The 72,089-nt window shown below is 39.6% G+C and overlaps 2 protein-coding genes across 2 annotated transcripts in view; both read right to left on the bottom strand.

Annotated features, from left to right (window-relative positions):
- Positions 1-3,359, bottom strand: part of LOC147447868 (NADPH-dependent aldo-keto reductase, chloroplastic-like) — a 3,981-nt gene extending 622 nt beyond the window's left edge. Inside the window, exons 1-7 of the mRNA XM_086524430.1 lie at positions 2,993-3,359; positions 2,717-2,767; positions 2,467-2,543; positions 2,169-2,256; positions 1,247-1,528; positions 251-358; positions 26-166 (exon numbers count right to left, since the gene is read on the bottom strand). Coding sequence (XP_086380556.1) covers positions 26-166; positions 251-358; positions 1,247-1,528; positions 2,169-2,256; positions 2,467-2,543; positions 2,717-2,767; positions 2,993-3,130 — 885 coding nt within the window. The 5' untranslated portion in view covers positions 3,131-3,359. The remainder of the gene's footprint in view (positions 1-25; positions 167-250; positions 359-1,246; positions 1,529-2,168; positions 2,257-2,466; positions 2,544-2,716; positions 2,768-2,992) is intronic.
- Positions 3,360-27,084: 23,725 nt separating this feature from the next.
- On the bottom strand, positions 27,085-38,095 carry LOC147447867 (uncharacterized). The gene is made up of 11 exons (XM_086523693.1): positions 37,911-38,095; positions 34,907-35,026; positions 34,449-34,517; positions 34,331-34,376; positions 34,106-34,224; positions 33,664-33,734; positions 28,105-28,210; positions 27,876-28,011; positions 27,678-27,793; positions 27,542-27,615; positions 27,085-27,269 (listed from the first exon to the last, which is right to left on the bottom strand). Exons 1-11 carry the CDS (start codon positions 38,093-38,095, stop codon positions 27,196-27,198), a joined length of 1,116 nt encoding a protein of 371 aa, XP_086379819.1. The 3' UTR covers positions 27,085-27,195.
- Between the last annotated feature and the right edge of the window lie 33,994 nt (positions 38,096-72,089).

Genomic DNA, 72,089 nt, shown 5'->3' with positions numbered 1-72,089 from the left:
ATGAATAGCTACATGGTAATTCTACCTGTTCAATTGTAGCGATTTTATGCATGTCTTCTTCAGGAATAGTCCAATCAAGAATGTCAGAGTTGCATCGAAGGCGGTCAAGATTGGTAGACTTGGGGAGAACGCTATGGCCAGATTGCACACCCCACCTCAATACTACCTGTTTGATTAGAGACCTTTTAGTTAGTCTTCATCCATTTTCTTAAAGCAACGTTTCATCCTGGACATGATGTACTTAGTGCACCTGAGCTGCTGGTTTTCCCAGCTTCTTGGCAACTTCATTTATTATAGGATGATCCAACACCGAGACTTTTGCGAAAGAGCTTCCTGGAGCTCCTAGAGGGCTATATGCCTGCAAACATATTTTTCTTTGTAACAATCAATTGTTGACACGTACATCCATATCTCAAGAAGAAAACCTAGGTTTAGTGTAAACCCACATGCAAAATTAATTGCAAAATATTAATTTTACACCTCTGAAAAGGTAGAAATATCTACAAAATTTGGACGGGACTCATTAGCTGTAAAACCGTTCAAATATAGTCAATTTTCCTCTAAAATTTTCTATATGGAGGTTGTAGTCCTTAGAAAAAAGATTTTTTCAAGCACTGCTTTTACTGCATCCTGAAAACTCACACACTCTAGCCTCAAAATATTTTCCTGAAAACATAACATAAATTTTTCAATTTAGAGGTATTTTGGCTAAATCTAGAGGTTTTTTCAAAGTAAGTACTCTATAATTCTCTACTCTAGAGAGTACTCTAGAGGTTTTGTACTCTATAATTTTCTACTCTAGAGGTTTTTTCAAAGTAGGTACTCTATAATTCTCTACTCTATAATTCTCTACTCTATAATTCTCTAATATTCGTAGGTACCTTTACCTTCAATTTTTATTTCAAAGTTATTTTAAATCAAAGAAACATTTGAATTGAAAAATTTAAGGGGTATTTGGCTAAATCTAGAGGTTTTGTCCGAGCAACGTGAAATGCAATCAAAGAAACATTTGAATTGAAAAATTTAAGGGGTATTTGGCTAAATCTAGAGGTTTTATTACAAAAGTCTGATATTTTTAGAGGTTCTCTCACAAAAATACTCTAAAATTCTCTAATATGGAGTATCTTTCAACTTCTATTTTCAAACGAGCACCGTGAACCGCAATTGAAGTAGGTGACATGCATCAAAGTACTCATAACATGCATGTATCTGGAATTGTTCAGAGCAAATGTTATAAAGGGCTTACAGAGATGTGGATGTTTTGAGAGGTGCAGAAGTGTTGAAGCTTCTTTTGCTGCCACATGGGGTGGCACTCCACTTGGCAGACTGCCGGGGCAATTTTCGCATACGTCAGCAGATGTTTTATCTTCTCCACAGAGAAGTTGCTAACACCAATGCTCTTCGTCTTCCCTGCATGCACCAATTGCTCCATTGCTTGCCACGTCGCTTTTATATTCAAAGGTGCATGATCATCCTTAGACTCTCCCATTCCATTGCAACCCTTTTTGAAGGCAACTGGCCAGTGGATCTGTCATTATAGACAAGATCAAGAAACAAAGAATGATAAAAACTCTTAAATATCACAAAAAAAAACCATAATTCTAAAATATTGTGGAAAAAAGAAAAGAAAACCATAATTCTATCCTCCATTCACTCTATGGAATACAAGATCATCTAATACATGATATAATAACACTACATCCATATACATCGGCAAAAACAATAACACCCCCAGAGCGATTCATTAGTAGTGCTAGGGAGATGTCAGCTGCGTGCATCACAATTCCTTTTTTGACCCCTATATACGGAATCCTCCCTTGTAAAATCTATCTTTTTTGCCTTACAAGACCCCCCTATTGTACACTCATGTGATACCATACGCTACCCGGCAAAAACAATAACACCCCCTGAGCGATTCATTAGTAGTGCTAGGGAGATGTCACCTGCGTGCATCACAATTCCTTTTTTGACCCCTATATACGGAATCCTCCCTTGTAAAATCTATCTTTTTTGCCTTACAAGACCCTCCTATTGTACACTCATATGATACCATACGCTACCCCTTGGTTGATACCCCCGGATAATAACACTACATACATAAAAATGGACAAAAACTTAAAATACACTCAGATTTCACACACTCTACATGTATCTGTGCATCAGGTTACCAAGTAGAGATTGAGGTAATCAAGCTGTAAATCACGAAGAGTTTGGTCGATAGCCTCGGGAACATCCTCTGGTGCATGGTGTGTATTCCTGTCCTCCATAGAAACAACAAATGAATCACTTCAATCATATGTTGCATGTCTAATCTTGGAAAACATATATGCATGCATAATGTACAAGCATGTTGAGTGAGGCGGCGCCTGCCTAAGTATGCTAGGAATGCGTATGCGCCAGTGATGGACGCCACTATCATTTTTACCTCTTAAGATAACCACTACTAAAAAAGGAGAAGAATTATACCAAAGCTTGGAGGTAATCCATAGATCTTCTCTTTTGACCAACCCACTCTTGAAACACTCCTGTAGTGCTTCTCCAATCTTGCAAAGAGAAAAACACAATATAGAAGTGATTATTGGTCTCAAAGATCAGCATCCCTTCCTTGGTTTTGTAGACAACCATAAAATTTTTCACATAACCACTTGCATTGCTTAATTAAAGCCTTCCCTTCATGTCATGGGAATGAAGCAAATTGACTAGCTCTGTGCTTTACCTCCTCTTCATTGCCATACGCTGCAGCGCAATCGATGTGGTGATAGCCAACCTGAGATTATCAAGAGAAAATTACAAATTTTCTCAAAAAAAGAGATAATACCATCATCAAAATTTTCCATTAATAACAAACAAAACTCTCAAAAGTGAAAGCAAGATTCAAATTTAACAACATTTTTTTTGCAGATGTAACCGTACATTCTGAAAATTTTAAATGATAAGAACCCAAAATGAAGAAAATTATCAGACAAGAAAGAAAATGGAGGGTGCCAACTACCTGAATGGCAGCTTTGATGGCTTTGCTGACAAGGCCAGGTTCTGCTTTCCAAGTGCCAAGGCCTATGGAAGGGATGCAAGAGCCATTGTTGAGCTTGAAAGAGGAAATCTTAGAAGGGGCAGGGGCAACAGCAGGCATGGTGATGAAGGAAATTGACAGGAAAACCCAGAAAAATGTGTTGCGTCTCTACGATGGTAGTGAATGCTCCTGCACTACAATGAGCTTGGCTTAAGTAGTGATTTTGGCACAAGGTCACTGGTTATGTTGTGCGTGGAAGTTGGGCGAGGGGAGGTTTGCCACCCTTACGTATGGTGGTATTCGCAGGTTGAACTAGGTTTTGTGTTGGCCTCCATGCAGCATCGGTAACGTGGCTTTTTCCTATAGTCATCCCATCCCCACTTTTATAACAACCAAGAATTCACTTTGCTCTTTGCTCTGCCATGTGTCTCGCATTCTTTTGGACACCCCCCAAACCCACAACACACACACACACAAGTTTTCAAAGCTCTTAAAGTGCCAATTGTGTTCCTTGTGCCATTGTTTTTCGCAAACAACGGCCTTTACATTGAATTTTTAATTTGCTAATGTTGCAAAATCCGGGCTCGTAGGTGGCACCTGTTCATTTTAACTAGTAGTGCACGGGAAGGGGGGAACATTGAGAGGGGAGATGAGAAACAAAGAGACAGAGAGAGGTGCGTGGGGGAACAACTACTCTATTTCAGAACAACTATAACCTGAAGAACTCATTGACAATAATATATTATATTTATTTGTAAATGTATCTAATAGGTAATTTCAAAGTAGGAGTTACATTTAAACTTGGTAACATATAGCACTTTATTAATGAAAGATTTGCAAGATAAGTAGAGAGAAGGAGATGACGCACTTATAAGTCAAAATATCGATTGACATAAGGTTAAAATAGTGCTTGCTACAGGACAATATCACTGTGGGCTCGCTCCTTTTTCCTCTCACAAAAGTAAGAGAAAAGTTGTCAAAAGTTAATTCATGTTAACATTTCCATCAAAAACATTAATGCAAGGCATGCTCATACACAATCCGAACTACATGTGATCATAGATCAGACACATTGCACAGAGACGAGTGTGTGGGGGGAGGTAACACTATTCTTCCCTGTTAAATTAATCAAAGAAAATATGTGCCCTTCTTTTCATTAGTGAGGGGTGTTAAGAACTGGGTTGAAAGGTTTGCATACATGGGGGAAGATAGATTTGCTTACCGCATATATCGAAAGGCCTTGATTTTGTGGTGTGCTACTATTGCTAGATGGAACTTCTTACGAGTGTCAAGGGAACATCATAGATGAAGGTATCAGTCTACCAATCTGCAAGGCAAAAATGAAGAAGTTAACGTTAAGCTAACGAATGAAAACACTTAGTACAACAACGAAACTTTATAAAAAATAGGTTGTACTCTATGGTTTTAACATTTTGAAAGTTTGGTTGCTTACATGCCACCATGTACGGTCGTATGTGCAAATCCTCTCTCTCTCTCCACTATGTTTTACCAAAGTTTCACAAGCTTTCATGCACCCTATGGTATACCTCCTGAATCCTCATGTTGTTCTGCTAGTTCTCTCTTGCAAATAATATCTATAGTTGGCAATTGCATAAAACATTTAGTAAGAGTCTAACAAAAGGCTTTATGAGATTATGATCACATATAAGGATGAAAATGGCTCTTCTAGGCAACCACGAAAGAGATTCGAGTATGACTTCACCTTAGAGATGGTAAGCTAAGTTTTCGATAGCGTCACGTGTCTTGGATGTAAGAGATTACTCCAATTATGATGCTAATGGATCTATACACTCCTATCAAGATGAACACTCCATTGATGTGCCAATGTGAGAATTCGAATGAATCCAGATGGTTCACATTGTCGTGAGGATTATCCCAATCATGATGATGTTGGATCTGGACTCTTGTATCAGGTCAAAGATGCAAAGGAGGAGCTTGATGAAGTAGCCCTCTGATGTGTCACTTGTGCAAATCGTAAGAAATCTAAATGGTTCATTTCAGAGAGCTGCAATGACACAATTTACTTTAGCCACAAAGAGGAGAGACTTGAGAGAGCATCAACAAAGGGCCATGCTTGATTCCATCCCATATGAGATGAATTGTCCTTGGGAAGATCCCATGGCTGAAATAGGGGAGCGACATCAAACTTAGGAGCTAGAGGTGTACGACTCTGTGCGTATGACATGCTAGATTGAAAGAAGCATGCAATTAGTGAGATACCAACATTTGACAAGTGATCAAAGCTATCACTAGACGAGCAACAACAAAGTCTCCCCATTTACAACCTGGAAACGAGCTAGTTTAAAGCAGTGCATGAGAACCAAGTAACAGCCTTGAAAGGGCTTACGAGGATTATCATAAAAGGGAAGGATCATGATAAAAAGGGCTCTTGCTCTTCTAGGAGACAATTAAAGAGAATGAGTTCACCTAAGACATTGAAAGGTGAGCAACTAATAGAGTCATGCATTTCTACCATGTGGGATCACCTTAATCATGATGCCGATGGATCACACTCTTGTATCAAGTCAAAGATGCCAAGGAGGATCTTGATGGAGGAGCCTTCTTAAGAGGGCAAAAAAACTACTGTACTGATGTGTCACTTGTGAAAATTGTAAGAAATCTAGATGGTTCACTTCAGAGAGCTGCAATGACACAATATGCTTTAGCCACCAAGAGGAGAAATTGGAGAGTATTAGCAAAGGACCATGCTTGATTTCATCATATAGGAGACGAATTGTCCTTGGGAAGATCCCATCTATAAGAAATAGGGAGCCTCATCAGACTCGAGAGCTTCGTGATGTGGGACTTTGTGCACATAACACGTCGTAGTAGAAGAAGCATGCAATTAGTGAAACACCCACAAGCGGTCAAAACTATCACTACATAAGCGAAGAAAAAGTCTTTTACCCATAATGGAATTGATCATTCTAAAATTCCAAGCATGGAAGTTGTTCTTGTCCAGCTTCTCATTGACAATCTAGTTAAGCCCATCATTGTTGGACGACATGTTTCCAACCCTTCACCAAGTCTCTGAGCAGCCTACTATAAATAGTTATTTATCACCTATAACCACAATATGTGTACATACACCTGTTTCATTGTGCTAAACAATATTTGTGCATATTGGAGCTGAACCGAAGCTTTTTGCACCACCAATATGCAGATATGAAAAATCTTGAACCTTAGTGTTTTTGCATGCAAACGCTCTCTAGCTCCAAAGTAGGGGTCAATTCGCACCTGAAATGGAAATTCGACTGCATAATCGTAGTCCAAAGGACTACATACAACCTTGAGACGCACAATCTCCAAAAGGAAGCACCTCAATCAAAGATCGTCTGACAATGGCTCCTGGGAATACTAAGATAGCTTCCTAGGCTGCTCCTGCTTGCTGCTCCAAGCTCCTCAGACACAACCAAGCTCTAATAACGTGTTGAGAGAGAGAGAGAGAGAGAGAGAGAGAGAGAGAGAGAGAGAGAGAGAGAGAGAGAGAGAGAGAGAGAGAGAGAGAGAGATGGAAGGAGAGAGCTTGCGTGCTTGCAAGCACATACACACAAAAAGATGGAGGAAGAAGACTGTTCTCCTTCTTTTTCACTACCTCAAGATAAGAGGTCAAAAAAACATAAAGGAAAGTACAACATAAAAGGAAACTAGTCTAGTGTAAATTGCTAGTGAGTGAGATGAGTAGATAAGTGTGCCATCACTCCGGTAGATAAACCAAATTGATGTAGTACAATTGTAGTATCACTGGTGAAGATATGCGTATCCACCAAGGCGCGCCAATGATGAGGACTTTTGGTGGTAGTCATCCATGAGTTGTACATGTTGAGCTTGACATCTTAACAATTCGCACAAGCACGGGCAGCAAGAGGATGATGAGGAGTTAAATGCCACAAGTTTTATGTCAGCAGAGTAGCGGAAATCACTTTGATATATCTAGGGAGAAGCAATATTTGCACACAAGTCAAGCATAGGTAGCAAGAGGATGAGGAGGAGCCAAATGCCGCGAGTTTTTTGTCAATAGAGTGATGAAAAAACTATGATATATTGAGGAAGAAGCAATATCCATACACAAGTCAAGCATATGCACAAAGATCTTGATGAAGTCAAGCATAAGCAACAAGAGCATGATGATGAATCAAGATTCACAAGTTTTATGTTAACAGAGCGGTGAAAAAATTATAGACAAATCTATGGAAGAAATGTGGAACAAAATAGGATCTTGTATCAAGGAGAGTAGCTAAGAAGAATGAGAATGGTTCCACTACTAGTGCTAGTTCCACTACAAATGCAGCTATGGTTGTGGCTTTTGTGAAAGGAGACAATGATGCTGATATGGATGCAGAATGGGCTTTTAGTGCAGAGTGCACTTATGATCCTTCTGTCCATAATCCTTTGTTTGTTAATTGCTGCAGATGCTCAAGTCTGGTACTTTGACAGTGGTGCTACAAAGCACATTACCTATCATCGTGACTTGTTTACCTCTCTCAAGGATGTCCCTCATGGGAATTCAATCACTTGTGCCAACAATGACTCTTCTATGGTCAAGGAAGTTGAAAAGATTGTGCTTACTGCTGCAAATGATAGTTCTGGTTGATGCATTATATGTACTTGAGATTGAGAAGAATCTTTTGTCTGTATCTGCACTTGCTAGACTTGGACTTGTAGTCAAATTTGTGAATGATAGATCTATAATACATGATCTCAGTTTTAGTGATGAAATTGTTGCATCTGGCATTTTATGCCATGGGCTGTATAAGTTCACTTTGTATGACAAGTGTGGGCAAAATTTTACAAATGCAGTTGTGGATTCTAAGGCTATTTCAAATGCAAAACTTTGGCATGCACGTTTTTGACATTTGAATTTTTCCAGTTTGCAGCATTTGCAAAATTTTGACATGGTTGCTTCTTTGCCACCTCTTGAAGCACCTGTCAAACATGTTTGTGAAGACTATATTTTGGGTAAGATGCAGCGTTCAAAGTTTCCAAAGTATGGTTCAGTTCGGGCCACATGTAGGTTGTAGCTTGTGCATAGTGATGTTTGTGGGCCCATGCAAACCTCGTCCTTGGGCAATTACCTTTACTTTGTCACTTTCATTAATGATTACTCTAGGCATGCATGGGTGTATCCGCTTAAAGCAAAGTCAGAAGTGTTTTTGTGCATCAACAATTTCTGACTATGATTGAAAATGTCGCAAAATGTACTATGGGCACCCCCGTTTAGATCGAGGGGGGGAGTGTATGTCTCACGAATTTAATGCATTTTTGGCTAGTCGTGGGATAAAACACCAATGTACAGTGCCTTGTATGCCTCAACAAAATGGTGTTGTTGAGAGAAAAAACAGGTCACTTATGGAAATGGCACGATGTATGGTCAAAAGTCAAGCTTTGCCGCATTCGTTTTGTCTTGAGGCCACCATGTATGGCACTCATGTACTTAACAGGTGTCCTATGAAAGCTGTGTAGTCTATGACTCCATATGAAGCATGGCATGATAGAAAGCCTTCTATTGAGCACATGCGTGTTATTGGTTGTTTGGCATATGCTTTGGTGCCACAAACACAACGCATAAATTGGATGATAAGGCTGTCCACAAATGTAATTTTTTTTGGTTATAGTGTTGAAAGAAAAGGTTACAGGTTGTATCATCCGCAAACAAAGCGTATCTTGGTCTCACAAGATGTTGTGTTTGTGGAAGATTCTGTTCAGCCCTTGCTGTCATGCACTAGAGACAGTAATGTAAGCTAGCCAATATAAGAGGAATACTACTTGATGAAATGTATACAAGGCAACATTTTAGAGAGACATTTGTGCTTGTTCAAATGGATTGTGATTAGTAGTTTCTTCAAACTAAATGGATAAACCCTAACTCTCAAAATCATCACACACGCAATAGCAAGTTTAAATGCTCACTATTAGCTATAGACGTATGCACATTTAACTAGATGAATCCATGGAAAATCCTTGATTCCTTTTGGAAAAGTACAAGTCTTGCGCTTGTATTCATCCACAAGTTAATATAACAAACAATCTCCACATGCACAGTATTAGTTAAATACTACGAGATCTCCAACAACTCCTTAATGCCTACTAGTAGTGTAGAACTAGATAGATACATGCTCACACACACCATGCACCCTAGCGCATGAGCATACATCAATTCAAAAGTTTAAATGTTGACTTTCTATTGTGAATCAAGAGATGAATGGCCCACTCAGCCATAGATATTCTCCTCAAATATTAGAATCACCAAACAAAATATCTTGAGCTCTCTAATTCTCATGCTCCTCCCAATCTATCTCAAAATATTTTGAAAATGGTTGGGTTCAAAATAATAAGAAGAATAATAATACAATTAAAAAGACATGCAAGCCTAAGGAAAGGTTAGTAAAAATGAGCAATTTCATCTTGACACTAAGCAAAAAGGTTTGAGACAAAGCCTTAAAACTATCGTTGCCACTATTTCACAACACACTATGCCCATTTGCACAAACATGATAACTAATAGAATATGATTATAAATTTCATTGATTCATATTGAAAATTTGATCTTTGAGCATGACAAAAACTAAGAAGCCAATTAGGTAGAAGCTAGACTAAATCCCTTTTATGAATATATCATCTAAGGAGAGTGCGCACAGTGTTCCCATAAAAATAAAAATCTGTTCACTTAGTCTATGAGGTGAAATTGAAGGGTGCAAGAAAAACATGGAGTTAACTTCACTAATGAAAGGAGTGCAAGTACCAATGCATGCATGCGATAAGGAAGAGGAGTACACAATGTATGATGGAGTTTGTAGTGAGATAACACTCACTAACTCCTTATTCATATTTGATATAAGAGTAAGGTTAGTTGTGGTTATTATGGGTGTGTCTAACCAGCCATAGTGGCGTTATCCCAATAGCCTATCACTTAATGGCCAATGTGGTTTAAGTGGAGTAAAAGAAAACTATGTATAAAAGTCTCTACAATTATGATGACATTGGCTTCACCCCCCACCCATTAACTTTATGCAATGTGCAAACCTCTTCACAACTAAGCTCTTCGTAAGAGCATCTATAGGGTTGTCATCTACATAAACCTTGACAAGCTCAATCCGTTTATCTGCCAACACATCTTGTATAAAGTGATACCTCACTTCTATGTGTTTCCTTTTGGAATGAAAAGAGCTTCTTTTCTAGATCAATGGCACTTTGACTATCACAATAAAACACTGGAAACGTCTGACCCTTGTCCAAATCTCCCACTAAATGTGCCAACCACAATGCTTCCTTGTTGGAATTTGATGTTGTAACATACTCAACTGCTATATTGGAAGAAGATGTATAGTTTTGAATACATAATAGCCCCTCCAACAAATATGAAAATATAGCAAGATGTTGACTTCCTCTTGTCTACATTCCTGCATAATCTACATGTATGTATCCAAAAATGGATGCATCACTGCTCCCAAAGTGTAAGCGCTTTCTTGATGTACCTTTCAAGTATCTAAGGATATGTTTCATTGCATCCTAATGTTTCTTGCCAAGGTTAGCCATGTAACACCTCACCACTTCTCGTGCAAATGCAATTTTAAGCCTCATAGCCACCATAGCATACATGAGACTACCCCACTGATGAGTAATATGGAATCTTAGCCAGATTGGCTTTCCCAATGTCAAACTCAAGAGAATCATTCTTGCTAAGTTTCAAATATGTTGGCATGGGGGTACTCAATGACTTCCCCCCTACATATTGAAATGTTACAAGACCTTCTGAATGTATGACCCTTGAGAAAGCTCAAGAATACCCTTTGCTCTATCACGCTTGATAGGAATGCCAAGGCTAGCTTCTCCCAAATCCTTCATGGTAAAAGTATGACTCAACATTTGCTTCAAAATCTCGTGAGTGTTCTTCTCGGCAATTAGCATGTCCTTGCATAGGAAGAATATGTGATCCATCATTGAGCTTCTTCAATTATAAGTAGTTATCCTCATGACTTCATCTATATTGATGAGACTGCATTAAATATTGAACTTTTGATACCATTGCCTTAAGCCATACAGTGCTTTCTTGAGTTTACACACAAGCTCTTCTTTGCTTGGCTTAACAAACCCTTTAGGTTGATTCATATACACATCTTCCTTGAGATATTTGTAAAGAAAATCCGTCTTCATGTCCATTTAGACTAATTCCAAGACCTCTATAGCTTACACAAAGTAGTCATCTTTGACCACTTGTGAAAATATTTCATCGACATCTACTCCTTTCTATTGCTTGAAACCTTTAGCTAAGAGTCTAGCTTTCTGCTTAGCCTTTGGATCTCTTGACGTATACTTTTTCTTGTAAACCCATTTACAAGGTAGCATTGTCTTGCTTGTAGGAAATTTACCTAGCTCCCAAGTCTCATTTTGCTCAATTGAGTTTATCTCTGATTCAATAGCTTGCTGCCATGTGCCCTGATCATTCATTTGCATAGATTCTTGGAAACAAGAATGACAACGTATGGGGAGAGGTCATAGATCAGGAAAGACGGGTTATTCATAGTGTCAATGTAGCCTTGCTCAAAATCGATGATATCACAGTAGAGTCTCCTTTGATGTCTTATCATGTATGAAGTTTTTCACTTCAAGGAAAGCATTAGAGACCTCCCTCAACAAGAACCAAGCAAGAGGAAGAGCTAGATTCAAAAGCATAGAAGGGGAAATCTAGCTTATAAGTGCTCCCAGGGAACCGCCAGTGGACCCCACATTCTGCCCGCTACCAGGAAGAAGAACATGGGTCTAATTCAAATTTATGCAAAGGATGAGCCTACATGGATTAATTACCCTTACATGCCAAGGCCAAAAGAAAGCATTTACATAGAGGATTACATGTGGGAAAAAATGATCAACATGTTCGAAACTTTGGTAGAATTACTAGACATCACCTGTGCCATTATGAGAAAGATCTCAATATGATGATGACATGTATCGACACATTCAAAAATCTAAAGCATACAAATGCCCCATGGTGAGGTTTCTTGAAGGCACCAAGGAATTATGTTATGATGCGTCAGGGTCGCCTTCCATGGATGTCTTATTTGGATTCTATGCTCATATGAATTTTTTGCCATCCTACATGCAGACTTTTGACGAAGCTTTTAATATAGGCTTTTTTGAGCTATGAACTCACATCTTTGGGACTAAAATGACAAGTATGTGGTCTAGGTTTTTACCCTGCTCTATCAATGAGCTAATGAATTCTCTATCCAAGATGCTTATCATCGAAGAAGAAAAGGAAAAATTTGAAGAAAAGGCTACGACAACTCAACCAGCTCTAGCATGTGAGAAGACCTCTGTATAGACAAGCATGTTGAGGACGACATGGCCTAGGAGGGGGGGTGGGAGGGGGCGGGGGGGATGTTAGTTTCCAGGTTAACCAATGCTACCAAAATAGTAATCTTATGGCAGATTTGTGGTATTTTATCATGATGAATTAAGTTGTATATGTGAGCCATTTATTGATTATATTAGGGTCATTGGTTCTAGTTTGTATTTGCACTTACGATGCTAGTCTTATAATCCATATTCGTCATAGGAACAGAATTTGACCATTGACATAAGTATAAAGGCCAAATTTTGTAAAGGGAAGACAAGATTTAGAAGATAATGAATTGAGCATTTAATGACCTATGTACTTTTGTCTACTTGCATGATTTTTTAGCTCGTTTCTCCCTCGTACAAAGTCTATTCACAAATCCAAAACTAGCTTCGTGCTTCCAAGAGAAAGAGTCACACGACAACATAACTCTCACAATTTTTTCATGTCTTAGACATGGCCATTTGCATGCTTTTTTAAGTCATAACTTGTGATATCCGTTTTGTATTTCAAAAGTAGCTATGGATTGAGCTCAATATTACTAAGTTGTAGAGTGTATTCAATGTCAAAACCAACCTACTAAAATTAATTAAACTATAAAATATCGTGTTTTTATTCTTGACATCTTGTAGATGGATTTGAGATCCTATGACAGGCTCTAGATTGTCTTGGCTATCTGCACAACAAGTTTGGTTGGGATTGGCTCACTTTAGCTAGGTGAAATGCTTGTGTTTGGCATGTGGATGTAGACTAGTTTGCAGTGATTTGGGTATCACTTGAGATCAACACATAATTGTAGCATGCTGTGATTGGGTTTTCCAAGAGAGTGACACCCGCTCATAGCCTCCATCCACTAGTCAGGTCGACTATATGCCTTGGATTGATAATTTTGTTTGAGGTTCTTGCTATGACTACAGTAAAAAGCTTGCCCACTTTTGGAATCACAATGAGGAATAGACGGTACGAAAAAAACATAAGTGTGCTGTTAGAGTTATGCAAACTCTAGAAGAATGTGTCCCTCACAATTCCCAAGCTCCCATTCCATAGAGTAGTGAGAGAGATCTAAGAGTGTAATTGCCTTTTATTGGGGTGCTTACATGAGTTCATAGAGCACATAGTGTATTGGGGTGCTTACACGAGTTCATAGAGGATTTTCTTGTAGAGATTTTCCAAGACATCTACATTCTGGCCAGGCATGCACGTTGGATTATGATGAATGTCACATCATAGTAGGCTCCCTTTGACACCCTGTTTCATATATGATAAGACAATGTGGCTAGCCATTCTCACTACCATATACAAAAATGGACAATATTTTGACCATTCTCCCTATCTCAAAGGTGAAGGCGATGGCCCAATGACACAGGACACCACAAAAATTCATAGCTACATGACACAACAAAACCTGGATAAGGAACATGAGGTAGGAAGAGTCCATGGCTCCTCAAAGGTACACCAGCAATTGCTGATGAGGAAGAGGCATGCTCCATTCACATGGCCAATGTGGAGGACATATAGTGCCTCGGTCCATATTTTGACATGGCTATCCCTTTGACAGGGTGGGAACTTTTTGGACCATCCAAGATTGCCATCTTGTTAGCTTGTCAGACCCTCACAAGGAGCTAGTTGATGCAATCATAAATAGTTCTCTCTTGTAGATTCATTTTTTCTATTGCAATAAGATTTTTTGTTTCAAGATGCTAGGTAACATACCGTTGTTTTCTTTCAATAGCCTCATTGTTTCAAGCCTCTCATGGAATGTTGAGAACAAGGCTTTTGTTTTGGACTCTCAACTATTTATCATTCAAAAGCTTCCTGCTACATCAATGTGGTTTATTGGTTTGATCATATCAATATTGAGACTTGCAAAACTTTGTTGCTTGTGTACAATGAAGAGTAGATTGATTCGATGATACAATTCTTCTGGTATGTGCAGGACTATAGGGAGCTCATCATTAACGTGTGTATTTCTTATGTGCAGCTCGCAAAAAGTCTTATAACACTTGCTCTAGAGCACAAACACTCCTACCTTACCAAATCCATGCAAGAACTCCATGGAAGCATGCAAAGGTTTGCAATTTCCTAGGTCTTGATAGGTCAAAGTCGTGTTTGTGGATTTTTATGGAACATTATGATATCAACGAGCCTCAATGTTGACAAGTCTGCAAGAAAGCTCATAAGCGGTCTTGAGGTGCTCACCTAGGAGTCCATGTGGGAGGGCGTGATATCCTTGAGTTGCAAGGTACCAAAGTAAGAGGATGGTCCCTCATGTGGTTAGAGGGAGATGGCCAATGCTTTTTCCCTTTTGGAGATTTTGTATATCTACAAGCTATAAATATTGCAAATTATACTACAACATATGTGAATCTATTTAGGGAAGCCACAATGAAAAACATCATCAACCTTATCAAAAGTTAGCCCCCATGATCTAGGCATTCCTGATGCAATACTACCACCCATTGCTCGGTCACCCATTTCTTGAATACCACTATTGGCCACACTTGCAGAAATCACGATTATTGTCTTGCAAAACTCACGATTATTATGGGGAAGCATATGACTTCTCTTATCAACATAGCTTAGAAGAGAGCAAGAGACGAGGGAGAAGAGGAGGAAGAAGATAAGATGCACGAGTACTACAAAAATTAGAGAGAGCCTCATAAAGGCTAGTACATGGTGTTCATACACAAGGTGGCCACCCAAGTTGGGTTGACCCCAAAAAATGCCCCCTTTAGACAAACTTGGAACTTTGCAACCATCATCATTCACCCCCTTGCACTAAACTCGCCACTCTCATGACACAGATAGTTTTTTTTGTACTCATAACCGTGAGTTTTAGGTTTTAGGTTTTCCCACAACCAAGGGTTTTAGGTATATCCATAACCTAGCACTACCACAAAGAACCTCCCCTTAAACACATAGGGTGTTTTCCAATGTAGTGGTCATCATACTTGGGGTTTTTGGTTTACTCCCAAATATTTGGTTTAGGTTTACCCAATAATCTCCAAAAGTTCTAGGCACGTGCTTTCTAACTATTGACAAGCTCATTACCATTTTGCTTTCTCTTTCTCTTCTACAAAAGAACCTAGCTGCTAATTTAAATGGAGGAAGATAGCCACTGCTAGTGGTCTAGATCAAAGTGATTAAAGATTCCTATAAACATCATGCTTGAAGAATGTCATAAAATCTAATATCTAACCAACCGAAATGATTTTCTCATATTAAACTGATCATTTAATGTGGGAGAATAAAACGATAACAAGGGTTAGAATATAGAGATGTGCTTATGGATCTATCTCAACATGGGGCCAAGGTTAAAGGGGTCCAAATGAGAGATGGTATGTCAAAGAGCAATGCTACCTAATGGAGCTTAAAGACCTTAGGGTTAGCTTCATTAAAGACCTCCAATGGTTAGTATTAAGAAGTCCTTTGACCTTAGGCAAGCTAGGGTTGTGCTTGAGGTGGGAACCCGTGGGAACCCGGCCCAAGCTTGAGGTGCTTGTCGTGCTTGAGGTGCTAGGGTTGAGCCTGATGTGGGAACCTTCTCCAGGTTTGATAGAGTTGAGTTTGAAGTGAGAACCTTTCCCAAGCTTGAAGTGAGAACCTTTCCCAACATGATCCCTACTCAAGGGGGGGCGAGCCCTCATTGTAGGAGCTAGAGAGAACACACACACCCGCACACAAGTCAAGCATTGTCTAAAAATTATCTAGGACACTTGTCAAGTTCCTCTTCATGTTGCCCTCATGGTGTGCCTAAAGCCTATTGGTTGGCCTCTCAAGGGGTCCAATGTTAATTTAGCTAATTTAGTTAATTGATTATGCAATTATCAAGTCCTCTCTCTCAAAGGGAAAAGGGGGACACATTTCCCAAGGCTAGCATGGTTGCTTGATATGCACCCTGCATGTGATTGGCTAGGCTTGTAGGAGTCCAATCATCTTCTAGCATGAGCTACAAGGGGGGGGGCTCTACCAAGGAATCTAGGGGCTAGCTTGGGGGTGTGACTCTCCCCCCCCCCCCCCCCCCCCCCCCCCCCCACACACACACACACACACACTCATTGTGTGAGGTGCAAAGTGCAAGAGTTCCATCTTCTTCTCCAAGCTTGTTGAGAAGTTGAGAGCCTACACCAACACACTTGGCTATAAAATGAAAATCCAACCAAGAGCTATGCTTCAATGATTAAACTTGCCATCTTCATCATCACTATGCTATTAGGCTATGCTATGCAAGAAGAGTGATGATAAGTGAGGAACTATCTCTTTCTCATATGATACTTCTTCTTTCTTTCCCTACCCTCATTCCCCGCTAGCTCTCTCCACCTTTGAAGGTGTTTGAGGCCTTGGGACTGAGGCCGGGTATGGTTAATGCTTTTACAAAGATTATGTTATGCTCATGATGCATGAATCTTTCCATCTTCATTGCATCACCTAGGTCACAAGAAACACAAAGATTCTATTGTACCAAGTCTTTCTCGATGGGAGAATCTATAATACAAAAGCCTATTGGAGGGGGGACTGGCTTCACATAAATCCGGTCCTCAATTGTTGTCATGTTCTCTAATTCTCTCTCTTGCAAAAGTATTGCTCATGCCAAGTTAATTAAGTATTATGATTATGTTGCTACCGCTAACTAAGTTCACCATCTATGTTTTCAAAGTATTCTCACAAAAATGCTCACTCTAATTCTCTTAATTCCACTATTCTTCAAAGTTCATAGGCCATTTCCATTACATTGGTATCAGAGCTATTGATTTCTGTTTTCTTGCTTAAGAAGAGAGGTCCTTAAGTTGTCCAGGAAAGGTTGGACTTGTTCATTGCAATAGGGTAAGTGGGACAGGGATCTACTATCTTGCTTGAGGAGGACTTAGTTCGAGGTACACCGTTGGGAACTATAGTCTTAATAATGGAGCCTCTCGGGGCTTGCCTTTGGCTTAACCATTATTGAGCTACGAGCAAGCTCAACAAGAACCATAATCAACCGAGCAATATTAGACCCTCTCCACTAGTCTTTGCAATCAACAGACTCTAAACCACGGGTGTGGTTGCTTGAGAATTAATTTTCAAAGGTAAAGAAGAGTAGAGATTAAGGTTTTTGAGGGTACCAAAGCACAAAGTAATTCTATACATAAGTTTAATTAGCATGACTGACAATAACCAAGAGAGTAGAATGAACATTGATAACTTCAATTTTTCACATGAAGGTGCTAATGATGATGCACCCATGTTTTTTAATTATCTTAATACTAGGTTGCATCAAGCTATGGGCAACAAGTTATGGGCAACCCTGCTTTGCAAGCTGACGCTACTCAACAACTTCGTACTTATGGGATTTCCCTTCCTCTCCAAGAGGAGAGAGAGCTTAGGAGGCCTCTTGATGAGACTCCCAAAAGAAGACTCACTCCCATAAGAAAGGAGGAATCCAAAGAACGAGAAATAAGTGAATCCCTAAGTTCCTCTGAAGATGTGACTCCACGAAGATGGCAGTCTAGATGGTCGTCAACTCCTCCAAAGAGGAAACGGTTAATCCATAGTCCGTCTCCTCGTCACTCCAAAAGGGAGAGAGGAAACAAAAGGGAAAAAGGGCAAGAAAGAGGTCACCCTCTTCTCCTTCTTCTTCACCTTCCTCCTCTTCTGATAAAAACCATAAGTATACTCCTAGAGAATTCAAGAGGAGAGGACATCGCAAATCTTATCTTGCATGGCAAAGGTCCCAAAAGCTCAAGAAGTTCAAAGAAGAGGAAAGAGTATCTCTTTTCTCACCTATGATGGCACCTTGGGTGCTACCGACAAAGTATTGGCCTTCATCCAGCAATTTGATGCGGCCTTTGAAGACGAGGGCTTCACAGAGTCCTCTAAGCTACACCATGTACCTATGCACTTTCATAAATCTGCTTGTCAATGGTGGGCTAGCCTGTTGGAATCAGGGTTGCAAGAAAACACACACAGTTTGGAGAAGACAAAGGAAGCTCAAGGCAACAACAGAGAGTATATTACTTAGTGTGCAATGGAAAGATAGATAGCCCTAGATGATGGGATTATATACAATGCACGGGGGAAAAATCATCCTAAAGAGGGAAAAAATGCCCCGGTGGACCTAAGTGTGTTCACACACATCACTACCACATGTTTATGGTAACAAATCCCCCCTGAAGTGATGCAGTGAACGAGAGCTGGCACATAAAGTAAAGGGAAGTGACATGCCCTGAGGACATGATCAGTCCACAAAGGGGAGTAAGCCCAAAGCTTTGCGAAAAGCTTCAAACTTCTCACAAGACAGTGCCTTTGCGAAAAGATTTTGCAAGGTTGTCATGTGTTGGCAAAGCCAAGCTGATCTCTCCTGCTGAGAGCCTCTCCCGTGACATAGTGGTAATGCACCTCAATGTGCTTTGTGCGAGCATGAAAAACTGGGCTCCTCGCAAGTGCCAAAGTGCACTCTAACTGTCAGTGTAAATGGTGTTGGTAGTGTTCTGTCCAACACCCAAATCAGTCATAAGTCGTCTGAGCCATAAACACTCAACCATAGCTGTGAAGACTGCCCCGTACTCAGGCTCACAACTAGAAGTGGCCACAGTAGTTTGCTTCTTGCTCAACCATGATATGCATGAACTGCCAAGCATGAGACAAAAAACACTCGTGGACACTCGCGTGTCAAAACAACCAGCCCAATATGAGTCCAAAAAAGCATGTAAGTCTGGCGGCAATAATCCCCCCTTCGGATAGAACAAGCCAAAATGTAAAGTAACACACAAGTAGCAAAAAATCCTCTTGACAGCTTGCCAATGCTTAGACCCAGGGCTATGCATAAATCTGCCGGCCTGTGGGACCGCAAATTGAATATCCGGCCTTGTGTTGCATACATAAATGAGGCATCCAACAACAGTTTGGTAAAGAGTGACATCTGCAAGATCACTAGCATCATGAAGACTCAATTTCAAACCTATTTCCATGGGAGTGGCAATAGGTTTTCAATCCTCAAGTCCAAACTTACACAACAATGTTTCTATGTAACTTTTCTAGCACAAGGCAATACCACCATCACACTGCTTAAATTGTTTACCCAAGTAATGATGCAACATCTGCAAATCTTTCATCTTGAAAGTAGCATTCAAATCATCCTTAAATTCAGCAATATGTCTCTCATTTGTTCCTGTGATCAGCAAATCATCTACATAAAGAACCACAATGAGAAGTACATCACCCTCACGCTTTACATGCAATGTGCTTTCTGTTGGATTGTTATGAAAGCCTCGTTTGACCAAATGAGTGTCAACCTTCTCATACCAAGCACAAGGAGATTGCTTCAACCCATACAAAGCTTTGTTACATTTGCACACCTTATTCTCTTGTCCTTTCTTGACAAAACCGCTAGGCTGTGTTACATAGACTTCCTCAAATATGTCACCATTCAAGAAAGCAATAACAATGTCTGATTGATGTACATCCCAAACAAAATGAGATGCCAATGCACATAGAAAACGCACATTAGTCATATGACAAGGGGGAGCAAAAGTCTCTTCATAATCTATGCCTTTTTGTTGTGCATAACCCTTTGCAACAAGTTGAGCCTTATAGCGATCAATCTGACCATCCGGCTTGCGTTTCAACTTGTAAACCCACTTCATACCAATGGCCTTTTGCCCAGGAGTCAAATCACATAAAGTCCATATGTCATTTTCTATAAGTGCATCATATTCTAATTGCATGGCAGCCGTCCAATTTTTTGAATTTCGTTCTTCATCAAAAGGCAGACGTTCCTCGACATCATCTAAGCTAGACACAGCCAAAGCATAACAATCTGATGCATAAGATGCATGGCGAGATCCTGAATGAGTACGACTAGACAAAGGTGCATCCAATTTACTGTCACGCAATGTATGCACCAGCCATTTTGGCATACCTCTAGCCTGCTCATTTTTAGCCCTTTCCTCATCAAGTACATCATGTACATCTACATCAGTAATAGGCTGATTTGTAACATTTTCAAAAAACCCCACAGGCTGTACATTTGCCTCATTGGAATTTACATTCGTACTTCCACCATTGAAAAGAGGCAACAAAGTGTCATAAATGTCATGCGAGCGTACATTACTATCTCTAGTACATGATAGCAAGGGTTGAACAGAATCTTCCACAAATACAACATCTTGTGAAACCAGAATACGCTTTATTTGTGGATGATACAACCTGTAGCCTTTGCTTTCAACACTATAACCAACAAAAATACATTTGACAGCCTTATCATCCAATTTTCTACGCTGTGTTTGTGGCACCAAAGCATATGCGAAACATCCAAAAACATGCATGTGCTCAATAGAAGGCTTTCTATCATGCCATGCTTCATATGGAGTAATAGACTTCAAAGCTTTCGTAGGACACCTGTTTAGTACATAAGTGGCATGGCCTCAAGCCAAAAACAATGCTGCAAAGCATGACTTTTGACCATACATTGTGCCAGTTCGTAAGCAGGAAACTGACAAAATTCAGATGACCAAAACGTGCATCCCAAAGTTTTGCATCTGAAATAGCCTTTGAATCCAAAATTGCATTTGCAAAATTTTTTCCACACTTGTCATAGAGTGAGCTTATACAGCCCATGGCATAAAATGCCAGATGCAACAATTTCATCACCGAAACTAAGATCATGTACTGTGCATCTGTCATCCACAAATTTTACTACAAGACCAAGTCTAGCAAGTGCACATACAGACAAAAGATTCTTTTTTATCCCAGGTACATAAAGTGAATCAACAAGTGTGAAAGAACTGCCAATTGTAGCAGTAAGCACAATCTTTCCAACTCCCCGAACCTGATAAGAGGCATTGTTGGCACAAGTTGCTGAATTCCCATGAGGGACAAACTCAAGAGAGGTGAACAAATCAGGATGTGAGGTAATGTGCTTTGTAGCACCACTGTCAAAATGCCACACATGTGAATCTACAACAATTTACATGCATATATCATGGACAACAGGATTATAGGTACACTCTGTATTAAAAGCCCATTCTGCATCAATATCAGCATCACAGTCTCCTTTCATAGAAGACTCAACAATAGCTGCATTTGTAGTGGAACCAGCATTTGCAGTGGAACCACCCTCTTTCTTATTAGCCTCTTTGGCCTTCAACTTAGGACACTGCTTGATCAAGTGATCATTAGCTTTATAATAATGGTAGCGCATCTTCTTTTTGCCCTTATCACCAAAACTTCCAGACGAATTGTTGCCAGCAGAAGCATTAGGAACACGTGATTTTCCACTCGCAAAAGAACCATAAGAAGTGGCTGCATTGTTGTTACCACCCTTTCTTTGAGCAACAATATAAGCATGTTCAACTGCACACTGTCTAGTCATATTTTTATGGAAAGTGACTCTTGCAGCAATAATGTGCAGAATGCATCAAACTTGACAACTTCAGGATTTCCTTGGGTCATAAGTCTCCAAGTACTAACAAAAGTCTTGTTAGAGTCTTGCAAGGCATCAAGAACAGTCTGCACAAGGGAACTGTCTGAAATGACTTCTCCTGTAGAAATAAGTTGCTCATTGATATCCTTGACACCTGCAAGGAAAGTGTCCATATCATCTTCCTCATGCATAATCTTCGACTCTAGCTCTTTACGCAGCAATGCGATTTTTGCCTCATTATGGCTTGCCTAAAGACCATCCAGAATATCCCAAGCGTGTTTTGCAGATTTCATTGGACGAATGTGAGGAGTAATGGTGCACTTCACAGACAATTCAATTAATGCATGAACCTGCACGTCCTTTACATCCCAACAAGCTTGTTTTGCCGTAGGCAAAACAACTCTATCAACAGCAAGACGTGCAACATCCTCAACATCACCTACATCCTCAGAACCACGACGTATGTCAATGCCCTGCATAATATTCCAGACGCCCTTTGACACAAGAACATGTTGCATCATGTAAGCCCACATAGGGTAATTGTCCCCATCCAATCTATCCTCAACAGAAAACATCTTGAACACATCTGTGTTGTTGTTAGCCATGGTAAATGTTGCACCTGATGTGAAAACTGCTCGAAAAGAGGAGAAACGAAGCAGGAACAACATGTGCTATATAGCACAAACCGTAGAAGACTGTTAGGAACCTGTTATACAGAAAAGAGCACTGACATAAATTCTGCAAAAAATGACGAAATAGCTTGTGCAGTACTGCATGTAGTGGAAACGGAGACCGAAATGAACCCGAATCAGAAATCTAAGTAGACAAAGCTCTATGAGCCTATCGAAATTTTTGTTGACTTGCGAACGCTTACCAAATCTCACTAAAATCAGAGAAAGTGAGCAGGCGTGTGCTGGAGCTGCTAGTTTTAAGCCCGAGAGGATGACACATATTTTGATACCAACTTTTGGAATTAGGGTTGCAGGAAAACACACACAGCTTGGAGAAGACGAAGGAAGCTCAAGGCACACAACAGAGAGTACATTACTTAGTGTGCGATGGAAAGATAGATAGCCCTAGAATGATGGACGAATATACAATGCACGGGGGAAAAAACCTCCTAAATAGGGAAAAAAGGCCCCGGTGGACCTAAGTGTGTTCACACACATCACTACCACATGTATATGGTAACATAGCCTTCGTAGCAACGACGAAGGCCCAAAGACATGGAAAACTTTATGAGTTTCCATCATGAAGCAATTTTTGCAAGCGATGCAAAGGACAAAGTGCTTATCGAATGGTGGAGTTTAAAGCTACTCTCCAACGAGTCTATTCACAAATATGAGGACAAATTTTGGGTTTACATCTCAAGGCTACTGCCTTTCAAAAGATAGACTTTGCCGAGCAAAAGCAACAATTTTGTGCAAATTTACATGAAGAGATGGCCGAGTACGTCAACTCCCAACGGCCTAGTTCTATCACCGAAGTAGTCTACCACACTATGGTTGCTTCACGCATCAATTTCCAACAAGGGGCTAGAAGGAATGCCAAGCCCATGGAAAGCAAAGAGAAAAGTGATGCAAAGGAAAAAAACAATGCCCAAAATTCTTCCCAAGGCAATTCTAACAACAACAACAATCGGTCCAAGGAGAAGGGAGTTTACAAAGGTAAAACTAAACTCTCTCCTGAAGACACACACCCTCACACAAGTCAAGCATTGTCTTAAAAAGTATCTGGGACACTTGTCAAGTTCCTCTTCATGTTGCCCTCATTGTGTGCCTAAAGCCTATTGGTTGGCCTCTCAAGGGATCCAATGATAATTTAGCTATTTATTTAATTGATTATTCATTTATCAAGTCCTCTCTCTCAAAGGGGAAAGGGGGACACTTTTCCCAAGGCTAGCATGGTTGCTTGATATGCACCCTGCATGTGATTGGCTAGGCTTGTAGGGGTCCAATCATCTTCTAGCATGAGCTACAAGGGGGGGTCAACCAAGGAATATAGGGGCTAGCTTGGGGGGTATACTCTCCCACTCTCTCTCTCTCTCTCTCTCTCTCTCTCTCTCTCTCTCTCTCTCTCATTGTGCGAGGTGCAAAGTTCAAGAGTTCCATCTCCTTCTCCAAGTTTGTTGAGAAGTTGAGAGCCTACACTAACACTCTTGGCTATGGAACGCAAATCCAACCAAGAGCCATGCTTCAATGCTTAAGCTTGCCATCTTCTTCCTCATTACTATGCTATTATGCTATGATATGCAAGAAGAGTGATGATAAGTGAGGAACTGTCTCTTTCTCATATGGTACTTCTTCTTCCTTTCCTTTCCCTCATTCCCCGCTAGTTATCTCCACCTTTGAAGGTGTTTGAGGCCTTGGGATTGAGGCCGGGGATGGTTAATACTTTTACAAAGATTATGTTATGCCCGTGATGCATGAAGCTTTCCATCTTCATTGCATCACCTAGGTCACAAGGAACACAAAGATTCTATTGTACCAAGCCTCTCTTGATGGAAGAATTTATAATATAAAAGCCTATTGGAGGGGGAACTGGCTTCACATAAATCCGGTCCTCAATTGTTGTCATGTTCTCTAATTCTCTCTCTTGCAAAAGTATTGTTCATGCCATGTTAATTAAGTATTATGGTTTGTTGCTACCGCTAATTAAGTTCACTATGTTCTCAAAGTAGTCTCACAAAAATGCTCACTCTAAATCTCTTAATTCCGTTATTCTCAAAGTTCATAGGCCATTTCCATTACATAGAAGGAAAATGGGGTCACATGTTCTCCAATTTTTTCCTTCTAACATGGCTTCTGAATGGGCAATAAATAAGCAAAGCAAAAGTGAGATAGAATGGCAATGTAGGTGAATGGAGGAAAATGATTGAAACACAATAGAAGATGAATGTGGGTGAATGGAGGAAATGGCCTTGTATGGTACGAATGAGAGAGGGAGATGAGAAAACTTGATATGAAAAAAAGTACACACCATCTCAATGGCATCCAATAAGAATGCTTGTAGTCTTTTGACACAGATAGGTTCAAGATATGCGTGTCTTGACTTTTTTTTGGGTCTTTTTAGAAATGCAAAAATGAGATAGAAATATCTCGCGTTCTTTGAAGATTTACGTTGAAACATTCTCCAATATTTAATTCAGCACACTAGGCTATATTGATAATTGTCCAAACGAAGATGATTTTTCTAGGTTTTGGGATGAAGGTGTAGGGGGAGGACCTCAAGTGTCCTTTCCCAAAAATAATTGTGACCATGTGGACTGGCGTTAGCCGGGAGCCACATGGGAGCAATTATTTTCTAGGAAAGGACACTTGAGGTCCTTTCCTGTCCGTCAAATGTTCAGGGGAGGGGGGCCTTCAACCGTGTAGGTGACAGTGCGACAACTCAAGGCGTAGGTTGCATGTGACAATTCCAGCCGCTGAGTTGGCATGCGATGATTGCCTAATCCTATAGAAAACTTTGGCTGCAAACATGGCATGCATTGATTGCTCCACCCTGCAAAAAAATTCAGGCTTGTCGCTTTCAATATTTTGCATGTTGATGTGTCAGCACTCTAGAGCATTCCGTGGGCTGATGTGTCAGCAAGATAGAGGCTGCAGAGTGTCCTGGCTTCTAAGTGTTCCGGGTGCTGAATTGGCAAGCATCGGCAACATGCAGCTTGAAACTACGCATTACGGCTCAGACAGCTCGCCCCCTGACCCTGGACGTTGACTGTGCCAAGGGAAATGATTTAGACTCTTCAAATACTTGAAATCAAAACAATGAACCAATCTAAATTTTTCAAATGAGTTCCTTTTTTGCTTCGGTTTGCAAGCAAGGAGATAAATGAAGGAAGAACTAGTAAATTCAGATATACCTTCATGAGTTCAGAATAGTTTGAATTTACAAATCATGAGAGGATAGAACACTCAAAAAAATACAAATGCAAGGGACACAAGAAAAGAAAAAGGAAAAACTAATATTTGTTAACAAAACTAAATGAAAACAAACCATTATTCACTTGGAACATGCTTTTAGAAAAGGCATAAGCAAAATTAGTTTAAGAAGCTTATGTGACTAAAACTTGAAACAAATACTCACTTTAAATTAACAAGGATAATTCATCAGAAAGACTTAATCATAGAAATGACACTCCACATGACAGCTTTTAAGATAATAAATTCTTAAATACTAAAGTAAGCTAAATACTACTACAAACCTACCTAGAGGAGGCAAAACATAACCAAAGTAGTGCAAAGTTAAAAAACTTGACAATGTGGACAATTCTCATCAACTGCTGGAGTTATATTTAATCAACAAGCAACTTCACTAGTGGAGTTTGCTGATTACCGATTAGGATCGAAGTGGATATGTTGTGGTTCAATCTAAAAACAAACTAGGTTTTCTAAAATGATTGTCCTATTTGGATGGTGCTGGCTTGTGTGATGTATAGTATGTAGTTTCACTGGTGATACTTCCAGCCACATAAATTAAGATTGATGATCAAGTAGAGCTTTTTATCTAACTTTGTTAGTCTAGTTATTATGGAAGAACTTACTGATTGGTGGCAATCATTGTCTAAATGCGATGGTAAAGCATGCTGATCTCACATTCACACAACAGTTCATTTCAATTAATTCTAAGGAAGCTTTTGATTGAAGAGTTAGTCAAAGCACCAATGCACTACGCGAGTGGAACTGGAGGTACCAGACTATGAAATACTAGAGGTTCTAACTACTACACTAAAGTTTCAAATCTTAAGAGTGACCATTCCAAGCTCGTATGAACTTTACATTGATAACTTATTACTTAAGTCTTCATGCAATCACACTAAATTTCAATGGTGAGCTTTGGCAATGTCACCTCATCTTTTAGATAAGGATTTTATCACCAATCTACAAGGACATAAATTATTCAAAAACCGAAGAGAAAATAAAGAGATGCAAATGGACAACTATATGTGACAATGAGTTTGGTGTGAGGGATCAATTCAAAATTTTAAACGACCTGTGGATACTTGTTGAGCTTATGTAACTTGCTTATTATGAAACAAACCGCTATAAATGCCATCATAAGCATTTTCCTACAACACATGTAAGGTGTAGCTATGGTTGACTACTTTTATTATGAATATCTTATCCATTTTTGCACTTTGTGCCGTTGTTTCCTATTTGTGATGCATACAAAAGTATTATCCATGAATAAGAGCTAGGCCAAAATCCACCAATAATCCCCCATAAGAAGTTATGGAATGGCCACCTTGGCCGAGACATAACTGCATCATGCATATTTCATACCCAGTGACTACTGGAAATCAACTTGCTAGCAAGATGGAACAATGAGTAATTTCTTCCACACAGAAGAAGAAACGAACGTAAGCCGCAGCCATGTGAAACCAATCTCTATGCCCCATGAACAAGGACCATCAGCACCCACTTAAGATCATGAGGAATTTCCAAATTGACTTTGGTTCCACAGCTGTTTTTTATAAAGGCAAAAACATTCTACAGCTGCCCCTGTAAAGAATTGGAAAACAATGTCAAGGCAAAATGGAAGGAACAGTCCCTAGTCCTACTCATCCTTACTAAACTACCCCCAAAATTAAGTTAAAGCTCTGCTCCAAATGTATGCTAAACAAAGCTCAGCTCTAACCCACATCAAGGATTATCCTCAATAAATCATGGAGATAATACAAGCTGGTACAAACTACGATGACAACAGTTAGATAGATAATTGTATTTATAATACACAAAAATTTACACCCTAGTGTCAAACGCTCAGTGGTCACCAGAGCCCAAGTAAATGAATGCCCCACTGACTGAGAAGATCCGACTCAGGTTACCGAGGCAGATCTCAACATTACTGCAAGAGCTTAGACAGAGCCACCAGTTCAAGCTGAGGAATTGTCTTGACAGCTCGAATACCTCTGCAATACCAGCTTTTCTGCACCAAACTTGGCCGTCAAATACTGAAAAATTGGAAGGAATACAATATATAGGACAGCCACACAAAAAGGTGCCACTAGGGACCAGCCGATGACCTACACACAGATATATCCAGTTACAATTCCTTTGCAGGTAGACAGCAAAGAATACTTTTCAGGATGCTGGCATAATACTTACAGCATGCAGCATCCCAAAAACCAATCCATGAGGAGGCTGTCGTCCTCGTATAGCCTCCCACAGACCACTTGAAGATATTATAAAATGTTCACCACCAGTAACCATTTCCCCGACACGCATTAGCGGAATCAGCAGTCTAAGAAAAATTACCCAAAACAACACCGTCATAAACTGTTAAACATGCTCAGTACCTTTCAGATAGCTGAAGGACAAGAGGCACAATGACTACCCTAGCTCAAAAACGGATGCCACAAAATTTCCCAGCATCAAGGTTGGCACATGGCATTTTGATCGCAATAGCACAGCTGCCAGGGCACAAAATACCATTGTCACTCCTGCAATGACAGCACAAGGATTAAACATATTGCATTGCTACTATAACAACACTGTACACCTCTTAGTAGGCAAAAAATATGAAACTTGGAGGGAGCTTTCCAACAAGCACCTTAAACGTGTCTCTGTAATAATAGCAGGAGAATCAATGCACATGTTCAGAGAGAACGCACCAGAAAAAATCAGCAAGCAGTTTCAGCCTAGTACAGAGCAATAGGTAACACATGCGAGATTGATGAATTATGCGCCTCACCTACATTTATCTTTTCGAGAAAAGAGGCAGTTCTGCAATCCCATCAACAGTTCAAGACACAGCCTAATCCATGACATCCTCAAAACTGCAAAATTGCCATGTTTTCAAAATACAGATGGTACAGTCTTAAAACCTTTTCAATATCAAGAAGGTTTTTGCAGTAAGTGCTGAGGAGCTTAGAGAACCTAACAGATATGGTTCTCTGGAGTCTGGCCTTCACTGCTGCAATTATTTACAAACGCTGTTAACCACATCTATGAAGCTTAGCCTTGAGAAAATTTAACGTTTCATCTCTTACTCTGTCAACTGCCCCTTTCTGGCTCAAGCTAGCAAAACCTTGTTGTTACGTCCCCAGCCATAATAATGGGTGCCTGAGTTACATCCAGCCAGTATAAACCAGGCCCTTAGGTTAGGTCAGTTGTGAGGGTCCTATAATAGGAGCCAAAGCTCATTTGTGAGCTATCTTCTGTGATCACCATACTAGGACTATAGACCCTTGGAAGTGCCTGCCTGGACACCCAAGCTAGGGTGTGGACTAATGATATGGGATGCCAATCCTCGAGGTGTGGCGCTAAGCCAGAGTAGATATGGCTCTCAGGCTCGCATGTGACCTAGTTAGGCCATATGGCTGGGAGGCTCATAACATGTCATGTGTGCAGGATGGATCCCAGAGGAGTATTAATATTGGTATCAGAGCGTCCTCCTACTCTCTTACATGCCACATGGCGAGGTGCACAGAACCACTAGAGCTCATGGGACCAAGATGGTCCACCACTCCCAAAGAGGATCCTGTGGAATGCTACTGGTAGGAGACGTGACCATGGTTGGGCACATAAGAGCTGGTCGTAGGAGTCTTATGGTACCAATTTTTTACCTTTTTTTGTCTTTCCATAAAGTCTTGTGCGTGGTGGTTGATGTTCAATCATCCATCTGATTATAGTGTTGTTGCTTGGCCAATTGCAACAATTGCCATATCACATATTATACATGAGTCTCCAATAGAAGCTTTTGCTTAGTCGGACTTCATAGTGCTTCCTTCAAAAGGGCAACAAGAACTTCCCCTTCCCCTTGTTCTTCTAATATGCTCAGAAGCCATGGTAGTTCAAAAGAAGAACAGTGCTTAGATTTGCAGAGGGCAAAGAAGACACTTGCTTTGACACCACTGTATCCACTCGGACTAGCAATTGGAAAATATGACTGTGAAGAACCTCACTCTACTTGAATCAACTTTAGAGCTTCAAATAACAAATTGAACGGAACAGTAAAGTGAAGGTAGAGAGAAGATGATGGGGCAAGATGCTCCTGCACAAGAGAATTGTTGACCCTAGAATGTCAATCTCAACACCCCTTCTGGGCAGAAAAATCTGCCAAGTAGTTGTATGGAAAAACTATGGTTCAAAGAAGCAAAGGAGCTAGAATGCGCGTACTTTATTTAAAGTACACCAAAGCCAAGAATTGTGCATGACAAATATGCTATATGGTACCCATAAATTATGATAGCAGTCTTCAACTGAGCTTGGAGGCTTTCTTACCGAGCAGTTCAAAAGGCCGGATGCAGTTTGAGCAGCACTGTGGAAGCATGTCAATGCTCGAATCTGGTAATTCATAATCCTCTATAGTACACCAACAATAACAAACCACATCAAGTTGATGAAGGATGCATCGCAAAGATTGACTTGCTTTCTCGTGTTTCTCCAATGATGCGGAAAGCTATGGAGTTGTTGAGGACATCCAATGTCCCAAAGGTATCCATGAACGATCAAATCAATAAGATGAACGAATTCAAGGAAGAGAGACTTCACATGAGGAAGAAAATTAGTTCAAAAGGTACACCATCCAACTTTTGGCTTAGTTATCTCCCCCACTAGAACTTGTCGTTTATTACTAGTGGATGTCTCAACTCTCAACACTATCATGCGTACCTACGGGATTTGACAGTTTCTTCGACAAAAGGAACGCAGAAGCCTAAAGAAAAGTAAGGCAACAACATCAATAAGAAGATGGCTGCCGAGCAAGACGCTTTGAATGCAAAGTGGCATTGCAACAGTTGTGGTAAGAAGAAGGGCCATTACTGGCGGAAGTGCCCCAAGTGCACTGGAGAACCTTTCGCTACAGCGAAGTCACTTGGCAGCCCCCTTCGGCCCTTATCGTAACTTTCATGCAGGCTCTAGAGCAGCACCTCTTAGGCAGTGCAAAAAGCTTTGCATGTGACAGGCAGGGATCCTTGGCTGTAGGGAGACCTTGGATCCATGAGGCCTATCTTATAATGATCAATCAGCAAAATAAAATTTATAAAAACCAAGGAAATGCAATAAATGTGTAAAACAAACCCTCTCTAGTGCACTCCATACCACCAATTTCTACTTGCTGGTGTGCCGTAAGATCTGCAAGGGTCATCCGGATACATAGGCCCCTTACTTCTTTGAGCCTTCCCTAGAAACTTATACAAGGCTCAAGCCCCCTCGATCAGTTAAACATGACAGCTTCTGCAGGGCTCTGGGCGGTCAAAACCTGCCCTATCAGGTGGTTATAACTGTACCCTATGGTTGGTTAACGGCAGCCCCCTTTTCTGTGTGTTTCTTGCCAAGCCTAGGACGGCCCTCAACAGGCAGTCACCATAAGGCCTCTTGGGCAGTCAAAGCACATACGTCAAGGGCGGTTCTTGATGAATCATCCGGCACAGGGCGGCCTAGCTCCTGCTGTATAACCAGTTCAGTTAAGGCTCAGCCTTGATGGAAGCCTTAAATCCACAAATAGAAGACACTCATGGTCAGCCAATTCCTCTGGGGTCGTCTCTCTCCATATAGCTGAAGCAATTTTCTGTACTCATATTGGTCTTTCCTTTGCATCAAGGTGGAACTATATATACTGTACAAATCGTATTCAGTACATTAGGTACAAGTCTTGTGTGGATGGGTTATCAGGTACGTAAAAGTACGTACCATTGTAATTATAAATACGTGAAGACATTTTCAATATAGATTAAAAATCATATAGATGTCTATCCATCACACTTATATAGTGAGACATATCTACCAATATCATCCTCTGAAGACCTTCAGACTAAATTCTATATTTTGGAACACCAAGATTCAGTTAACTATCAGACGCATACTGATGAAAAGAGGTTATCTGTGACACAACCCATTTGCAAGCATATATGACTTTCTTTCTCAAATTTACAAAGAACAAAAAATTATGAGAATCTGCTATTCACTCAAGCAAGATACTAAGCTAATAACCTACGGTATATGCAAGAAATGGAGGCATGCCGATCAGTTTCAACTACAAGGTGGCTAGCTAGCCGAAATTTATACGAAGCGGCCTGCCTCGGGAGATGTAATCATTGCTACTTTAATAACCAGCAGTACAGGCTAGAGATAGAAAGGTGAAATTGTAGCCCCGCTGAAAAAAATGCTGTGAAAAAAATATCTTGTACTGAACGTTCAGTATGTACTGAAAAATGTACCCTACTGAGGGCAATATGTTGTACACATCCTATCTTGCTTTGCATAGTATTTCTGATCTCCTCTTTTGAGATCACCCCTTTAACTCCAGCCTCTCCTTTCCTACTCTTCACACAGTTGTTGCGTCTCTATGTCTATGCTTAGTTACCACTTTGACAAACACTTGGGACCACTCCCCACAAGACCTCTTATCACTCATAGTAAGTTCATACAGCTCTATTTCTTTTCCATTGTCATGGAATCACAGAATGCTCATTTGCACAACTCTTCTTTTTCTCCATTGCCATGAAAAACACAAAATGCTCATTTGCACAATGATGGAACTGCTAGCGAGGTAAACTCTAGAAGGACATGGCTTCTTTGAACTCCACACATAATTAAACGTAGCTGCAAGACATGCAAAGGTAGATGGCAGAGCTTCATACCACACAATATACTCCACAATACTCTTCTAAACAGGAAAGGAAGGAGCTTGAAGAGACAAGGTTTGATTCAGGCCTGTCCATCTGGACATCATTTGATGTGCCAGACAGAAATAACGCGACAACAGAACATGTATATGTGGAGCTCTGGGTTGCATCCCAAGCGAGTGACTTGCATAGAATTTCAGACAATCTTTCCCACACGGTTCAAGCAAGACACCAAGATCAAGCAAAGACTCACCATCAAGAAAGTGCGAAGTTGTGGACACGGTAATCATCCACAAGACTCACCATCAAGAAAGTGTGAAGTTGTGGACACGGTAATCATCCACAGGACAATCCAACAATTGTGGATAGCATTGGCTAGGTACTATTGACATCCGCTCTAATAGAGGTGTCGAACTAGATAGTAATATACACTCCCCCCCCCCCCCCCCCCACACACACACACACATAAACCGCACCCACATACACATCAGCATAGCTAAGAACATTTACCCTGTACTAAGTTTGTCATCATTTCAAAGATGCAGGGCAAACTCAGCCATGATGAAGCCTAGCCCGAGATACAAGGCAATAATATCAAAGGGTGATGTTGGCAAATGACACAATGGTACACAAGGTAGCACTCTCCCTTGAGCCCCATTCAATTAGCTCTTCCTAGGCCTCCCCTATGATCCGCTACCTATCCTGAATATATTCTCTGCATTCCAACGAGCTTTGATTGGTTTATGGGGCTTCTTTATGGATTTAGTGGAGCTCTTGGTAGAATAAGTTTCAACATCCAGTTCCCCTTTTCCCTTGTCTTTGAAAGTACGTGTATATCTACCACCATGCCACATCACAAGTAAAGCAATTATCCGTTCTTCAAGGGCAAGGGTGTCACAATTCTCAGCATAAAGCTCGACATATCCTCCCTAAGGCAATCCCTGAATCCAGGGTGTCATAATTCTCAGCACCATCAAAGGTAATCCCTGAATCAATGATGGTCAAGTAAAATGTTCCTTGCTTTACAAAGACAAACCCAAGTAAGATTTTGAGTATTCCAGCAATTCTACCTATCCCCTTCTTGACAATAGAAATCCTTGTGATATCCATCTACTTGATCTACCTCACAGTTTGTGGAACACGCTGGCCGAACTTACATTGAACCAAGTCGTTGAAAATTCAAACCTGTTATTTCCTATGAGGGAGCCAATTTCTTAAAGTGCAATGATGTATGTGGGATTGAAATTATTAACTAAAATATATACCATTTGACTGCTACTAGTAATTTTCAAAACCTCTAGAAAATCTGACTAGCAATACTTTACCACAAACAGGGAACAGCCCAATGGTAAGCCCCAGCGCTGCTGATAACGACAAAAGCTTTGATTCTAAACCCCTGCAACCCAAGATAGGTTCATTTGAGAAGAAGACTCACATCTCTCATATGGAAAACAACTTCAGCAAACACAAAATACATCTGGTATAATTTTCACGGGCCTGAATACAAGTAGTAAGAATGCAAATGCTGTGCAGCATGCAAACATGGATTGACAAACCCCCAAAAGGTTAGTGATATTGAGGTGACTTTCTATGACTTGCATATACTACTGCTGCATGCATTTGCCACTCAATAAGGAGCTTATATACATTCTAGCCCTTTTTCTATTGGTACAAGAGCCATGTGCATATACAGACACTGGCTTTACTTGCATGGGGAAATGAAAGCATTTGTAAGCGACAAAGGTTAAAGAGTAAAGAGTCGCAAACCTCTGTAGAATCACTATAAAGGGGTCCACAACCTTACGGTGCCCCCATTTTGCAATCCAAGTCTGACGCCAAGCTCCAGATGGAGAATCGATGAGCTCTTTCTTGCGCACCACTGACAACTGAGGAAGAAGAAAAACGTCTTCTGATGAAGGGAAGTCGAAGGAGCACTTCTCTTGAATATGCTGTGAGATCTCTCCATTAGGAGAGAGTAAAGGCTCAGATGACATTAAGATCTGCGGGGTCTATAAGGAGAAATATGCAGGCTAGCTGCCTGCGCAGGGATCAATTGTGTTAAAATTGGATGCCTAAATGTAGCCGTGTGTATTTGAGAAAAATAAAATACCACACTGCAAAGTTGTTGAAACCCTCTCCTTTCCCACCAAAATACTTGCCCTCAGTCAAGTGCATACAACTGTCAAACGAAGCATTTGAAAGTCGTGAGAAACCAATAACTTGAGGTACTTTGACTATCGCTCTTTACTTGAACACATGCATACATAATCTGTTTCCAAAACCTTCCCAGCTCAGGTACCAATCTGTATGAAACAACAGCTATGGAAACTCGATCCTTGCCATTACATGATAGCTCTCGGCATTGCCCTCCAAGTCTGACCTAGCCTTATGAATGATCCTGCCTGCTCTATTGCTAGAGAAATGGGAAGTTCTAAAGTAGGAAATGCCTCACTACTTTTAGCTTTCTTGCTTTGCACAAGGAAACTAAAAAATCTCTATTATCCTCTATGATCTGTTTGCAAAGTATCCATCAATCCTGCGAAGGCTAACTTGCAGACAGAAGTTTACCGATTTGGAGAAGAGCATCGAGTCGTCTCTCCAAAAACCTCAATCTGCCATTTCTGTAGGGGCGATCCTTTGAGCTCCCGTGCTGACCATCGACAGCCTTGTGTGCAGTAGCGACTCTTGCTGCGACAAGTACCTCATCATGAGCTGCCTCGTTGACACAAATACATTTTTAACACGTTAGAGCACTTCCTCGCGATAGAAGTGGACGAGCATAGCATTAGTGCAATGTAGGTGTCACACTATTAGTTGCAGGCAAATATTTAATTGTTTGCATGATGGTTACATGGTTCCTTAAATAGGTGTGGCTTGCTAAAGACTCCTTACTATCATTTGGGAAAGGCAAAAGCTGGTTTCAATGGTGACTAGATACACATGGTATTTGTTCATTGGCCCTAACAAAAGACCAGTGATATCCTTCTATGAAGCATCGCTTTAAATAAAATCTATCCTCCAAAAATCGACATCAAGTGCTTGGATTTTCAAGCTTTACTTATGCATAATGTGCACAATCTCTCTCTTTCTCTCCCTCACACTAGGCAATGGGGCATGCATGCAGTTGTTTGGTTCATTGAATGTGCCAGGAATGCTTTCCTCTGTATATAACTCTCTTGCCTAAGTGTGTGTTTTCTTTTGTTTTGTAAGGCAATAGAAAGTTGGAGAAGTCTCTCTCTTGCACCTAATTGATTACCTACTCCTAGACTTTTTTTGGATGCTAGCATCACATAAACCGTGTGGAGAATGTTGGCATCACATATAAATTAAGATGAAAAAAACATCAATAAAGCACGCAGATTGCACTTTATAAGCAATAAGCAGGCAACAATGAGACCTGAGAAATGCATATTAACAAAATAGGCAATGAATGCACGAGATAACTAGAGAGAGAGAGAGAGAGAGAGAGAGAGAGAGAGAGAGAGAGAGGAGGAGGAGGAGAATGAAAGAGATTCTCCCACAAAAAAGAGGTTTGAAGTCAAGTTCACCAACATAGAAGAGGCTTGAATGTTAGGTTTCATTGAACCAAAAGGTATTCATCTCTCTCCCCCTCTCTTTTTCTATCTATAGTTCTTTTTGTACAAAGTGATTTGAGTATACATGATATGCAAGCCTCTTTACCGAATTTAATTATTAATTCTACAATTACGAATGGATAAAACCTTTTCCAAAATAAGACTATAGTATAGGTAGGCATGCAAGGTAAAATTCCTACTTGAGTTGAAAGCATATTCCATGATTACAATTGGATAAAACCTTTTCTAAATCTAAACGTACAACTTGAAATTGAGGACATCCTTGATAGGAAGATCTTTAAAAGAAAAAGTTTTTTTTTTTTAAAAGTACACCACATTTGGCATACATGTTGACTAAAACTGCACATAACTTTTTTCAAAAACCTCTGCTTGACAATCTTATCACAAATTTGTGACCTATTTCAATGTCTTTCATAATGTCACATGCCTTCAAAGTGCATCCATAGGGTTGAGGCCCTTGCTATGACCATGTAGGACATTCCCTACAATAAGTGCAATCCATGGGATGACATTCCAAACAAACTGCTCATAAATAACTTGTTGTATACACAAGTCTTCAAAATACGAGCCAAGATTATTGCATTTGATAAGAAGCTCTCTTCTAGCATTTGTTGAAAACTATCCACAGCTTCTCAACCTAGCCGTTATTGGACATATCTTGGAGTCAATGTAGTCCAAGAGATGACATTTTCTCATTGCCATGTTATGCCATTAGCCTTTAGAAAGAAAGAATAGGTGATTGTAGCTAGATAATTGCCCTCACTACACATTTGATGAAAGTAGCCTAGGTCTTCTTTGCCCTATCTGTGTCGAGCATTGTTGAGCCTTGCACACACATGGAGAAAAAGAGACACACACGCCTTCCAATCGCCATGCATTGCATTGCTTCATTCATAAATGTGAGATACAATGGTTATTTACGTAAGCAACGACTCACTTCCTAAGACTTTGCAACTTCCCACATCCCATAACCTTTCATATGACTTTTCATATCCCTAGGCTCCTAAGCCCACATTCCCACATGAATACACTTCCGGATAGTTAGCCCCTAAGAGAGGCACTGTCTAATGGCTTAAAATTTTCTCAAAATTTAACTTAGTTCCCACAATCCCTTGATCTGTAATCAAACTAGATATGCTAGAGTGCGCAAAGCAAAGTGCCTAGAATTTAAACCTTCCATTGACATTTTTTCAACTCCACCTTTTGAAAATCTAATTATCCCCTGTGTAAGGCACATTCCACCTAATCCATCTGTCAAGTTCGCCTGATCACTATGTATTGTGTAACACATTCTCCTTCCAAAAACCAGCAAGTCAAAATTTTGCAACACATGAAAATCTATATTCTGATAATCTACCATCCACGTCTAACAATCCATCCTGTAAGAATCCACTTCTACTGTCTCAATAACTTTAAAACACACATTTTCTAAGAAAAGTATGTTTGGATTGACAACAACCTATCCCACATCAATTTTAGAAAGCACGTCCATTGAACTTAAACTTGAAGTTTCATCATTCTGCATTTCAAATATCTTTGGCTATTGCACAAAACCTGTTAAGCTTGTTGGCATTGCCTGCTTGCAGGGAGTGATATAGGGGTGGTGTCTATGAAATGTTGTACACAACTTTTAGGCTTTTTGAAGCTATTTTAAGTGTTATTTTTCTGCGTGTCTTTGGAGCCATGCTTGCAATAAAAATAGCGCAAGGTATGTTGTTGTTGCTGCTGCTGCTCTCTCTCTCTCTCTCTCTCTCTCTCTCTCTCTCTCTCTCTCTCTCTCTCTCTCTCTCTCTCTCTCTCTCTCTCTCTCTCTCTCTCTCTCTCTCTCTCCGGTCTCGGTCTGATCAGACATTGCCATTGTCGATGAGTTAGTGACGACCTTGTTTTCATATTTCTCAAATACTTGCTCTTGGCAGTCCACTTGTTAAATGCTCTCAGTGAGGATTTTTCTTGATTCATTCTCATCCAAATGTGACCATAAATCAATCGCCTTGGTTAAATTCTCTGCAGCTGAAACATATTCTTGCTTGATATCCACTTGTGACATCAAAATATGTCCTTCAAAACATTCAAAAGCAAAATTTTGATTCTCTTGATCATCCACAACATCTGACACAATGGTTTGGTTTTTTGCTTGGATCCACAACCCATCTAAATGCATTTCTACAAATTCTTCTAACTTTGTTTTACTAATTGCTAAAATTCCATCCCTAGTTTCAATCAACTCCTTCTACTCATTTCCTCCTATTTGTAATATTTTCTTCTTTTTTTGCAAAAATTATTCCTGTTTATGCTGATCTTCCACATGTTGCTTTTTTTTTCTTCCTCTTGCTTTGTCTGACATTCTGATTTCAACTTCTGTTTATATGATTTAAATACAATTTTTGCAACATTTTTTGTCTATATATCCTCTTGTCTACATCTCACTACAGGAAATTCCTCTTTTGTGCGAATCTTTCTGGTGGAAATTCCTCTTGAACAGATATGTTTATCAAAACTTCCTCCTCAGCAAAGCCCCATCAAAGCTAATTTCATAGAATTTATCTTTATTTGATTCTTTATCTTGAATTTTGTACACATCATCTATGGAACTTAGAAACAACTCAATCACATCCTCCTCTTCATTCATCTCAACATCTCCCTCTTCAAATGGGATTTGAATACCATGAAAAACATCAATGTATAATTTGCTTCTCCTCACAAACAAGGTTACGTTTCCCATATGACATGACCCATTTTTTGGCTATATATCCTCTTGTCTACATCTCACTACAGGAAATTCCTCTTTGTGCGAATCTTTCTGGTGGAAATTCCTCTTGAACAGAAATGTTTGTCAAAACTTCCTCCTCAGCAAAGCCCCAACAAAGCTAATTTCAGAGAATTTCTCTTTATTTGATTCTTTATCTTGAATTTTGTACACATCATCTAACTTAGAAACAACTCAATCACATCCTCCTCTTCATTCATCTCAACATCTCCCTCTTCAAATGGGATTTGAATACCATGAAAAACATCAATGTATAATTTGCTTCTCCTCACAAACAAGGTTACGTTTCCCATATGACATGACCCTTATGAATTTGGTCAATGGATGTTCCACTTCCACTTCATGAGCATACTCTAGTGGTAGGGTAGGGGTATCCACGGGCTCTTTTGGCCAATACCTCCTTCTTCTCCATCTTTGGTATCCCCATTTCATGGCTTAATGGTAACATACAAACCCATCCCTCATCATCATCATCACTTGAATCCCCTTTAAACTCATCCTCATATGCATCCCTTAACCTTTCACATGCTTTATGCAAAATCCAAACCTTCTTTTTGCTAGAACATATTTCCTTCTCTCCCCTTTGTGATCACTTGGCAATCCTATGTTATGTCTTCATGTCCTTGAGCATGCTTAAGAGCAAACCTAGAAGCAGTACAAGCAAGTTTTCATCTTACGACCACAATGCAAAAGTGGAATGAACAAGTACAATGGCTAAAATGGGAGTTTCAGGGTTTTGAAACTATTTGCATGTAGTTTCAAGTGTTTGTAGGCTCTTGACAGTTTTTGTGCAAAGCCTATGCAATTTTTTTGCAGATTTTGTGCAGTTTCTGTGTAGCTTCTGTGTAGTTTCTGTGCAAATTCTCTACGTTCACTTGCAATTCATCAGTGCAAGCAATTGCAGTTTACTATTGCATGCAGTTTTTAAATTTTGAGAGTATGAAGGTTATGCAGTACGCAACTTTATGCAATCTTTTTTCAATATGCCATTATTATTGTTCTCTATTGCTTTGATATTTTCTTTATGGTGGCAAAGAAGAAGAAGAAAAAATGCCCTATTTGTCAAAAACATGGGCACTCTACAAAGTATTGTCCTTACATGTGTAAGCCTTATCAGCAAGGGGAGGTTTGTGTCAAGTACTGCACGCCAAAGTTGTGGAGGGAGTTGTATCAAACAATGCAAAGTTTTCAGGATGCATCATGTCATTAGGACATGTGTGATGCTCAAGAGGATTTGGATTGGTTTTTGGATGTTTTTTATGATGCACACAAGTAGCATAATAGTCGTGTCGGCAAGAAGAGGAATTCTTGCTCAACTGGTGTGCGTGTCTGCCGCACGTGTCAATGCAAGGAACTTGCCGATACACTGTGTGCGAGCCACAAATGGCTCCAAGCACGCAACTAGCCTAAACCAGTAAGCTCAAAGATGGTGATGGTGTGTCACTCACCGCTCTAAACTTGTTGTCCTGGAGGATTCCTCGCCGTGAAGAAGAAGGAGCCGCCGCTGCGCCGCGCTCAACTGCTTCGCCGCTGCCGTGCCGTCGTTGCAATGCTTGATCATGCTCTCTCTCTCTCTCTCTCACGCATACACAAACACACAAGGAGATGAAGAAGAAGAAGATGGAGATGGAGCAAGAGCACTCTTCAATTGCACAAATGAGAGAATGAGTGAATTTTAGGTTTAGTTGACTTTTATATGAGCTCGTCCCATTCACACTTGGGCACCCATGCTTAGCCAGCTAATCCCTTGAATGTTCCAGTTAGAGTGCACCTCTCATTGGCGATCACTCTTACCCTTTTCCTATTGGACCGACAAGCCCGGTACCTGACTCTACCAAATAAATAATACGGCATCCGTCTTAGGTGATAGGAATGTGCATGAGGGTTAACATGCCCCCCTTCCTAATGTAGCTTCCGTCCTCGAAAGCTATTGAGTTGAAGCTCGTTCATCGAGGTGGAAGAGAATTTGAGATAAATGTACTTAGCCTTCTTCAGTACTGCAAAATCAAACCACATTGGCACAGTAATTGCATTCTCATATACAATTAAAAAGCATATGTAGTTGTAGGCAGACAATTTGATTGGTAATAGAATTTTAAACCATTTGTCAGCAATAAAAATTAAATTGCAATATAATCAAACGCATAAACAGTTGTAAAGATAAAAAATTAAACAAGTGTGGGGTCGCTAATTTAACGATCGAAAGGCACTAAAGATCGACTATTAATACCATGGGAAAGCTTCTCAATTTTCTCTGGTCAATTAAGTTGTTTAATCGCGAGAGCCAAGTATTTCATGTCCAAGGGCTGACTAGAGGCTATACTTAGAAGACCTTGTAGCTAAGCTACGATAAAAGGAATTGCTCATGAAATCATCGCCTGACTTATTTCCTTTTCTTTGACCCCCCAAAGTCTTTTCACATTGTTTCAATTTTGATGTGTGTGCTTATTTTGTATGCCTTCGGTTTTTTGCTTTTCAAGGAAAATCACCCACACTGGGAACCTCTAGGGCTCTAGTACCATAGGCGATACATGTGAGTGAAGTACCAAATCAAGTTGAGATTTCTCTTCAAGCTTAAGATTTTACATTGTGGCACTTTGATTTTTTTTTTGTTTGTACGTTTTTAGCATTTTAATTTTGAAAATTTGGGGGGTCATATAACATTGTTACCCTCCCCAGGCTCATCACATTAGTAAACTCCCTTTATAATACTTAAGCTAAAGGTCAATAGGGACTAAGCCCACTAGAAAGCCCTAGTACATTTCACACAATGTTGCCTAAATTGGATTAAGAACCTAAGTAACCATTGATTATTAGGAAGGCATTCCCCATGGTATTAAGAGAAGATCTCTAACGCCTAGCTTGGATTAACTAGCTTAGTCAGATTGCTGATTTTTAAACCTAGACAAGTGATTATGACAAAAATTTACATTGAATTTAATGTTTGATACTAAGCAAATGTGTTGGATATTATGCTACCAATCACAATTAAAGCAGACAAACATGGATGCAAAAAGATAAGGGGCAATGCTAATAGACAAGAAACACGTGTTTGTGTTGATGGTTACGCTTGATTTGAAGTGTGAACGAGAGAAAAATTCCATGAAGGTCCAAATCCTAACAATAGCAACACGTTCCTGTACACACTAGTAAACACAAAGAATACCTCTAGGAGGCACATCAGTGGGAAAAGGTACCAACACTTATTGAACACAATAAAAAAACATAAGGAACCCTAACCTAATTATTTGCACTCCCCCTAGAGAGTCAAGGGAATAGGATATTGTAGAGATTGGGGGGAAACCCTAAGGCTAAACCCCTATTCTCCTCGTCGAGAAAAACAAAGTCATCATCGTGAGACCATATGTGCCATCCGTATAATCATGTAAATCTTTTTCATCATCAGAGGCACCAATCTTTACTAAGAAGGTCACTAGACACCTATAGTCATCTTGGTCAAAAGGGCAGGCTTGTGCAATGGGAGATACACTCTCTACTAAGTATGGATCAGTTGTGGTCAAGAGACGTATCAGCCATTCTAACTCCTCGAAATTCCTCTCACATGCTAGCGTACCTACCAAATCTCATTCACAGGCAAGCACCGGAAATACCATGTGAAACATTTGTGAAAAGTAACGAGGGTACCTCTCACCCAAGGCAGGAGTGGATGACTCTAGCGTACTAGCCATAACTGTACATGCAAATAGGTGATGGTTAGAGTGCAAATATTACAAGGGTGGTGTTCTTGTGCATAATGTGTTTTTATGACTTTGTGTTATGGCTCTTGCCCTTTTACTTTTTTATCTTGTTTTTGTGAGTATAAGGCTTTATATATACATTCCCTAAGATTGGAGATTGAGAGGTCACGGAGGAAGGTTGAGAGGGAAGCAAATGAATGATGGATGTCAGCAAACACTCCCCCCTTCCTTGGGTAGATCATACCTTTTGGAATGATGTCGTCACCTTTTGAAACCAATTGTTCGAAGTTGTTATGGGTGAAGGCTTTAACCAAAAGTTTTCGAAACCCTATGCGTTTCATCTAGTTGCAAGGGTGGTAAGGTACTCTACCATGATTTTATTTGCAACGTTGTTGTAGGTGGTGAACTTACAATGGGAGGTGCAAACTCTTTCTTGCTTGTATGGATATGTACAATGGTAGGTGGAGGTTGTGTCGAAGCTTCTATTTCCATATAGGAATTACATGAAGAGCAAGAAGCTTCATTTGACTTCCCCATTCTTGAGCTAGGTGGAACAAATCGTTCTTTCTTTGGTACCCAAACTAGTTCTGGAGCGGGTGTGTAGTATTCCGTGATTTTTTCCTTTCCGCGATCTTCAATTCGTTTTGGAGCCACATGATTGAGCTCACATGGGCCTGGTGACAAGTAAGAGCACAATTTACGTTTTGGCACCCAGATTTGATCATTTCCTTTATAGTTGCCTTGTGCTTCCAATAGAGTTTTAGGAATCCAATGCAACTTTTCTTTACATTTCTTGAAGCGAATGGGACGTCTCTTACTAGGCTCCTGTCTTTTAGCACTAGCTATGGTCGCTAAAGAAGCTTTAGGGACCCACTTGTATGTTTTCTTTGTTATATTGGGATGGGTCTTGTGTGTCTCAAGCTTTATTTCAACTACATCAGTTGAAGTTCTAGAGAGTTGGGTTATGGGGACATATGGTTGAACCTCTTGGACATGCAATGTTTTGGGTTTTATTTCCTTAAGAGGCAATATCTTAGGGACTATGGCTTGACTGGCAAGGTTGAGAGTTGGTTTCTGTGTTGTGACACCCCCTGTCCCCCAATCAATAGTGCATTTGGTGGCTATCATCCACATGCGTCCTAGGTTTATATTACCCTCCATAGTTCCAACAGGCATGACCAAAAAGTCTTGAGCTACAACCCCATTGTCATAACTAACAGAAGCGTGCCAGATTGAAAAAACCGAAGTTTTTTCTTGTTGACACCCTTGACTTGGATAATACTCTCAGATAGAGGTGGCTTCCCTAACTGACACCACACCCCATATGATAGCAGATTATATTTAACACCCGTATCCAATAAGGCGTTATATAGCACTTTTCCATAGGTGTTGTTTAGCTCAATAGGATATCGTAGAGGTGTGTCAGAGTCCAACCAATCCTCGTCGGTTTCAACGTGGAATGCATGTGTAACTCCAAGGTTAGCCTCTCGTTTTTGTCTTATGCGTTGTTGTTGCTCCTTAGCCTCATCTTGAGCTTGTATCTTCTTGAATTCTATTTGTGCCTTGGCTTCCTTTTTTTTATGGATGGCACGCAGCTCCTCTTGGCTTAAAGGATCATAGTATCTTTTAAATTTGCTCCCATTGAGGAATTCAATGGTTTCAACTCCATCAAGAGTCTCCACACGAATGGTTCTTTGTGGGGTGATCTCACATACTCTATATGGTCCTTTTCCCACATATTTCAACTTTTTCTTTTCGTTACACACTCCATACATAAGATCTTTATCACCAACATTGATATCTTTGTTCTTCATATGACGATCAAACCATTTCTTCCTCCTATCTTTCTCCAAAGTGCATTTTGCACAGCTAATTGCCTCTCTTTATCTAGCCTTTCAAGGATATATAATCGCTCAACTAAGGGGTTACCATCCCAACCTTCTTCGAAAGCTACTCGAAGACTAGGAACGACAAACTCCCATGGCATAACCGCTTCTTGGCCATACACCATCTTAAACGATGTGTAGTTAATGGCAACTTTGTACGCAGTACAATAAGACCATAGAGCTAATGTAAGCTTTAAATCTCAATCTGTACGATGAGCTTCCACCGTTTTGGTCAAGATAGAGATTAAGGTCTTGTTGGTGCTCTCAGCTTGGCCATTTGCTTGTGGATAATAAGGTGTGGGCTTATGGTGAGCTATCATAAAGTTGGTAGTGAGTTCTTTTATTACTCCGTTTATAAAATGAGTACCATTGTCACTCACAATCTCAAAGGGACAACCAAATATTGTAATAATATTCTCAAAGAGAAACTTGACAATTGACCTCGCATCAGCCTTACGTGTTGCCCTGGCTTTCGCCCACTTTGTCACATAATCAGTGGCAATGATAATATATCGAGATTGAGTGCTACGAGCTGCCGGACTAATTTGGCCTACAAAGTCCAAACCCCATTTTTCAAATGGTTGAGTCACTTTAACATGATGTAAGGGCATCTTATTCTTTCGTTATGTGATCTTGTAACGTTGGCATTCATCACATCCTTTTGCAAAAAGTGATGCATCCTTGAATAAGGTAGGCCACCAATAGCCTGATTGCAACACCTTTCTAGTTGTTAGTTCTCCTGACAAATGTCCTCTAGCTATACCCATGTGGGCTTCTTGCAATATGTATAAATACTCATCCTCACGGGCACACCGTCTAAGAATATCATCCTTCCCTAGCCTGTAGAGATTTCGTGCAATGAGAGAGTAAGGTTCACATTCTTTTAACAATTTTTGAGCTATGTCCTTACAAAGCTCTTTGGGTGGAAAACCATTAACTAGAAAGTTCACAATCTTCTCACTCCATTCAGGTATGGTTTCGACTAGGAATAGAGAAGTATCGGGCAACTCATCATCGACTCCAATAGGGGCTTCACCATTGGGTATGCGAGACAAATGATCCGCCATGACATGTCTTTTATCAGATCTCACCACAAGGGTAAAATCAAACTCAAGGGGAATTGATAGCCATCATGTAATTCTTCCCGTGGAACAAGGTTTATTTACTAGATACAACAAGGCTTGATGATCAACATAGAACACAAACTTGTTGGCTAGAAGATAGTAGCGAAATTTCTTCACTGCATAAATCATACCTAAACCTTCTTGCTCTGTAGTGATGTAGTTTCTCTCGACATCATTCAATTGATGACTTGCAAAGCTAATGGGGTAGTCTAGTTTATGTTCTCCTGGTTGAGCTAGAACACACCTAATAGCAAAGTTCGATGCATGAATATGCACATGAAAAATTACATTCCAATCGGGCATTCGTAGAATAGGAGCGCTAGTCAAGGTCTTTTTCAATGACTCATAAGCATGGTCACACTCCGCGGTCCATTGGAACTCAATAAGAAGCTTGTACAAAGGACGAGCTATCTCGGCAAAGTTTAAAATAAACCATCAGTAATAACCAACATGGCCCATGAACCTTTGAAATCCTTTATAGTTTGTAGGTGGTGGCAATTCAGCAATGGCTTTAATTTTGCTCTCATCTGTGGAAATCCCATTTTTGGACACTATATGCCCTAAAATGACTCCATGTTTAACCCAAAATTGGCATTTGAAAGGGTTTAAGGAGATGCGATAAAATCTACACTTCTCAAACACTTTTCGTAAGCATGATAGATGTCTTTCCAAGAGGAATAAACAAAAAGGTCATCTAAGAAAGCTTCACAAAACTCCCTCAAATATTCTCTAAAAGCAGTGTTTATTAATCTTTGAAAGGTAGCAGGGCCATTGTTAAGCCAAAAGCCATAACACCAAAATACGAACACTCCAAATTCGTTTATAAAGGATGTTTTAGCTTGGTCCTCCAGTGCAATTGTGATTTGATTGTAGCCAGAGTACCCATTTAAAAAGCTATAAGATTCCTTCCCTACAACTCTTTCAAGCACATGTTTTGAATATGGCAAGGGGTAATGGTCCCTCCTAGTGGCAGCATTGACCTTCTTGAGATCCACGCACACTCAGAGTTTCCCATTCTTTTTTGGCACAATCACTATTGGAGACACCCATTCTGAGTGCTCAACAGGGTATATGAATCTGCATTTCACAAGATTTTCAATCTCTTCTTGAACAATTTTTGCATATTTAGGATTCATTGGGTAGGGTCGTTGCTGAACTGGTTAAGCCATGGTATTCATGGGGATTGTATGTTGCACCACGGAAGGTGGAACACCTTTTATATCATGATATGTCCAGGCAAATATATCCCTGAATTCCTTGAGAAGTTCTTTAAGTACACACTCCTCAATCTCTGTCAGATCTTGGGCAATGAAAACAGGGTTGGACTCTTCTCTTGGATCTGCTAACTCTATTTCCTTAACTATCGCTGGACCATCATAGACTCCATTGCTTCCATCGATAGGTTTTCTTTGAGCCTTTGTATACACAACCTTACGTTCCTCTGTGGTGTAGGATTTGAAATGTTCAGGTGTAGGGTGTAAGTCTGTGGGGTCTTGTTGTTCTGTGGATTGTGATTTCACTTTCGATTCCCGTTGTTGTTGAGCTAACTCTCGATTTTGTCGTCTCCTTACGGTACGGCTCAACTTTGGCTTCTCTGTAGCCTCTAGTTGTGCGATGTCAATGGGTTGTGGACTACACCACATAACGCTTTGAAGGTATTCACCCCAGTTATCTACCAACTTTCGATGAGCATCACATGCCCCTATATAATTAAGTCATTCTGTGGTAGATCTATTTTCATTTATTCTAACACGCACATTTGCTCGATATCGTCTCCTCTTATATCTCTTACTCTTCTTGTCTAATTTTCGATTACAACCGATCTCTAGTGAAGAGTCACTAGATGAATCGCTTCTTTTGTCTTCTGCTCCCTTGGATAGATTGTCATCTGGGGTACCATTGGGCCCTGAATGGTTTGTCTCCGCATTTGCACTTGTCCTCAGAGTCAATTTCAATTGATGATTCTGACCCCAAATTGTGTGGGCTATAGTCTTGTGGGGCGCTACTGGTTCCAATGAGAGTCAAAACTTCATCTTGTAGGTCATCAGAAGCCATATGCATTGCTTCTAGCATATTTAAGGGTATGAGTGGTGGCATTTCATCCCCATCAGGTGTTACCCAGGTCGTCCCCCTATTTCCCCAAGTGTCTATGGTTGTTGCTAGGTGGACCCAATCCACATTGTCCGACTCAGTCATCCCAGGTAGTCCATCCATATAAGGAGAATCTTCCCCAACATCAGTGTCTGCTTTACACGTGTAATAATACTGAAATGGGGCCGAGTGAACTGTGGTGTTAGATCTATGATCAATTATAAACCTGTTTCCTAGGGGATGTGCTCGACCAGTTACAAGATCCACTCGAATGACAGAATCTTGGAACTGCAGGTAGACATGGTTTTTAGACCAGTCATGCACCATTTTTGCTTCCCTCATGAAAGGACGTCCTTAGATCATGTCCAATGCCATAGTGTGTTTGGAGAAATCGATAACCATGAAGGTAATTGTTATTTTATGTCCAAAGACCTTGATCTTGAGATCTTCTAGCATCCCAATAGGTTTAACAATAAACCCATTGGCCATCTTCACTACTATGGTTGTGGTTGCAAGGTGAGGTCTTCCCATAATTTTCCAGCAATTTTTAGTCACAATGCTAACCCCAACGCCACCATCAAGGATTCCCTTCATAGTTAATCCCTTAGTAGTGATTGATATGGTCGCATTGGATTCATCACCCTCAAAGTATTGTCCCAACTTGTTAACAATTATTTCTATAACAAGGTTCTCATCTATGTTGGGTTGTGGATCTAAGCGTTCCTCCTCTATTGGCATCTCCCTAGCTCCATCCATCTGTGCAAATTGTGGTAGCCCAAACTTTAGTTCTCCATTGAGGAAGGCTTGAAGAGCTGAGACTAGCTCAGGGTCTTTATATAGTTTGGACATGATGGTGGTTTTAACTTTTGAAGACATGAAATCCATCAATTTGGCAATGTTTAACGGCACCTTTTGGGCTTCAGTCCCTTGACGTGGGGAAGATGGGATCTCCATTTCTTCGATAGGAGCAGGTAATCCCTCTGTAAACATTCTTTCCATCAAGAAGTGAGTACGCCTACTTTCCTATGACTTTAAGTCACTTTCTTCTTGGATGACACCAGGTATTGCTAAGGGTCTATGGACTTGCTGAGGTTGTTGTTGCGTAGGGAACACGGTGTCTGTAATCTGGATCTGCCTAGGTGTTGGTTCTAGATTCCTTTGGGTATCTTCTACCAAACTCCTTAATTGCTTGACTCGCTCGATCTCCTCTGCAGGGTTTGGATAAGTTCCTATCTTCTTCTTGGATCCCTGTCATTGTGGCTCATGAAGATCTTCCTTGTTGGTTTCTATCTTAGTGGTTGTTTTGTTCTCCATGGTTTCACCTGAATCCGAATCCTCTTCAGCGTCGTTCATATATACGGGGTCGTCACTAGTCCCTATGTTGGTCTTTGATGTGGGGTTTGACTTCACTGCTTTTTGCGATCTCTTCCTTTGTGTTTTCTTCTTTTTTTGAGATTGGGAAATTGATGCCGTGTCTCTTTCCTCAAGAATATAATTTTGTTTTTGGAGCATCGATCGTGTGAGTACGTTTACTGGTACCACAGGTGTACTTTGTGATGGCTCCTCGGTAACCTCAATCAAGTTTAATGGAATGATCTTCGGTGCATTTGGATTATTTGAACATTGGGCAATCAAATGATCTATGCCACATCGATTACACATGAGTATCGGCATTGTAGACGTGCTCGCTTGATTGGTTTGCATTAGTGTGGTGTTCTTTTGTAGCCTAATAGGACACTCGGCCACATGATTTGGACCTCCACACTCATAGCATTGACGAGGTGGTCTCTTAGCAGTGTAATTGATATTTTGGCCTCTTGCAGCAAGAGCAGCTACTTGATAGACAGGTTTGACTTGTCGGTGGTCTCTTAGCAGTGTAATTGATATTTTGGCCTCTTGCAGCAAGAGCAGCTACTTGATAGAAAGGTTTGACTTGTCCCCAATAGTCCTCCATGTAGTATTGTGGACTTTCTTCAAGCGCATCCATCCCATAGGAAATATTAGGGTCTATATCTTCCTCACAGCCTTCCAAACAAGCAGATGACTCACAACCCACTTGATTCACAGAAGTGATTCTTGGATGTGGTGGTTGCGGTTCTAGCATTGGAGGTGGTAAGGGTGTTGTTTGAACAACATTTTGGGCCCTAGTGACCATGTGTTGTGACATTTGTTCAAGAGGTGGGGCCGGCATCAATGCAGGCACTCGAGGTGTGTCTGTCCATGCTAAGGTTGGTCTATTGGCCATCGTGCGCTTAAATACTATGCAATCCTTAGCTTGATGACCATACCTCTCATAGGCATTGCAATTCCCATTGAATTTTACTCTAAAAGCAAGGCATTCACTGGTACTATGCGGTCCATAGCATACTGAGCACCATTGTTGCTCCCTTCTTGGATACATATGATTATTTTGCGGAGCACGATTGTCTCTAAGACTCTCTTGGATAGCCTTGGTGAGATCTGCTAAAGTCATCTCAGATATCTTTGGCTCCTTAGAAATAGGCTTTAGGGTCATTGGCTGATGCCCCGATGCTTGCGAGCTAATAGATTTAGGCTCAACAGACACTCTTTCTCCTTGAATCATTAAATTATCCTCCAATTGGATCGCATTGGTGGTGACTGCTTCCCAATTGGTGATACCTCTAATGACTAGGCCATTGTAGATATCCTCATGTTGTAATCCCCTAATGAATCCATCAAGCAATTTGTTATTATTGAAGCGCTCATTTGGATTACAACGAGAATTCAAAGAAAAATCAAGTTACCCAAAAGAAGAATTGGTGATGGAGAAGAAGGGAATCCAAGTGGGGGTGAGCAAGAGAAGCCACCAATATCCCATACAAACCCAGGACATCAATTTTGAATAGGTTTAAATTCAGGGAGACATCAAATTACAATGAATTGAAGGGGAAAATATGAAGATAGATGAAGACATAATGTGTTTTGATGATGAGTATGATGTGATGAATCATTTTTTAATGTATCTTAATGAGGAGTATCCCACAAGTGACAACCCGGAAGGTGTTTGTGTTGATGGAGAAATGTTTTTTGGAGTCTTGAAGACTGGAAATGAGTTTCCAAGAGTGGATATGAGTTAGAGCGTGGAGTCTTATTCAAACCTTGATATTATGGAATGTGTCTTGAATGATGATGTTGTTGTGAATGATCTTTATGATATCTGTGATTTTACAAATTTAGTCAAGGAGATTAAAAGTCTATCTTTTTTCAAGGAAGTTCAGTTTCGTGATGGTATTCTTGAAGATTTGTATTCCTTATGTGGTCAAGTTCCTGGTATCAATGTTGTGAATGATATTTATGATGCGGAGGAGATGGTTTTGATTGATGATGATGCAAGTATTTTGCAAGTCCTTGATGATAATCAAGTGGTTTTTCTTAAAAATGCTTTTATCGTTTTATGTGTTTTTGTCAAACAATGAAGGGGCAATGAATGATCTCATTATCTCTCAATGGTTCTTTTTGTTCATGTTGAATGACATTGATGACGGGTTTGCTGATTTTATCTCCTTTTTATGTGGGAAGATGCTTTATCCAAGAAGAGAAGAAGTGGAAGGAAATTCAAGGAACACAAGTCAAAAGTTCATTTGCTTGAAGTCTATTCAGTTTAGTGTTTTCATATTGGTCGAATGTAGTTATCTAATCTCTATGAGGAGCAGTTCTCTAGAGGTTTTCAAATGAAAGCAGAAAGAGAAGAAATTACATTGAAGTTCATGATGGTCTTCTTGAGTGTTCAAACATCCACAATGGCGGTTTTGTTGTGGGAGCATGTTGTGATGCAAAGTGACTTTGCCTGAAGTAGAAAAGGTTGATGTGAAGTTCTTGAGAGTGTTAATGGAGGGTGAAAAGTTTGAAAATGAACCTAAAATTTATCAGTTTCAAGGAGATATCAGTAATTGGAGTGTTTTGCGGCCAAAAAGAAGATTTCTTTATGTCTTTGAGGGGGGATATGAGCAAGCCATCTTAGTGGTGTTTTAATGTGTGAAGGAGAGTCCAATTGGTTATTGTTATGCCTTGAATCAAATCAGTTTGATGAAGAAGCAAATCAGTTGAGGTGTTTCTTGAATCAAGATTTTTAGGAAAATCAATTGTTTTGGCATATGGAGTCTAATCATGTCTGCAAGTGTTTCATCTACATGCAGAGATGTTGGAGATGCTCCAGAGGAAGTGTCTAATGGTTGCAAAGTTTGCATCCTATCTTGAATGTTTCTTCAGTCTTTTTGAGGAACCTGAACCTGAACATGAAATGGAAATTGAATTTGTACTTGAATGTCTACCTAAATCTGAAAATGGACCTGAAGTCCTGAAATTACTTGAAGAAAAGGAGAATTCGCTGATTTGTAAAAGGATTTTAAGTAGAATGCAAGAAGCAATGATCAATTTGGCTATTTTTTTCCTAACATGAGTCAAGAAGCTCAAGAAAACCTTGTTTCTGAGAAGATGGAGTCTACAGTTGATTCTAATATTTTTCCACAGATTTTGGAGATGTTGAAGAAGAAATGTTTGATGGTTTGCAATGTGTTTTTTCAGATTCAACCATGCATATCTCATTTTGAAGTGAAACTTGATCTATTTGAAAGGTTATCTATTGCAAATTGGTGGTTAACATTGATTGTTGAGATGTTTTTGAAGTATATGCTGATGGCTACTGAGCTTAAAGTTGTCAATGTGCCGAACCTTGAAGTGTCTGGAAAGACGGTTGAAGCTTATCCTCACATGAATTTTTCAAATTTCCTCAATTTTGAGTTTGCAAATCAAATTTTGTAGATGCAAGATGTTGATCTTGATGATTCAATATTGTCATTCTCATATTGTTTGGATTGGATTTTGCAAAATGATAATCAGGAGGTCAAGGTTTTGAATCTGATTTTGTAAATGCATGTGGAGTCCAAAGGGATTTGATGTTTTGGATGTTTTTCTTGCTAAAGTTGCAGTCCTTTTATGAGTGGGATGACTGCATTGCAAAGAGAGGACTATTTTGAGTTTAATTTGCCGAGAATGATGTATATTGAGGAGGAGATGTTTGTGGATTATTTGGATGAGTTTTTTTACGGTTCTTGGAATCAATTTTTTTTCCTGAGAAGATGTTTTGGAGATATGTTTGATGAATTTCAGATTTGTAAAGAGATGCAGTATCCAGTATGCAGTATTCTGTGCAGAATTCAATCGGGCCGATTTCAAGGATGTAGGACATCCTGAACCTAAATTTGGCAATTTTTATTCAATTTTGGTGGAGTGAAAACTTGATCATTGAATTTTGGTTCTACAAGTTTTATTTTGTATAAGCTCTCTCTCATGGATGATGATCTACTTGATGGGTTCCTAGCCTTGACATGTTGCCAATAAATGGTGCATTTGTAAATCAGTCTTGATGGTGAGTTGGTGCAGAAATTGAGATATCAATGTAATCCTTTGCGATTTATGGGCAGTGTTTAGTGATTATGTAGTGTGTAGTTTGTGAATCTTGGATTAAGTTCACTTTGCACTCTAAATAATTATTAACACTGAGTTTTTTGAACAAGGGATTTGTGGGAATCAAGTCAAAAGTTTTTTCAGGGAAAGACTTTTTACCACCGGGCTGTGCCAGGTGTTAAACCCAAAATTGGAGTAGTTTCATATGTTCAATCGAGTGTTTGTAATTTTTTCATGAGATGGTAAAAAATTGTAGTTTGAAAAGGGACAAACCCCTTCATATAAAAAAGGGGCTATTCCTTGATGGCTGTAACATTATGAACGTGTGGAATGAAGAAGAAGGAGAGGATTGACTCCTTGTGCAATGTCAAATTCGTGTTTTCTTACGTATTAAATTTTCAATTTGTATTTAGAAGCCTAACAAATTTCTGATTCTTGTGTATGTGTTGAACATTGTTTGTTAATGGATCTATTAATGAAATGATAGTAAAGGCTGTTTTGTTTCGTTATTATCTTCATGTTATGGTTTCCCCATAACAATACATATGTATAAGGTGTGATTAATGGATCCAATCAACTATAGCAATACCTTATGTGTGCTACAGGAAAATGCTCAGGATGACACCGCTACTGGTCCAATCTAGACATATAAACTATCAGTTGTCTAACATACTCTTTCGCAAGCAAGAAACATTGGTATCTTTATAGGTCCTTAAATATTTTGATTGACCTAATCATTGTCCACTTTAGCTATTGATTTGTCCCTTTATTGCTAGATCCACCATATGCCCAACCTAGCATATTGAGTACATACTAGATCTAGCACTTGGCAACCATATTTAAAAGAGAATGGGTTCTCTTTTGCATTCATGGTTTGACCACCACACCTTGATGTTTTCATATTACAATCTTGGTCTTTCCTTGGTAGGTTAATTGTCACGAAGGAAACTTGCACCCCTTGTGTGGCTAACTATGATTTGTATGAAGAATTTCTTCCTTTGCATGGTGGAGAATGCACAAACTCCAAAACGTTGGCCCTTTGGATCTTGATTTCTCAAAGAATTCCTTTCTTCCTGGATGAGAGAGAAAAGCGGTGAATTTGTAACTATACTTACAATTGGGTAGAGGTTTAGACTATTGTGTGCGTGGTGCAATCTTCAAGAAAATTAATTGCTTAGACTTCTTGTGTAGAAGCTTCATCATGTAGAAGCTTTTTTTTTTGCAAATTTACTTATTCTCCTACCTCCTCTATAGACATAATTATGTATCGCTTATTATTTGCAAAGATACAATAAAATTAGGATTCCCATAAGTGTGATTTAAGCTTTATCATTTATAGGCTCAATTCTCAAAGCTATCCTACAACCAATCTCTCCTTGATCTCAATTCTATTTCTTTATAGTATGGATCTTTCACGAGTGTCCTTGGATTGATCTCTTCTTTGAAAAGAAGAGAGGCCCGATTTTTCTTTTACATCAACATTATTGAACTAGTCATTTTAATGACAAGTAATTTGATGAAAGCAGGCTAACAATTCTGTAGCATGCAATAAAAATAGTAGCAAAATAAACCTCTTCCAATAATTAGCACTAACTTATAAGATTAGCGAGAGGATAGAAAACTTGATGTGCATACGATTAACTAATGATGATCCCCCTCAAAATCAACTTTGTGGTGGGTAAAAGCTTGTGTATAATGTGAAATGACCTCTTGTTTAGTTAATGTGGATTTTGAAGGCTAAGATCTTCACAAGACATATGCTAATTAGCTCCTTATTCATGCAATTTTCATTAACAAAATGATTATAGTCCCTCTCTAAAGGCCTACCAACTATGTGAGCCTTAAGTACTTGAAAAGAGTAGAAGGATTTTGCAAAAGGAGCATAATTAGATAAATATGGCTTTGTTAATTTTAAAATCACAGGTGAAGATGCGGTGGATAATCACTGTAACAGAGACCAAATGAAATTTCCCAAGCCTTTGTGGATTTTTTGAAGGCTTTTGACTTACGCCAATCGTAAAATTGACATTCAGGCCCATCAGTCACCACTTCTAAAGAGAGAAAGTCACTTTGTGAGGCTTTTTATTTGGGTGTGCACTTTTAAGGAACCAATTTTATCATGTGCATTCAAATGGTATTACAGAAATCCATGTGCTTACATATTGTGATGCAACAAAGTGACCCTTCTTGTTAAACTTATGGGTTTTTCCTAATTTTGAAGTAAAAAATCACTTATGTAAGTAAGATTTCAAATAAGCTAAATCGTCTGAATTAAAATACCCCTCCTTTAAGATGCACATGGTATGGTACTATTTTTTGAGGTGCATCCCTTGGAGGCTTTTTCTAGGTTGTTTATTTGCATAATAGCTTTTGAAAACTCCCACAAAAATGTATAGCCTCTTTTAATTGTTTTGCAATCTTTTGAGTTTGATGATTACCTCAATGATGATGATTCTCAATGGTTTTTTCAACAACCTATTACTATTTCCAACAAACAACCTCAAGTTGTTGATTTTTAGTTACCAGTAGTTTTTCAGACACTTGTAGTTTCAAGACCTGAATTTTCAAAGCCTGAATCTGATTTTTCAGCACTTGAATGTTTCAGACTTGATTTTGATGTTCTTGAATGTGGGATCAAAGTTCTAGATACACAAATAATTGAAGACAAGAAGTTGGTTCAAGAAGGAGATATTCTTCAAAGCAAGGGAGAAGGAGTGAAAAAGATGATGGAGAAAGAAGTAGGAAACCAGGAGTAGCTCATGAGCCAAAGGACCCAAGAGGACTGCCAGCTATCCCGAAACCTCACATCAAAGGCACTCGCCTCTTTGCAAGAAGAGAAGGCAAGTTGCCCAAAAGAATATTTGGTGATGGAGAAGAAGGGAATCCAAGTGGGGATGAGCCAAAGAAGCCACCAATATCCCATGCAAACCTATATACCAACCTTGGCCAACCTTGGACATCAATCTTGAAGAGGTTGAAATTGAGGGGAGACATCAGATTACAGTGCATTGAAGTGGAAGATATGAAGATAGATGAAGACATAAGGTGTGTTGATGATGGGGAGGATGTGATGAATTAGTTTTTGATGTATTTCGATGAGGAGTATCCCACAAGTGATAGTTTGGAAGGCGTTTGTGTTGATGGAGAAGTGTTTTTTGGAGTCTTGAAGACTAAAAACCAAATTCCAAAAAGGATTTGAGTTATTCAAGTTGTGAAGACAAGGATCCCAAATTTTTGATCCTTGAATTACAAGTTTCAATATCAAAGGTCCTTGATTTACAGAGTTCCATAATGCAAGTCCCTGATCCTCCTCAGATTACTGATTTGCAAAGAAGTTATATACATGAATTTCAACGTCTTGTTGTTTCTCAAGGGGAGATGATAAAAGATCTCTCATTAGAGTTGGAGAATGAGAGGTATTCAAGTATGGTTGCGGCAAAGAAAGCGGTTTCCAACATCACTCAACTTTAGGAAGAGAAGGCATCATTGATGGTGGAGTTTTCTCAGGTTCAAGTTGAAGCTGATTTGCATATTTCTTATCGTCATGAAGATCGTGATTCTTTTAAGCAAGTTGTTTTGGACAAGGATAATCAAATTGAGGATTTGAATCTTCAACTTACTCGAATCATGAATGTGGAGTCTCTTCAAACCTTGGTGTTATGGAAGGTATCTCAAATGATGATGTTGTCTTGAATGATCTTTATTGGTGCTTTTACAAATTCAATCAAGGAGGTTGGAAGTCCATATTTTTCCAAGGAAGTTCAGGTTCCTGATGGTACTCAGCTTCTTGCTAGTATTCTTGAAGATTTGTATTCCTTATGTGGTCCAAATCCTAATTTCAATGTTGTGAATGGTTTTATGATGCCTGCAAGTCTTGTGCAAGTTCTTGATGATAATCAAGTGGTTTTTCCTAAAGATGCTTCTATCTTTCTATGTGATTTTGTGGATGAAGGAGATATGAATGATATCATTTTCTCCCAATGGTTCTATTTGTTCATGTTGAACGACATCAATGATGGGTTTGATGACTTTATCTATTTTCTATGTGGGAAGATGCTTTATACATGCTTTATGCAAGAAGAGAAGAAGTGGAAGGAAATTCAAGGAGCACAAGTCAAAAGTTTTGAGGTTTATTCATTCAAAGTCTATTCAGTTTAGGGTTTTCATATTTGTTGTCCAATCATGTAATCTCTATGACGAGTGGTTGTCTTGAGGTTTTCAACTGAAAGTAGAAAATGAAGCAATTCACATTGAAGTTCAAGATGGTTTTCTTAAGTGCTCTTACATCCACAATTGCAGTTTTGTTGGGAGTCTTTTTCTTGTTGTGATCCAAAGTGACTCTCCGAACCAAATTGAACCCGAGTAGCAAGGATGTTTCAAACCAGAGATCAATTTTAGAAAGATATCAGTGATTGGAGTGTTTTGAAACCAAAAAGTGGATTTCTTGATGTCTTTAAGGGGGAATATGATCAAACCATCTTGGTGGTGTTTTTTATGTGTGAAGGAGAGTCCAATTGGTTATTGTTATGCCTTGAATCAAATTAGTTTGATATTTCTTGAATCAAGATATTTTGAAAAATCAATCATTTTGGTGTACTAAGTCTAAGTTGGGTCTCCAAGTGTTTCATCTACATTCATAGATGTTGGAGATTCTCAAATGGCAGTGTCTAATGGTTACAAAGTTTGCATCCTGTCATGAATCCTTCTTCAATCTTTTTGACGAGGAATTTGAAGTTGAACCTGAAGATACACTTGAATCTAAAGTTGACCCTAAACCTGAAATTGAAGTTGAATTTGTGCTTGAAGGCATACCTCAATCTGAAAATGGACCTAAAGACCTAGAATTAATTGAAGAAGAAAGGAGTTTGCTGCTTTGTAAAAGGGATTTGAAGCAAGATGCAAGAAGAAAAGTTCAATTTGGCTATTTTTTTCTTGACGTGACTCAAGAAGATCAAGAAAAGCTTGTTTTTGAGGATATGGAGTCCAAAATTGATTCTGATCTTCTTCCACAGGTCTTGGAGATGTTGAAGAAGCAATGTTTGATGGTTTGCAAGGTGTTTTTTCATATTGAACCATTCATAACTCAATTTGAAAATTTGATTTATTTGAAAGATAACATGCTGCAAATTGGTGGTTAACATTGATAATGGAGATGCTTGAAGTATGTGATGATGGTTACAGAGCTTAAAGTTGCAGATGCTTCGAGTCTTGAAGTGTCTAAATTGGATGAAGCTCAACTGAGACGAATTTTCAACTTTATTGAATTTTGAAATTGCAAGTTAAATTTTGCAGCTGGGAGATAACTTTAATGATTCAATATTTTTAGTCTCATATTGTTTGGATCTTATTTTTTACTTGTGCTTTTTCTCTCATAAGTACGTTCGAGCTTTGAAAATCACTCACTGTGAGTGTAAATCAGAGTGTCATTGATAGGTAGATATGTGTCGATTGTAGGCCGAAAAAGCCTGTTGATGTTGAGGTAAGTCAATGAAGAATTTTGTAATGGAAATGGCCTATGAACTTTGAGAGTAGCGGAATTAAAAAAATAGGTGAAGCACTTTTGAGAGATTACTTTGTGAGCATAGCGGGTGAACTTAATTGATGGTAGCAACATAAACATGATACTTAGTTAACTTGGCATGAACAATACTTTTTGCAAGAGAGAGCGTTTAGAGAACATGACAATAGTTGAGGACCGGATTCATATGGAGCTGGTCCCCCCTCCAATAGGCATTTGTATTATAGTTTCTCTTATCAAGAGAGACTTGGTACAATACAATCTTTGTGTTCCTTGTGGCCTACGTGATGCAATGAGGATGGAAAGCTTCATGCATCACAAGCATAACATAAAGTTGTAGAAAGCATTAACTATCCCAAGCCTCAGTCCCAAGGCCTCAAACACCTTCAAAGGTGGAGAGAGCTAGCGGGGAATGAGGGTAGGGAAGAGGAAGAAGAAACATTCCATATGAGAAAGAAATAGTTGCTCACTTATCATTACTCTTCTTGCTAGCATACATAATATCATAGTAATGGAGATGGAGAAGATGGCAAGCTTAAGCATTGAAGCATGGCTCTTTGTTGGATTTGCATTCCATAGCCAAGAGTGTTGGTGTAGGCTCTCACTTCTCACAAGCTTGGAGAAGGAGGTGGAGTTCCTCAACTTTCACCAAGTGAGAATGGTCTTGCAAATGAGTGTGTGTGTGGAGTATATCCCCCTAGCACCCCCCTTCCTTGCTTTGGGTGAAATTTCTACATGCTGCAAGCACATTGGACCCCTCTTTAGCCCAACCAATAGCATTCAAACACACCATGTGGTTAAGCTTAGTGAGAGTCTGACATGTGTCCCATGTGCCCTTTGAGAAAAGGGGTTCCCCTTAGGTGAGTGGAAGGTTAGGTCAAAGATTCCCCTAACTTTGGGACTTTTATGCATAGGAATCTTCTCAAGCAACTTCCTCATTAAGTGTGTAGGGTCTCTTTTTGACTCAAGCATCTTACCCTGCATGCATAGGAAGCTTCTGAAGTTTCCTCATTAAGTGTGTAGGGTTTCTTTTTGACTCAAGCATCTTACCCCCCATGCATAGGAAGCTTCTCAAGCAACTTTTTCATTAAGTGTGTAGGGTCTCTTTTTGACTCAATCATCTTACCCCCCCATGCATAGGAATCTTCTCAAGAAACTTCCTCATTAAGTGTGTAGGGTCTCTTTTTGACTCAAGCATCTTATCCCTCATGCATAGGAAGCTTCTCAAGCAACTTCCTCATTAAGTATGACAAGTACCTCAAGTACCTTAGTCATGAAGCATGACAAGCACCTTAGGTGGAGTTCCCACCTCAAGCTCAGTCCTAGCTTGCCTAAGGTTTGCATAAGGTCAAAGGCAAGTTTAGGTCAAGTTCCCACCTCAGCACAACCCTATCTTGCTTAAGGTCAAAGACAAGTTTATGTCGGGTTTCCACCTCAAGCTCTGCCCTAGATTGCTTAAGGTCAAAGGACTTTTAACACTAACCATTGGAGGTATTTAATAAAGATAACCCGAAGGTCTTTAAAGCTCCATTAGTTAACCTTGCTCTTTGACATACCATCTCTCATTTGGGCACCTTTACCATTGGCTCCGTGTTGAGATAGATCCGTAAGCACATGCCTATATTCTTACCCTTGTTACCGTTTATTATCCCACATTAAAAGATTGGTTTAATATGAGAAAATCATTTGGGTCTGTTAGATATTAGATATTTAATGACATTACCTCTCTCTTGAAATCATAGTCGTCCTCGACTATGAGGTAAAAGAGATAAAGTCATAGTCATTAGTCAATTTGTCTTAGTGGGTAGAGGATCCCTTTTTACCCTACGACATCATTCCAAGATGGATGACTAATCCATTTGGTGCTTGGGAGCTATAGCTACTGCAAGCATGTCTGCTCTTTAGTCCATTTCGTCTTCCCAAGTAGATGACAAATTCTACATGGTGTTTGAGAGACGTCGTCATCCCAAACATGATTCTTAGTATGTATACTACTTAAATTTGTGCACAATAAAGAGAGAATTAGTCTTATAAGACAAAAATATTTTTCATTTAAAATGCATTTTCATATGCTTACTCTAGTGCAACATTGTAAGCATTGACAAGGTTCATATTATCCTTAAGCTAGGTTCTTTGCATCCATCTAGCATCTTTAAAAGAACAATTCTTAAACTTAATAAGATATCATCAGATAATCTTACCGTTTCTTAATACCTTGTCTTCATGTCATAGGATGGACTCAGGTTGAAGTACTTCTTGATCTTCGATTTTTGGAGGGTCTGCAACAACTATTGCTTCTTTTGATGGTGCTCCTTTGTAAGGTTTACATAGGCTCTCATGGAAAACATTGTGCATGAGCCAATGGTTGGGCAACTTCAATTGATAAGCCATCTCATTGACTGGCTTAAGAATTTTAAGGACCATAGTATCTTTTTGCTAGTTTAGCATTATACTCTTAGTGGTCCGTAGTACTCTTGCCCGTAGTATGCCTCAGATGAACTTTGAGAAACTTTAGCAAGATCCAATCATTTTCCTTAAAGGCTAAGGCTCTTTTGTGCTTATTAGCAGCAACCCTTTTTGCCATTCCTGTGAGATAGATATAACCCCTTTAATCTTTGGAAAAGATTCTTGTAGGTCTCAGCTATATTCATCAGCAGCGAAGATCTTCCCATGTACTTGAAGTAGTAAGGGACTTTTGAATCTTCCCTCTTTAACCTTGAAAGGCGCTTTCCCTATAGAAGTTTGTACAATGTCATTGTACGCATACTCTATAAGAGGTAGGTACTTCTATCATTGAGAACGTTGATCTACTTCCATGACATAGGCTTTTAGTAGATTCAAGAATTATTAGATTAGTTATTTCACTTTGGTCATCCGTTTGTGGATGATAGGCCGAAAGAGAAATTTAATCTACTTCTTAGATTCTAAAAGAGACCCTTCTAGAAATTACTGGTCATTTTAGGATCTTTGTCCGACACTATGGATGTTGGAAATCCATGATGCTTGAAAATTTGAGATCTGAAGAGGGTTGCCATTTGATGTGCCTTAATAGTCTTTTTGATAGGCATAGAGTGTGTTTTCTTGTTAAGCCTGTCTATTGAAACAATCCAAGTTGCTTCCCTCGATCAATTTTCAACTTTTGGTATACCACGCATTTTGAAACATACTCTTGTATGTTTACTTTCCATGGTAGACCGACAAAAATACATTTCTACTCCTCAAAGAGTAGACTATGGAATCCCTCTTTGCCCTGTATAAGGAGAAGTATGGGATTCATACATGACTTTCGTATTGTATGGGTGATTAACACATAGCCTATTGCTGTTTGGAAGATAACCATCCTTCAAGGTGAATGGTTCTTGTTTCTCCCTATTGCAAAGGATGTAATTACATACTTAAATTCTTGGTTAGTAGCATACTCATCTATCATAAAAGATAGATCATTGTGAGTTGCTATAGACACCACATTTATCCTTGGTCGTTGTGAAAGTGCATCAACCACTTGATTGTGCTTGCCAACAATGTGAGCAATATGAAATTTAAATTGCAAAAGAAAATTTTCCCACCTCATTTGTTTGTTGGAGAGCTTGGTTTGCGTCATGAAGTTCTTGAGGCTTTGTGATCCATTCGTAGGATGAATGGAGTCCCCAAGAGATAGTGTTTCCAGGTGTTTAGGGTATATAGAATAGCTAGTAGCTCTTTTTTGTATTTGCCCAATACTCACTTATCGAAGTCAGGTCTTTGACTCTCATATGCTATGGCATGCCCGTCTTGAAGCAAAATAGCTCAAAGACAATCACCACAAGCATCACATTGGACCTCAAATGTCGTTGGGAGATCTAATAGTGTGAGCACACGTTGAGAGATAAGCTTCTCAAAAGCTTCTTGCACTTTTGCAGCCCATAAATACTTAATGTTCTTTTTTGTTAAGTCATGTGATAGACCTGCTATTAGTGAGAATGTTTTTTATGAAGCATCTATAGTATGCACACATATCTATGAAGCTTCGTACCTCATGTAGATTCCTTGGATTAGGCCATCCTTTTATTATCTCTAACTTTGTTGGATCCATACGAGTGCCATCTTTAGAGATAATGTGACCTAAACATTGAATCTCTTGTAGGAAAAATTCAATTTTCTTCTGATTAATGAAAAGCTTATTCTCTCTCACAACTTGAAAGATTACCTGGAGGTGTCGCTTGTACTTCTCAAGAGAATTTGAGTGGCCTGAAGATTTTTTTCCATCATGAGTTTGAATGCGTCTGGAGCATTTGTCAGGCCAAAAATTTGTAAATTATCAAATAGATCTTCTATGCGGGGTACGGAAAATCTATTTTTGATAGTAATCTTATTTAGTGCTCTATAGTCGACACACATGTGATATGTGTCGTCTTTATTTTGCACTAAAAGCAATGGTGAACAAAATGGAGAGGTGCTAGACCTCACCATCCCTTTTTCCACCAATTCATGCACTTGCCTCATGATCTCCTCTTGTTGAGCTTGTGAAACTCGATAAGGAGGCTTGCTAGGCAGTGAGCTTCCTGGTAGGAGCTCAATTGCATGGTCATCATCCCTCATTTTAGAGGTATCTCACTAGGGATGTCATCAATGAAAACATCTTGGGATCCATTTAGGAAATTAGACAACTCTAATTCCTCTTGATTCCCTTTATTCCAAGGATATGGTGTTCCCCAACTCAGTAGCATCTATGGACATGCTCTTTTCCCTGTAGGTGAAGTAGATTCTCCTTTCAAGAAACTTCCTGTTGGAAGCCATGCGGTTAAACCATGGTGTCCCAATGATAAAATTCTCATGTTTGAGAGGGGAGATGAAGAAATCCTTTTTGTCCACATAGCTTTGGACATGAAGCCTTAATTTCCAATGAAACAAGTAACTGAGACATCTTGTCCCTTGATAGCTCCATTGGATTTCAATGCATCTCCCATCTTGTGGGCTTGTATGCCTAGCTTAGTGGTCAACTCCATGGATATGAAGTTGTGAGTTGAACTAGGGTCAAAAAAAATAAAGGCATCGTGCTCTTGCATCTTTTCCCAAGCATAGGAAAGGAGAAATCCTTGGAAATGAGCATCCTGTTTTGGAGCTTCAAACATAGAGGCTCTAGGAGTCTCATTGCGGGCAATTCTCTTGGGGCAAGAACGATAACCATGGCCATGCCTTCCACGCTTAAAACATTTGTGGTCCTTACAAAAAGCTTCTAGCTCTTTAGGAGAGAGTTTATATTTACCTTTGTAAACCTCCCTTCTCCTTGGACCGATTGTTGTTGTTGGAATAGCCTTGGTAAGAATTTTGGGCATTGGTTTTCCCCTTTGCATTACTTTTGCCTTTATTTTCCATGGGCTTGACATTTATTGATGCACAAAGCAACCATGGTGTGGTGGATTACTTCAGTGATAGAACCAAGCCGTTGAGAGTTGACATACTCGGCCATCTCTTTGGGTAGTCCCGCAAAAAATTGTTGCTTTTTCTCGGCAAAGTCTATCTTTTGAAAGATAGTAGCCTTCAGATGTAAATCCCAAAACTTGTCCACATATTGGTGGATAGACTCATGAGAGAGAAGCTTTAAACTTCACCATTTGGTAAGCACTTTGTCCTTTGCATCACATGCAAGGAATTGCTTCATGATGGAAACTTGTAGAGTTTTCCATGTCTTTGGGGCTTCGTTGTTGCCACGAAGGCTAGCCCACCATCGACGAGCCAATTTTTTGGAAATGCATAGCTACATGGTGTAGCTTGGAGGACTCTGTGAAGCCCTCGTCTCCAAAGGCCGCATCAAATTGTTGGATGAAGGCCAATACATTGTCGGTAGCACCAAAGGTGCCACCATAGGTAAGGAAAAAGATATTCTTTCCTCCCTCTTTGAACTTCTTTAGCTTTTGTGACCTTTGCCATGGAGGGTAAGATTTGCGATGTCCTCCACTCTTGTATTCTCTAGGAGAATAGCCATAGCTTTCATCGGTAGAGGAGGAAGGTGAAGAAGAAGGAGAAGAGGGTGACCTCTTTCTTTCCCTTTTCACCCTTTGTTTCCTCTCTTCCCTTTTGCAGTGACGAGGAGAAGGACTATGGGTTAACCGTTTCCTCTTGGGAGGAGTTGGCAATCGTCTAGACTGCCATCTTCATGGAGCCACATCTTTTGAGGAACTTTGGGAGTCATTACTTTCTCATTCTTTGGATTCCTCTTCTTGTATGGGAGAGAGTCTTCTTTTGGGGGTCTCACCAAGAGGCCTCCTAAGCTCTCTCTTCTGTTTGAGAGGAAAGGAAATCCCATAAGCACGAGGTTGTTGAGTAACTTCGGCTTGCAAAGAGGGGTTGCCCATAGCTTGTTGCAACCTAGTAACAAGATAATCAACAAACATGGGGGCATCATTATTGGCACCTTCATGTGCAAAAGCAAAGTTATCAATGTTCATTCTACTCTCTTGGTTATTGTCAGGTATGTTAATTAAACTTAGGTGTTTACTTAGTGTATGCTTTGGCAATTCAAAACCTTAGTTGCTACTCCTCTTAGCCTTTGAAAATAGGCACTTAAGTATCTACACCCATGACTCGAATTGGTTAATTATAGAGAGTAGTGGAGTGAGTCTAACATAGCTAAGCTGCCGAGGGATAGCTCCTTTCGGACTTCTTATGACTCAATAATGGTAAAGCCATAGGCAAGTCTAAAAAGACTCCATTATTAAGACCAAAGCTCCCAAAGTGTGCACCATATCCCACATAGTGGGCTCAACAAAACCGATAATAGATCCTAGTCCCACTTACCCTAATATAATTAACAAAATCAACCATTAATAGGCTACTTAAGAACCTCTCTTCTTAAGCAAGAAAAGAGAAACCAAATGCTCTGATACCAATGTAATGGAAATGGCCTATGAACTTTGAGAGTATCGGAATTAGGAAATTAGGTGAAGCACTTTTGAGAGATTACTTTGTGAGCATAGTGGGTGAACTTAATTGATGGTAGCAACATAAACATGATACTTAGTTAACTTGGCATGAACAATACTTTTTGCAAGAGAGAGAGTTTAGAGAACATGACAATAGTTGAGGACCGGATTCATATGGAGCCGGTCCCCCCTCCAATAGGCATTTGTATTTATAGTTTCTCCCATCAAGAGAGACCTGGTACAATACAATCTTTGTGCTCCTTGTGACCTACGTGATGCAATGAAGATGGAAAGCTTCATGCATCACAAGCATAACATAAAATTGTAGAAAGCATTAACTATCCCAAGCCTTAGTCCCAAGGCCTCAAACACCTTCAAAGGTGGAGAGAGCTAGCAGGGAATGAGGGTAGGGAAGAGGAAGAAGAAACATTCCATAGGAGAAAGAAATAGTTCCTCACTTATCATTACACTTCTTGCTAGCATACATAATAGCATAGTAATGGAGATGGAGAAGATGGAAAGCTTAAGCATTGAAGCATGGCTCTTTGTTGGATTTGCATTCCATAGCCAAGAGTGTTGGTGTAGGCTCTCACTTCTCACAAGCTTGGAGAAGGAGGTGGAGTTCCTCAACTTTCACCAAGTGAGAATGGTCTTGCAAATGAGTGTGTGTGTGGAGTATATCCCCCTAGCACCCCCCTTCCTTGCTTTGGGTGAAATTTCTACATGCTGCAAGCTCATTGGACCCCTCTTCCCCTAGCCAAACACATGCAGCATACAGTCAAGTACATGGGTAGTCTTTTGACAAGTGTCCTCCTTACCCCTTAGAGAGAGAGAGCTTGAAAATATCTAGATATTTGTTGGATGGAAGTAGAAGCTTATTGGACCCCTCTTTAGCCCAACCAATAGCATTCAAGCACACCATGTGGTCAAGCTTAGTAAGAGTCTGGCATGTGTCCCATGTTTCCTTTTAGAAAAGGGGTGCCCCTTGGGTGAGTGGAAGGTTAGGTCAAAGATTCCCCTAACTTTGGGAGTTTTATGCATAGGAAGCTTCTCAAGCAACTTACTCATTAAGTGTGTAGGGTCTCTTTTTGACTCAAGCATCTTACCCTCCATGCATAGGAAGCTTCTGAAGTAACTTCCTCATTAAGTGTGTAGGATCTCTTTTTGACTCAAGCATCTTACCCCCCATGCATAGGAAGCTTTTCAGGCAACTTCCTCATTAAGTGTGTAGGGTCTCTTTTTGACTCAATCATCTTACCCCCCATGCATAGGAAGCTTCTCAAGAAACTTCCTCATTAAGTGTGTAGGGTCTCTTTTTGACTCAAGCATCTTACCCCCCATGCATAGGAAGCTTCTCAAGAAACTTCCTCATTAAGTATGACAAGTACCTCAAGTACCTTAGTCATCAAGCATGACAAGCACCTTAGGTGGAGTTCCCACCTCAAGCTCAGTCCTAGCTTGCCTAAGGTCAAAGGCAAGTTTAGGTTGGGTTCCCACCTCAAGCACAACCCTAGCTTGCTTGAGGTCAAAGACAAGTTTAGGTCGGGTTCCCACCTCAAGCTCAACCCTAGCTTGCTTAAGGTCAAAGGACTTTTAACACTAACCATTGGAGGTATTTAATGAAGCTAACCCTAAGGTCTTTTAAGCTCCATTAGTTAACCTTGATCTTTGACATACCATCTCTCATTTGGGCCCCTTTACCATTGGCCCCGTGTTGAGATAGATCCGTAAGGACATGTCTATATTCTAACCCTTGTTCCCGTTTATTATCCCACATTAAATGATCAGTTTAATATGAGAAATTCATTTGGGTTGGTTAGATATTAGATATTTAATGACAAATTTGATGCCTTCTTCTTCCACATGAGACAGAAGTGCCATAAAGGAGAGCTAAAAAATCCTCTCTCTCTCTCTCACTCAAGGTTCGATGTTGATCGTGCATTCCAATGTGAAGAGCTCTATGCGTCAAGTGTCAATGAACCTACAAAAGTAGAGCACCTTACAGTCTGCTGAAAATATTTCCTAAATCTGCTCAAAATTTGCAAAATATTCCTTCTACAAAGTTGAAGAGCACAAAAAATTGGTTAGGAATTCAAATACAAGCATTGAATCCGCTTCTAAGTGTGAGAAGTTTGAGCTGCAAAATCTAATGCTACGCACTCATGACATGTAGACATTTTGAACAGTCTACAACAAAATCGGTGAGGAATTTGGGAAAATTTTCTTCTGTAAAGATGTAGCCCTTAAACATCGGTCCAAAAATTGCAAAGTTTGCATAAAGGAGCTCTTTACACAGGGCAAAACATATATGCAAATAGGGTTTGAAATTTATGCTGTAAACTTTTTTGCACATACACTCCCAAATGCTCATGTGAACCAAATGCAAGCTCATACTTACTTCTATACTCACTGTGAGCTAAAATGAAGCTCACCTAATGCTTTTCCACTACAATCTACTCTAGATCTGAGTGATCTCACTTGCACCAAGCTCCAATGGTGAGCTCTGGAATGAGCGAAGCCAATCATTTTCTTGGTATGTGTATTAAGAGAGACGAAAAAAGGGCATTCTTGAGTTGTCTCATGAATCTTATATCCACAAGATCTTGTAGCGTTTCAATATACAAGGGGAAGTCAGTGAATACCCCACTACCATCATATTTAAAACTAAGCAAGGAAGATACTCTCAATTTAAATGTAAAGAGAGCAAAAATTGCAAGTGTGTCACATTCTCCAGTTGTAGGCAATCTTATGTATGTTATGGTAGCTACAAGGCCAAGCATTGATTTTGCAGCGGGAGTGGTTAGTTGGTATATGGCTAATCTTGGCAAGCAGATTGGATAGCAGTGAAACACATCCTCAGATGGTTGAAGGGTATATTGAGCAAGTTATGCTTTGGCAATAGAGATACATCTATTATTGGTTATAGAGATGCAAATTATGAGGATTGCAAAGACAATAGGAGATCTACCCTTGGCTACATTTTCATAGTTGTAGGAGGGGCCATTTCTTGGAGATCATCTCTCCAAGATTGTATTCCTCTTTCACTACAGAGGTTGAGTACATTGTAGGGTTAGATGCCAACAAGGAAGCTATATGATTGACATGTTTAGTAAGAGATTTAGACATTTAGCAAGTTCTAGTTTTGCATTGTGATAGATAGAGTGCCATTTATTTGGCAAGAAATCTCGTGTTTCACTCTAAGTTGAAACACATTGAGGTAAGGTATCAGCTCATTTGGGATACATTGACGGATAAAAAATTGGAGCTTGTCAAGGTCCACATTGATGACAACCCAATGGATGATCTTACAAAGAGCTTGGCTATGGAGCAGTTTGCACATTGCATTGAGTTTATGGGTGTAGGGTGAATATAGTTGTACAAAGGTGAAGCTACACACTTCACGGTTGTACACACTAGCTTTATCCATATCCACTTATGACCACATTGGCATTTAAGTGGGAGATTGTTGGGGTAAATGCTTGTGGCCGCTCACATTACTAACATCCTACATATTAACTCATCTACGTCTCATACATATACTAATAAAGGATACATGCACTACATCCCTTAGTGTGTTGTTTCCCCCAAATTAAGCTCTTCTTCTTCCCCCTTCCCACACTCAAGCATGAGCACATAGCCTACTCTTTCAAGGAGTATATGTTTAAAGGCTTCAATGCATGTTTAGAAAGTGGTGGTACAAAACACCAATGTATAGTGTTGTATACCCCTTATCAAAATGGTGTTGCTAAGAGGAAAAACAATTTACTTATAGTTATGACACAATGTATGGTCTGGAATGCCACACACATTTAGGCTTGAGGCTATTGTTTGTGATGTGTATGTACTAAATAGATGTCCTACTAAAGCATGGCAATTTTTCATTCCAGGTGAGGCTTGGCATAGCAACAAGCCATATATTAGTCACTTGCTGGTCACTTGTGTGTCTTTGGTTACTTGTCTTCTACTTTGATGCCTAAGCAACAATGAAAAAAAATGGACGATAAGGCTTTGAAATGTATTTCTGTTGGTAAGAGTCTAGGAATCAAAGGTTATAGATTGTATCATCCACAATTGAATCATATGTTGATCAATCAAGATGTTTTATGATAGATGTAGTTCAACCTTTGTTACAAGGAAACATATGTGAGCTCACAAAATGTATACCATACATTGTTACCTTTGTTTAATGGTGGGATTATGAATGCAATTCCTAATGAGCCACATGTAGATTATCCAAATTTTTATGTTGATGTACAAGATGTAATTGATGAGCATAGGGCTAAAAGTGAGCAAGCTAAAATATTCCAAATTTTCTAGTGCATACGTTTTGACAATAAATGGGTGCCCCTTTGTCTAGCTATACTTATTAAAGTTCTTAGCATGCCTTGCATGTATTAGATCATTATGCACACAATACTATTTCTTTCTATGTTGTATGATCTTGAGATTCTTCATCATATTCGCTTACATGTCCTCCGAACTGTATTTCCAACAACTTTCACTTACAAGTGTCCAAGAACCCAAGGTCTTTAGGCCTACCCCTAACAATAATTAATCACCTAGGATTATCGATGGGCAATTCCATCACACCTTGGAAGATATGGAGATAAGTCTACATTGTATGTTGTTGCATTATGAAAAATGGAGTGAAATATAAAGGAAGTATTTTATTATTGCTACATGCGGGGATAGGCACTCATAATTCATTATACCTATACATAGATAACACACACATAAACAAAAATGAGAGTGAAGAAGATGATGTGCACATTTTTGGTCCAATTTGCCTCCGTGCATGAGTGATCTCCTCCCTTGAGCATATCTTTGTTTGTATTATTTAAATTCAAAATGTGAGCTTAAAAGGAGAGGTACATTCCCCTTTTGATAAAAAGTAACTTTATTGAAAATACAATGTTTGTGGTTTAAGAGAGGTTTCTTTGGAATTGAGAGGTAAATAGACTTTCCTTTCTATTGTAAAAGTAGAGGCCACCTGAAGTGAACGAGTCTTGATAATCCACATATTTTCATTCACCAACACGCATAAGTCACACATGAGATCATATTCTCATGGATAAAATATATGAGGTGGATTCAAAATAAAAATCACTACTTAACTCATATTTTTAGAGAAAAAAATATATGGACATGTAAGATGACTACCACAATTGATTGTATGCCCAATTCAATCTCTAATTTTCCATAAAGGCTTGCATCTCTATGTGTATGTATATTACTACAAAACAACAAGAAACCAAATAAGCACTTCTTTGCATTTTGTCTATAAAAATGTTCACATAGTAAAATGCTTTCAAACAATCGATCCTAAACTGGCATAAACAGCAACAAAATGTACAATCATTCTCTAGGTTTCTTGATTTTTAAGAAAAAACATGATGATGAAAGTTTTTTATTAGAAAATCTTATTATCATTCCTAAAATATCAAAATTATCCTTTTTCATTTGATTGTGGAGGCCACTTGAAGTGAATGAATCCTTATAACCTTCATTTGCTTATCTACAAACACAACCAATCACAGATCAGATCATAGTTCTCACCAACAAAATATTTGAGGTGGATTAAAAATAATTATATTTTTTCAATATATTTATTATGTACCCCCAAGTTTTAAACAATTATCCTTGATAGTACTACCTCCATTAGTACTCCACACAAGGTAAAAATGTTGCCTCAATTGACAACCTAGACCATACTATTGGAATTGATGATGTACATATAATGCTTGTGCTCCCCTTATTGGCACTCTACACTCTACTCATCATCATACCTTGACCTTGAAAGAATATCTACCATTGTATTGTGTTAACCCTCACGGGGACAGCCTATCACCTTCGATGGATGCCTTATTATTTATTTGATTGACTCATGGATCGGGCTTGTCGGACCAATAGGTATGTAGGTGATAGCCAATGAGAGGTGCACCACTTATCTTATTTCTACAGTAGTTTTGCAACGACCGGCCCCACTGTGGGCGTCCATGTGTGACTGGGTCAAACTATTATAAAAGATCCCTTTGACCTAAACATCCTCATTTTTGGAGGTGCAAGCTAAGAAGTGCTCTTGCTCCATCTCTGTCTCCTTCTCCTTCATGTGCTCACGTGTGTATGTGTGTGTGTGTGTGTATGCTTGAGAGAGAGAGAGAGAGAGAGAGAGAGAGAGAGAGAGAGAGAGAGAGAGAGAGAGAGCATTGCGGCAGAATCAATGATGGCGAGGCGGTTGAGCGTGGCATTGACAACGACTCCTTCTTATTCGCAGCACACGATCCTTCATGACGAAAACATTGAGTGGTGAGTGACACGCCATTATTTCTTTGAGCTTGCTAGGACTGTCTAGTTGTGTGCTTCAAGCCTTTTGAAGCTCACACATAGTGCACAGGCAAGTTCCCAGCCTCCAACATGTGTGGTAAAGCGCACATTTTTGGCATCGCTGCCGGGGACCACCTTGCACTAAGCTTGAGGAGCACTCAATGCTACCTCTGGAAGACTTTCTTCCATTTGTTTTCAGCTTTTATTTGACTTTGTGTAGATCTGCTTAGTGGCTGTAATGCGCAGGTTTAGCAGGTTTGTTAGAATCTATTAGAGTTGAAATATGCAGGTTTTTTGTTAGATTTTCTAAGATCAATAATGTGCAGGTGTTAGTAGATCTATTGGTTAATGTAGACAGTGAGCAATAGAGTAGACAGTGAGAAGGTTGACTGTATTGTGAGTGTGTAGTGTACTCTGT

The sequence above is a fragment of the Adiantum capillus-veneris genome, chromosome 11 (genome assembly GCF_014529385.1).
Source record: "Adiantum capillus-veneris isolate H3 chromosome 11, ASM1452938v2, whole genome shotgun sequence".
NCBI classification, from domain to species: domain Eukaryota; kingdom Viridiplantae; phylum Streptophyta; class Polypodiopsida; order Polypodiales; family Pteridaceae; genus Adiantum; species Adiantum capillus-veneris.
Note: the sequence above shows the minus strand (reverse complement) of the source record. Positions and strands in the feature narration are given on the sequence as shown.

Excerpts from the sequence above, each read along its gene's own strand:
- LOC147447867 (XM_086523693.1), bottom strand. The coding sequence starts at position 38,095 with ATGCATTTAGATGGGTTGTGGATCCAAGCAAAAAACCAAACCATTGTG. Across the intron at positions 27,794-27,875 it reads TTTTTGGGATGCTGCATGCT|GTCATCGGCTGGTCCCTAGT; the intron begins GTAAGTATTATG and ends ATCTGTGTGTAG. Across the intron at positions 27,616-27,677 it reads GAAAAGCTGGTATTGCAGAG|TAATGTTGAGATCTGCCTCG; the intron begins GTATTCGAGCTG and ends AAGCTCTTGCAG.